The 72089-nt window shown below is 34.6% G+C and overlaps 1 protein-coding gene across 1 annotated transcript; it reads left to right on the top strand.

Moving 5' to 3' along the window:
• The first annotated feature begins 18149 nt into the window (after positions 1–18149).
• Positions 18150–51754, top strand: RAB11FIP2 (RAB11 family interacting protein 2). Its single transcript, XM_039346758.1, has 5 exons — positions 18150–19413; positions 29943–30385; positions 32031–32496; positions 41133–41178; positions 47812–51754. Exons 1-5 carry the CDS (start codon positions 19064–19066, stop codon positions 48037–48039), a joined length of 1533 nt encoding a protein of 510 aa, XP_039202692.1. The 5' UTR covers positions 18150–19063; the 3' UTR covers positions 48040–51754.
• Positions 51755–72089: the final 20335 nt, after the last annotated feature.

Below are 72089 nucleotides of genomic sequence, written 5' to 3'. Positions count from 1 at the left end.
ATTTGGGTGGTATGCTGGGAAATCACACTAAACTAATTGAACAATTTTAAAAAACTTTGACTTTTTGCCAGTATGGTCTTCATGCAGTCATCTATTTCAGGAATGATTGAGGGCTGCATGCAGGCTGTAAGCCATGCGTTATTAAAAGGTTATGTACTCTCCCCTTTCAAAATCTTGCTGAAATAATGCAGGTTTTCCATAACATCCAGCTAATCAGTTTGATGAGGAAGAGGACGTTTAAAGAAGCCTAAGCAGACCAGGTGCTGCACTATAGAGTAGTTAGACAACTACCACAATACCTTGTCATTGGCTATGTTAATTAGATTCAGGAATTGAAGTTATCTATCCATAAGCTTTGCCTCGTCAATAGTTAAAGGACAAAATCAAACGTTCTTTTACTGTAAAAGCTAAGTTCTGTCAAAGGATTTCTTGAGACATTAGCATCTCATTGGCAAAATTTCTAGCTTATTGGTATAGTTTATTTGGTAAGAATGGTACCATTCTTACTAAGACTGATTTCCTAGGAGAATATGGTAACTATGTGTGGTTACCTAGATCCACATCTACCCAGATCCTGTAACAGTATAACTATATTCCTTCTGCTTTTGATCATGTTAGTATCATAAATTATTCTCATATTTAAGGCTCTAATCAGTTTTCAGACATTATTTAAGAGACTATAAGTGAGTAAAAAGTTGCAATGGAGATATGCAAAATGGACTTCAGGGGAATATTTTGATACAGATAGAAAAGTGTGTCCTTTTGTATTAGGGACCGTCACTAGAGGGAGCAGTCACTTTATGAACAAGCTGGCCCGGATGTTGGGATTAGATTTCTCCCCCCTCCCCCTTTGAGACACCTTGGAAATTAGAGTCTGAGTAGGTTTTTCTTTTTTTAAGTTTTTCTCGTTTGCTTCAGTAAAAGATCTTGATGGAAGTAACAATAGTTGTAAACATTAAAACATAAAAATGGGGGCAGAAAGTAGTTGAATCAGTACATAAATCAAACAAGTTCAGAAGAACTATACAAAATCTAAATCATAACTAACTGACGGTATATACTGAAATATTTAGGCAAATAAAATATGATATCACAAGTGTTCAAATAGCATAAGGAAGCCTTTTTTTGGGGGGAAAGCACTCTATAATTAAAAATATATGTATGGATTACATATTGGGCACGAGGACCCTCATTCTTTATAATAGGGAGGAGAGAGATCCAATAGTAAAGAATATATGTAGCTCTGGGTTGAACTGTGGAGTCCTTGATATTCTCTGACCTTATCTGTTCAGGAATCTATTATTGCCTAATTTAAATAACACTTTTGACTGTTTCATTTTCCTGTCTTCAAATATGCCCACACACATTTGTATTTTAAAAGACTGAGTTCAAGACAAGTTTCATCCCTTCATCATCTGGACTTCTATTTCATTTTTTGGAGAACAAAAGTTTTAGCTTTTGTTCCTCTTTAGCAGCAAAATTGAAAGCCCTGTTTGTATTTGACAGGTTGCCATACTGATAGGACAGGAATGATGATTTGCACTTTTATTTCATCTTTAGTAGCCTGGTCCTTTCAATACGTTTTATTCATTTTCCCCTGCTGTTAGTCAGATTTGAAGTTCAACTGCCTAACAAGGATTTAATTTGACAATTTGTAGATGGTATTCTAGTATTAGCTTTTCAAATCTTAACAATAGAATTTTTTTCCCTTTAGTGGAGTGCTAAAACATTAAAGGCTATAAATTCCACAGTCACCTGCATCCATTTATCGTTAATTTATTATAGAGCATATAATAAACTTTCTTTGACATAAAGGCCTCTTCATAACTATAAATCTTTTTTCAACTGTTTAGATAACTTATGTGTAAGTTCATGAAAAAGACCTCTAGCAGCAAACTTTTAGAACATCTTTTTATTACAGTAATGATACATATATGTTAGTCATGCTGAGTGTAATGTAAAATTTTAAACTGCATTATGATTATTTATCACATCAGACTCTCATTAAGATATACAGTAGAAAACATTTCTAGAGATAAAATAACAGTTTTAAAAAGTGATATGCCAAATTCTGTTTCTTGAAATGATTTTGGGATTTTAGTGAATTATTCTTATTTTAGAAATTATGAATATTTGTGATTTTCTAAGACTTCTCCTTTTAACTCCTGCTACATTTGAAAAGCTATTCAAAGGTAAATACACTGAGGTTTTATAAGATGCATAATTTTAAAAATAAAAAATAGACACAATAATAATAATGAAAATAGTATTAATAATAACACAAGGTTCAAAATAAAACTGAAATTGGAATCAAAATATTTAATGATTTTAATACAAATATCAATAGCCTAATATAATTTGGTAATAATCCTTTTCTTCAAAAAAATTTCACCTGAACATATTTTCTAGAATCATTATGAGGTTACAATTTTCTATCATGTTTTTTACCCCTTATTCTCTCTTTTGTTTTAAAAGTTAAGAGAATAAACAAATTTATTAAATTATCACCATCATCTCTAACAGTTATGCTTTTCTGAAGAAGTCTTCACACACAGTGACTTTTTAGCAACACTGTACACTACCTTCAGAATAATATTACATAATAATGAATCTGCAGAAACAGTGTGCAATACACCAGTGTGACTTTATCCTTCTGTAGCCCAATTTATTCACTGATATGAAATCATAATGGCTATGCTACTGCAAAAAGCCAGCTTTGCTTTGAACTTTGGATCTTCATTGTAAAATAGTTAATTATAATTGTTTGATGCATTATCGCATATTCGTTCTGATTGTGGAAATCTTGAAGTCATCTGCACATCTAGAGATATGGCTGAAAATTAGATATGGGCATTTGCTAAAGCAAATAGAAGTTGTACAATTAGAAGAACAGCATGAACAAAACAACTAATTTTCCAGGAAACCAACTGGTGAAGCTGTTTCCCACCACCACTGCCTTTCTTTTGTCTTTTTAATTTTTTTGCAAGTAGCTCACCTCCAATCAGAGCAATAGAATGAAGCATGTTGGCATTTTATGTTCTATGAATGCCTACTGGAGAAATATAGGGCCCAGATGTACTAATGAAAATTAAACAGAGATGATGCTACAGGCTGATACTTGCTTTGCAGCTAACAGGATAGTGTAGTTATGTTTAATTCAGGGAATTTAAAAATAAAGTCAGATGGTGTATGCCAAGCTTGTAGTGCTTTTTGATTGATTGATTGATTTTTTGCATCATGTTGTGCATCCCTGTTCTAAGAGGGTAAGAGTGGACTCTGTTTCAGTGTTTGCTTTATAATTGTCTTTCAATGATTACTTTAAATATTAAATTTATTCCTCATTTACTATGTTTTTAATACTGTCTTTTTGTTGTTGTATTAGAAAGTAAATCTATTTTGATATGCAACAAATACATAATTCTCAGAACAATGAAAGCATGTCTATTTGTTCAGGATCTTTTCAGTTTTCACAGTTTTTCTAGTAGACTTGGGGACTAGATCTAGTTTTCTCTGGCAATTAAATTTGTTTTCCCCACTGATGGGCAGATTTTGGTTTAATTAGAGTTGATTAATGTTTGATTAATTAATGTTCTTAAGGATATATTTATTATGATGTCATTGTTACATTTTATTTGTATTGCTACTTTTTAACATGATTTAAGTATGTTATAATATAAACAGTTGTGTGCTGGAAAAATAGTTCTTACCACATACTGTATAAAGTGCTCAGAGTTTATGACTGAGAGGCCTATACATTCAGAGGAAGGAAGGAAGGAAGGAAGGAAGGAAGGAAGGAAGGAAGGAAGGAAGGAAGGAAGGAAGGATCCATGTTTATATATTATAATTGTGGCATGTTCTTTCCCTCAAAAAAGGCTTATTAGGACCAGCTCTGTCACAAGTTTGTACACTTGGGAGATACTTTTATTTGAGTGAGTATTTTAGTTCACCTAGTTAGCTAGCCTTAATTTAGATTTTAAACATTTTGTTGTCAAAGAGGTGGGTTTGTTTTAGATACTTTTACAAATGTCAGTGAATGGTTGTTCGGGCTACACATAGCTTATTTTTGTATAATCAGATGATGCCAAAATATGGTTTTCCAGCTTTCCATTAATTTTATTCTAATGTATAACCTGTTTCTGTTTCGGGTGATCCAAGTAGAAAGGGAAGGATGGCTACTCCCTACTTGTGCCCCCCCTTCACCAAAATATGTTGATGGATAACAGTAGAGCACATTTTTAAATACACATTTTTAAAAAGTTGGATCCAACGAAAAAAAAGCTGAAAAAACAATTACTTGGAATGACTTGTTGCTCTTCCCTTGACCAGGTATGGATGACAAGTCACTTGGGAGATACAAGCCAGGCAATTACAGAGGTTGGAGGAAGGGAAATAGCAAACATTACTTTAAAGTTACATATATGTAATCCATTATCACTGTTCTTGCACATTAACACATCACTAAAAAAAGTGGGTTTTTTAAAAGCACTCTGCGAATAGCGGTGCAGCAGTTAGCAGCTAAAAGAAACCACATGTGATTAGAGCCCTCTGCCTAATCAGAAGAGACATTTATTTTAAGATCCTATTTTTCTGCAGGCCTAGCTTTTAAGGCTAATAACTCACAGTGTTAATCTATTTGATCTACTGGACTGATCTGCTCCACAGGTCATAGGCCGTGCCTTCTCCTGCTGGTATAGCTCCAAACATTGTTTCTGCTCTGCAAATTGCAAATGGGACTGATAATGATTCTCCATCAGCTCATGATGGATAGCAGATTAATCATGTACATGTACACAACTTGTACTGACGTTTGCTTGTTCTCCATGGATTACTGGTATACAGTCAACAAAGCATCAGTGTTGTCTCTGAATAAAACTCTCTTTAGTGCCAAAGTAGAATTGCAAAGCGATCAGTTCTGGCTATTATTTTATTGCATTTGCTTGTTTTAAGTAGTTTTTGCCAAAATATTCCTTTAATAGTATACATGTCATAAATCAACATTTCTCATATTCATTTCAAATATAACCAGGAGGCTCATATTTCAGGGAAGAGAAGGCACTGACTTTCACCATGCTCCCTAAGTAGGGGAGAGCTATTAAATGGATTTACGTTCCAGCCAGGTAATGTTTTGTATTATGAACACTTAAAAGTTGGACTTCATATACTCAAACATCCCAGTCTTCTCTCCGTTGCAGAGGATTTGAAATTCTAAATTTTTACAGTGACAACCTTTTTCACTGCGTTGTATGTTTTAAAATAACCGGATCCACTGAGATTGTACACTTTTCAGTTCTATGCCACTCCGAGTTATGTCCTTTGGTCTTAACCTGCAGAGGAAATGGTTTTCAATTAAAAGATAAGAAAAATACTGCATGTGGGCAAACATTGTTCATGGGATCTATAATTTCCAGGTTCCACAACCAGCATATCTTTCTGATAGATTATGACAGCCCTTAGTTTTTGTGCTTATTGAATGTATACTTTGTCTACTCCACAGCTCAACAAATCTTGCTTTGAGCTTAGATTTTCCTTCTTTTTAAAAGAAAATTAGGCTGTCATTCTATGCATATTTACCCACTCACTGATTTACTTACTCAGTTTAGTGATTTATGTACTTCTTAGTAAACTTGCTGAAGCCATTTCGAAAGGAGGGAACAAAAGAATCTGTGCCAAAGAACAGTCATGTCAAGGAGATCCTATGTTTTAACCATATAGCCTTTTAAATGCTAAGCTAGCAACAATAGGGATATTACACATTGATAAGAGACTATTTTCTGTTTGCATTTGGGTATTCACTTGCCATGTTTATCTTCTCATTCTATATTTTTTTACACCCATAGCCCAATATAGGCCTATTAATTATCACAATTTCAATGTATTTTAAGCCAGATCTCTATAATGTTAAGCTACTGATGCAGAAGCATGCTAGAATCGAATAAAGTGGCCCAAAATGTAAAATAATTTGTAAAAAAAATATCTTAGAATCAAGCAACACACATATTTGCTAACCCCGAAACTGACATAGATTTCATGAATGGCTGTATTGGATACTGTTCAAATAAGTATTTTGGCAAGAAAGCTTGAGTCTCTGATTGTCTCTTCACTTTGATCTGTGCAGAATAACCAGGATGTTATTCTGGTAATCAAGATTTTGATCTTTATTATATGGACATGGAGAAACTCAAATATAAAAATGTCAAATATGAGCAGAACTATACAGATATATTTGCTTCATGGGTAAAGAAACCTGCCATACAATAAGTGTTTCCTCCTTACACATACCACAAATATTATCCCATTAACTGTCAGAGCTGCCATATGTTTCGTACCTTCATAGTTAATTTCAACCACTATAATTAAGTTAAAAAGTATGGTAATGAGTAAGCCATATTGTTATTGAATGGGTAAATGCACAAATTACCGATCCCTTTGAGTAGCATCAGTCTTGGTATCCTTGGCACTGATGTCCCTTGATCAGAGCTTATAGTCCATTTCCACTTTCACATAATTGGTACTCCGACCTGCTCCAATGTGGAACAGATAAATAATGAAATGAACATGTTCAAATAGTTCAGAATTGAATGGCCAGGCTGGAGTGGGTGGGAATCCAATCTGTAATTAAATTGCATCTTTCCTGAATTGTTAGGGTTCCTGTTTATCAAACCATATGCTACTTGCAGTTTAGGAAATGGCATAAGGATGAAAAGAACTGCCCTTATTGATTTTTTGGGGAGGGGGATTATAACAAAATATTTTGAGGTTTCTACCATTACTGTAGATCATTCTTTAGAGATGGAATGGGAGCAGCAAGAACATAATGTTGTCTCAGGTGACTAGATAAAGTCATTTTACTGCCTACATTCAAATCCCTCTAATAAATGTAATGAATACAGGTGTAGTCCTCGACTTACATGTAATGTAATGGTCATGTAATGACCATTCAAAGTTACAAGAAGTTTGAAAAAAAGTGACTTATGACTGTTTTTCAAACGTATGACCGTTGCAGATTCCCTGTGGTCGTGTGATCAAAATTCGGATGCTTAGCAGCTGGTTCATATTTAAGATGGTTGCAGAGTCCCGGGATCACATAATCCCCTTCTGCAACCTTCTGACAAGCAAAGTCAATGGAGAAGCCAGATTCACTTAACTGCTGTGTTACTAACTTAAAAATTTCAGTGAGCCACTTAACAACTGTGGCAAGAAAGGTCGCAAAATGGGGCAAAACTCATTTAACAAATGTTTCACTTAACAACAGAAATGTTGGGCTCAATTACGGTCGCTGAGTGAAGGGCCACCTGTACCAAAGATATAAATGAGAAGTTTTCTGCAATTATGTTTAGTTTCTAAATTTGATCAATTTATTATCTACAGGCACGTATTTCCACAGACAAAACCCTGCATTTATACAGATTTCCAGTGCAGACATAAGAAAACAGCATATTGCATTTCCTCCCTCAATGCTAAAGAAATTATCAATTTACACATTTGTTTTACATAAAAAGAAAGATGTCATATTTTGCTGAGAGTACTGCTGTTTCTTTTCCGGCTCTTAGTGTACTCAGATCTGATTTTGAAACATTTTGGTAGCAACTTTGCATCATTTTTTTTCTTCCCACCTGTAGGGACAGACAAATGATTGTAACAGAGAGAGAAAGGTCATTCTGTCTTGCTATCAACTGAACTTGATTAAACTCTTTATGTTTATGAACAATTTTAAAAGGTAAATCTGGGAAACTCATTAGCTGCTTATCAACATAATCCAAAGAAATTGCTTATTGAGAAAGCTGAAGAATGTTATCTTGTGTTGTTCTCCCAAGGAATTCTATCACTGTTGGGCTAGGTCACAGGATGGATTGAAATCTTGAAGTAACCGCAGAGGCTAATTCAATTTCTAATGGATAAATCATTGTTTAAAGAAAAAAAGTTCACACAGGCATTTCTCTGTAGAGACCTCTAGGAGCTGTTCATCTTGTTTGGTTGAATAAGGAACTGAGTCTCTTTCTAGATAAATGGCCTTGGATTCAGTATCTTGGTACATACTTTTTCTTGTTTTCTCCAAAAGATTTTAACATTTTCTTCAGCCCTTGCATCTTGAACCTGACACCTTATGTTGAGTCTGGGTTGGCTTACGAGTTCAAGACCTCCATGGTAACCATGAACATGTTACAAATAAATGGCCCAACAAATACCAGGGGTCATATATTAGATCTGTTTTTTGTCTTAGGGCAATTGCAGGGTGATCTGACATTGGAGGATATTACCATTAGTTGGTTGCCATGGACAAATCACTCTGAGGTTACCCTCTGACTCACTGGGACTATACACCTCACAGAGAGGCAGGGTTTGTTAGGTTAGCTAGTCCACCCCAGGGACCCTGCAGAATCCCAGAAAGACCTTGCGGTTTTCCCTGATGATCTGTCAGGCAGATTGGCAGAGACCTTGATTGCAGGCCGGAATGTATGGATGACTGAAGCCTGGACTAGATTATTCCTTTGTGGCCTCTTCTGTGCACTGATCCCAAGGAGTTCCAGGAGATGAACTGCCAAAAGCAACACCTGGAGGATAACAAGAGTGAATCCACTATAACATAAGTTAGAGCCCATATTCAACCCCACACCATGGTATTAAGGATGGCATAATATAGTTATTTTTGCATATTTTTGCATCTGCCCAGTAGCTGCCCAACAGTTACCCAGCAGTCCTATTTAGAGTAACCTGTTTCCTGTTGGTGGGGGAGAGTAATCCACAGGAAGTGGTGAAAGATATTAATGCTGTCTGATTGGTAAAAGTGCTTGGATTCACTTGGAGTTGGGTTCTGACTGGGATTTTTTTTTTTTTTTCCCAGTGAAGAAAGTTCTCATATATTATTAGTCCAAAGTGTGTAAATCAATTTACTTCATAATTCAGAGAGATGCATGGTCCAAACAGCATTTGGCTGCTTCATAATTCAGAGAGATGCATGGTCCAAACAGCATTTGGCTGTGAACCCTGTTTGGAATATAACATCTGTCATTCCTTCATCAGCATCTTAGACTCAATCCACATTCTCAACATCACACACACAACATCATGTGTGTTTGTGTATGAGTGAACTAACCTATTATTTCTTTAAATATTTAACATGCGTGTTTGTGTTTGAGTGAACTAATCTATTGTTTCTTTAAATATTTAACATTTATTTAAATAATTCATAAAGAAAAATAATACGGTAATATGCTGAAGTTCTTCATTTTAGTCCTAGAAATAGAGAGAGTTGGTTATGATGGGAATTCAAGAGTATTTTCAAGGTTTAAAATTGATGGGTGCCAATAACAAAGGAATATATTTCTTTTAATGCAGGTAGTCCTTGACTTACAACAGTTCGTTTAGTGACTGTTCAAAGTTACAACAGCACTGAAAAAGTGCCTTATGACCATTTTTCACACTTATGACCATTGCAGCATCCCTGTGATCATGTGATCAAAATTCAAATGCTTGTCAACTGACTCATACTTAAAATGTGTCCTAGAGTCATGTAAGCATTTTGTGCAACCTTCTGACAAGCAAAGTCAATGGGAAAGCCAGATTCACTTAACAACCGTATTACTAACTTAACTACAGTGATTTGCTTAAAAACTGAGACAAGAAAGGTAGTAAAATGGGGCAAAATTAACTTAACAAATGTCTCACTTAGCAACATAAATTTTGGGCTCAATTGTGGTCATAAGTTGAGGACGACCTGTACTGTATTTTTTTCCACTTGAAATAGTACTGCTCTTGACTGAAACCTCAAAAAACTAAGTGATAATTTTTTAGAGTATAAAATTATAATAATTTAAAAATATGTACTCTCCCCTAACCATACATTGAACTACATGATTTTATTAGATCTCAAAAAAGGTCAGGGACTCTAGTGAGGACTCATGACAAACTAGGTGTCTTTGAAGGAGTGGGGTTGATATTGTGATCAGTTGCCAGATGTCAATTTCTGATTGGTAGAGTCTCTCAGAAAAAATGAGAGCTTATGAGATTGCCACATGTATTCCATACAGCAGCTCCTCGTAAGGAGGAGTTTTTAGATCAAATTGTGAATCAAGCAGCTGGAAGCTGAGGGATTTTAACTAAAGCTACCATAATGTAGCCTATATGAACATAAAGTTCATCAAGATTCATTTCTTAATCACTTTGGAATTACTTCTTAATTGCTTTTTAACTATTAGGATCATTTCAATCAAGTTTTACCACATTCACCATGTGAGTGTCCTTCAATACTTAGCAAAAAAAAGTTTTAAATATAAAGTCAAGAACTTTTTAAAAACAATCTCTTTTTTTTTAAACAAAAGGATGATCAGAATGCTGAATTGGAAAGACAAATGGACTAAGAGTCCACTTAAATTTTAATAAGATTTTGAAATTAATTATAAGAATCCTTCCTGTGGGAAAATGCTGTTATTTGAATTCTAAAAAATAAATGATAGGATAGGACGTTGAAGGCTGAATACTAGATGGAAGTAGAAGGAACTAAGTACAATTAACAAAGAAGAACACTTAAATTGGACTTGCTGATACAGAATGGAGCAAAATACTTTAACTTTGGATGTACTGAGAAATATTTGTGAATAACAGAAATTAATTTAAAGAATATCTACCATTATAAATAAGACTGTGTATAAACAATGTTATGGAAGAGAGACAGGATTTAGCAGAACAATTGAGACTGATTTGAAAGTGAATTAAAAAGAATTGGCTGTAAGAATGAAACGGTAAAAGATGCTACAATAGATATACAAATGAAACCAGCTGATGTCTTACTAATTAAAAGGAATATATTGAATTTACAAAGCAGATCTGATAAAATTTTGAAGGATTTTGTGAGAAAAATTAAAAGAAATCAAGTTCTAGGACATTATTTAAAGAAATTATCTGATCAAGGCTAACAGAAATATGTGGTATCTATGGCACTTTTAATGAATTTGTACTAACCAAGGCTGAACAATAAGGCTTTAAGGATGTATTTATAGATAGAGATGAGATATGGGAAGAAGAGATCATTTGTTGTATTTTAAGAGAGCTGATAAATTACTAAAATTGTTTTTACCTGTGATGATGGGGGAAGACACTTCTTTATATAGTTCTTTTATTTATTTTTTTACTATATTCTTATTTTTTCTTTCTTTTCTATTTTTTAAATATTTTATGCACTTTCTATTTTTTCCTTAAACTGTGTATTACAGTTTATCTTTTTACTTATAATAGTTAATTGTAATGTAAAAAAGAGACAACTATAAAAAATTTAAGTGATCATTTTTAAATAATGGCCAGCAATTAAAAGTTTAATTCTAATACAAACCAAATCATCCCAAATAATTTCTGGTTTTTAAAATTCATACTGTTTGACTTATGTTATTTTGAGCAGGTTAAACTGATATAATAGCACCGGCTGGTTTTAATTTTCATCCGAGATCTTTAGTAAGCTGAAAACTCAATCTACAGAGGTTACTGAAAAAAAAAGAGAGGTCATTTTGTAAACAGAAAAGTTTTAAATGGTAGGTGCACTTGGGTAAACATGCTAATATATCAAAATAAATTACCTTTCTATATCTTCTTTTATTTCAACAAACATTAATTGCAAGTATACCATATAAAAATGTCTTTAAAGTTCTGCTGATTTCCCCATTGAGTTTCCTTGTGGGAAGCTGGCAGGGAGCTTCTCCCTCCCTCCCTCCCTCCTTTGTCTTTCCCTCCCTCCCTCTATCCCTTCTTTCTCTTTCCCTTTCCAGCAGCCAAGTAAGTGGGGGAGGTGATAGGGGTTGCAAGACTCGCTGGGAAACTGTCATGGAATGTTGAAAATGAAGATCACATGATCTCAACAACAGCACAGCAATAGCCAATAGCACTGAAGTAGCCACAACTTTACCAAATTTCATTCCTTTGTGACCAAGAATCACAATAGGCTGGACTCATTGGATTGGACACATTCAGTAAGTTAGCCCACTTGAGATACAGTCATACCTTAGTACACGATTGCTTTGAAACTGGTTGAATTTGGTTCTTGACATATTTTGACATTAACATTTTGTTCCAATACTCGTTGTTTGTTTGATACTCAACCTGCAAGCCAGAACTTGTCAGGGTTGGTTGCCTCGTGACTCGCTACCTTTTCCAGCCAAAACAAAGGATCACACATTATTCACACAGTAGGTCTTGCCCTGTGCGCAACTCTTTGAGGCAGACATGTCAAACACAAGGCCCGGGAACCAGATGCGGCTTGCAAAGTGGTTTCATGTGGCCTGTGAAGCCATCCTGGAAACAGTGAGGGAATGGCCCCCGCTGCCTTGGCCCTGGCCCAGGCCATCTGGGAGCCAATGTACAATTTTGTGGTGGCCATCTGTGCTGAAACGCCTTCAGTCTTAGCTCCAGAAGGCCATCTGGAAATAGCAAGGAACCAGCCACTGCTGTGTTGGCCCTGCCCCCTGGGTGCATGCTGGGAAGGTGTCATCCTTTGTGAGGAATGAAGAAATGGACCATGCCTTGGCACTTGCCCCGGTCCCAGCCCCTTCTGCCAGAGACCCTCAGATCTGTCCCACTCCTGCCCAGGCCCCCACAGGCACCCTTGACGTGAACGATAGTAGGCCGCACCCACCCTGGCCACACCCACCCAGCCCCCTCGAGGGCAACCGCAATGCTGATGCGGCCCTCAATGAAATTGAGTTTGACACCCCTGCTTTGAGGTCTTAGCTTCTGTGGTTTATTTTGTATATTTTTGTGCTTTTTTTTTTCATCATGGCTCTTTGGTTTGGGAATGTATTAAATTTAATTATTCCTTATGGGAAAAATTTGTTTAGTATTTGTTTTTGGTACACAAAAGATTTTCTCAAAAGAAAATTGGACAGTATTAGAAAGTATTGATTGCTATTTATAAAAAAGAATAGTTGGAGAGTGTTTTATTAACTTAGAGTTTATATTCTGTATAAAATGCTTAAAATAGTACATAAAAATAAGAGTTGTGAGGTCAATCAATTAAATAGCTGTCTTATTAATTTTTTACTAATATTTTAAATAAAGACAAATAAAGAATATTACATTTCTCAAGTAGTCCATATAGTTTAGTTTTGTTTTCATTTCATTTCACCTTTTTAGCCATTGATTTGTAACTTAAGTATGGTATTTAACTTTTATGGGTTTCCAGATCAGTACAACTACAGCTTTTTTTCATACAATTTATGTCCTGTTTTTTTAACTTTAATTTATTCAATAAAGTTTACTAACCTTAATGACTGAGTTTAAACATTAAGGCATAAACAAGCAAACTATGATTTGATTTAACATGTACCCATGAATTTGTTAATGGTCATTAGCTGAATAGTATCTTTCCAAAGATTCTCATGAAACACTCTTTTGATATCAAAAATGTAATATTGCTCAGTTAAGGAGAAATGTGATTGCATCCAGTAGATATATATTTCTATATACTGGGGAATCATTTTTAAAGAACCAAAATATTTTCATAAAGTGTGATAAGGTGCCATCAAGACACTGTTGACTTTTAGCAACCATACAGCTGGATTATTCCCATGAAGATTTGTCCTTAAACTTGTCTTTTACGCAGTGGTGGGATTCAGCCAGTTTGCATCAGTTCGGCAGAACCAGTAGCTAATTTTTGTTGCCCAGGCCTGGAATGGACTTCTGGAAGCTGTATCCACACAAAGAACCGGTTGTTCACATATTTGAATCCCACCACTGCTTTTACGTCTTCCAGCAGTGCACTCATCGCCACAGTAACTGAGTCATGAAGGTGTAGACGCCTTCAATTTTACATTCTTTTCCTGAACGTAAATTCCATACAAAAACATACGTTCACATACACATACTGGAAAAATGCTAATATATTCCTTGTACCATTGAAACAATATAAACTTTTCATTGGTTTTCATTTTGCCTTACCTTTCAAATACTTCACAATATTTGTTTATAGACAAAAATATTTCACAATATGTGTTTATAGACAGAAATGCATGCTAATCAAGGGCTGATGATGTGAGCACTTTTTTGAAAGTTCTGCAGGCTAACATTGTGGTTTTGTGGTCTGTTGACTTAAATCCCATTACATCATCTAATTGTGCACTGGATAATTATTAGATTCATTTGTGGTTATCACATATACATTTTGCCTTTTTAATTCCAGAAGAATGAACCAACAATCCTCAGACCATAAACTCAAGCTTTGCTTTACAGCAAACAATGATTTTTATTTCTAATAAAGAGATTTAAAGATTACAGAAACACTAGTCTTGTTAATGGAAGGAAAGATAATCAAACTAAAAAGCTCTAACACAGTTCATAGTTAAACAGGAGTGCAAATTATCTCTCTATCTATTCAAACATGCAGTGAACATGTTAAAATGCTATTCTTTCCCCTTGGCTGCATAGATTGTTTTCATCTCTTCTTCAGACCGTAAGTGAAACAATCTTAAATCATCTCATGGCTGGCTGCAGTACTCTGGGAGTTAAAGTTCAGAGGTCTTAAAGTTGCCAAGGCTGGACACTCCTGCTTTATTCCATTCATTCCAAATGACTTCACTTTTATTCTTACATTCATTCTGTTGAAAGCATGTATAGCCTTCTTTACCAAATTCAAGAACAATTTTTTTATTTCACAAAATTGCTAAGTATTCTCCCTCCCAGTTTTGTTAATATCTTTTATATATACATTATTTAATACTTTCTATGCATAATGTTTAATATCTTAATATCATTTTAATGTCCATTTTCTCATCCAGTCTTTTTTTACTTCATTACTCCATCCAATATCCTTTTTCATACAATAGTTGTTAGTGTTAATTCCATGCACTTTTGTGGCACTCTGCAGTACACCTCTTTGCACTCTATTTCATGCAGCTTACATATCCTTTCCTTGAGTCTACTTTTACTTATTTTCCATTTGTTCTGTTGGGAAATTAATTTTGCTTCCACTACAATACTTTATTTTCCTGTATTTAGTTATCATTTTACTCTACTTTCTTTCACTAGTATTTTTTAATATTAATTTTTTTAAGAGATCTACTCTAGATACTATCAAAGATGTTCTGTCCCACATTCAGACTTCTCAGTGTTCACTATGGTCTCAGTCTTGCATCCTAAAAATTAAAATTAGGCAAGCTTTTTGATTCATTCCTTTTCCATCTCCCAAGTGAATCGATTTATGTTTAAAACATGTTTTTCGAAGCAAGTCACCAAGCCATTATAATTCATTCATTTACAGTTGAATCTCCACAGATATCCTTTTTATTTCATTAACTGCACTCCACAAGATCAGAACACTTTCACCCAGACCTATTAACTCTTTCCCTTTCTCCTGCTTTTGTACACATTTATTTTTTGCATTTCTGGGCTTTTGGTCTTACAGCAACTCTGAGCTGAACGCTGTAGGGATAATTAATTTGACCTTCCAGGACACTTTTATATTCCACGACCCTATTCCTGAAAAAACGTATGTAAAGCCTATGTTGGGCCATAGAGACAAAATGTGATCTTACTGGTATATCAGACATTTTGTTGCCCTGCTACCTTCGTCTTTCTTCATCTAGATTAACATCTAGATTGAAGTTTGTCTCCTTACTTTTTGGTGTTCAGTGACTTCAACTATTCAGGAAATGTCAGAGTTCATGGCCTACATACAATTGTAATGGATTGATACATGCCATTAAAAGTATCCTGGATCTCATTTTCGCATCAGAGAAATTATGCTGTGGTTTGGATATTGATGGCATTACTTTTGCCAATTAAGACTGACTGCCACTGCAGAGTTGGGGGTCCATCAGGTGGGTCTTTGTAAGTATTCGATCAATCTGGAGGGTTTTGGAAGGCATGTGGGGATTTTGCCAAAGACCTGAGTCCTACTCATTGCCCTATTGATAGTGTTTATCCAGGCTCCAACTTTTGAGGAAATAGGTTGTTGAATATGTAGTGGGAACTGATTTACAAAGCGCCCTAGAATAGGTAGATTATCTACACGTTTTCAGTTTGTGTTCGGGTTGGATGCTACCAGATGTCATTCATTGATTCAGGATGCTCTATGATAAATGTATGTATTTATTGTTATTCTGGGCCCAGCTGTTCCATCTCATCTCAGTGTCTGGAGGCAACAGAGGTCTTAATGGGATGAATGAGACTACAATTGAGCCAAGCCAAGACAGAACTGCTGTTGGGGTACACAGATGGAAGTTGTGACTAGGAAGAATACATCTCTACTTGGAGGACTTGGGTAATTCTTGATATTATCACCATTTTGCTCTATTCTCTACATGAGGCTGCCTTGAAGACAACTCAGAAACAACAGTTGGTTCAAAACTGTAGTGTTTTTTTTTAATTCATTGTCATAGACATATTGCACTTATACAGCAGTCCCTATAATGGTTGCCAATTGTTTCCACAGAAAATTCAAGGAGATAGTTTTAACTTACAAAGCCTATATGGCTTGGTGCCCATGACTTCCAAAAATCAACGTTTCAATACAATTCTCCCAGGAGAAACAAACTGGCAGTACCCATGAGCTTGAAGAGAACCGGAGGATAGTAAAAGTAGTATTTCAGGCATACCACCTACACTTAAGAAGAGCCTCCTCTCCATTGATGGCCTTGTGGAAAGTTGGTCAAAGAGGCACTCATCTGTTGCATCAGACATTGATCTGTATTATATATTTGCTGCAGGATACTCTGTAATATTTTCTACTGTGGACATTTTAATTTCTACTGAATAATCTTTTAACTGAAATAAACTGCTTGGAATCTGGAAATATTCAATAACATATCAGCACAATAGGGCCACAAATATTGATCTCTGCTAGTCATCAGGGCTTTGGTTAATTAAACCTTTCACATATCAGATTCAATAAAAGTTGTAGACTAGGCTACTACTCTTAATCACATTCATGCCACATACAATATTCCCAATTAATTGCAACAACAGTATCAGTCAATTCTGACAGCTAATATACAAGCAAAACAAAAGTCCAATTTTGCCCCAACTGTAGTCACATCACGGTATTTTATTCAAGCCAAAATCCCTAAGCTACAGATTACCTTGTAGGTTGGTATTCCATCATCTAGAATGTATTTGCAGAATGCATACACTTTTATTGGTTTCATGTTTTGAAATATATTTTCCTAGAGTAGTTAAATAAACATGGCTTTATTTTTAAATTTGTGGTTTTCTTACAAGGCCTTTATCATGGTCTCTATATTCAAGGTGAACCCAACATATGTCACTATTGTTATGTCGGTCATGGCTTTCTTTTTTAAAATTTGGCTTGGGGACTCACTTCACTCTACTTTTTTGACTCATCATCATCATCCTACATTTTCTCTGGGGCACAAATTGACATATTTGGATCTCTTTTCATTTAATCTCCATTTCCATTTTGTTGAACAGATTGGGCTAAAACTGTCCCCATATCACTAGTGATTTCTAAAGAGATACGGAAACCTGAATTTGGTTCTCACTGAATACCTTAACTATTAAACTACATCAACTCAACAAAATTCAGCATTTTGAAGGTGTTTCCAAGTTTCCTTATTATGTCCACCATTCCATTAGTTAGTAAATATTATTAACTCATGTTTTTCTTCTTTAATTTGCTATGCTATTCCTGATCAGTTTATTTTCCATTCTCGCTGTAATTTGCCTGCCCTTATGCAATTCAAACATGCCCATATTATGTACATTGTGTAGTAGTGTCTTTGATACTTCAGCATGATCGAGACAAAAAAGAAAAGAAAAAGAAAAAAAAGTGGGCTCCAGGACGAGTCCGAAACCTCGGAAGACAAAACCTCTAGTCCCGGTGACCGGTCTAGATGGGATCCTGCCAAAAAAAAAAAAAGTTTTTACCAACCAATCAGGAATATCTTTAAAACCGAATCCATCCCAAAAGCCCCTTGAACGATTACTGCATTGCAACCAAGCCACGGCAGGCAAAAAGAAGACGCGAGCCAGAAATGAAATCTCCATCCAGGACAGTCCAGCTTGCAAGCGGTCCTTATGCAGAGGGTCCAGTCTCTGCATAGGGGCTCAGTCCAACCGATGGCCTGAGGAGTGGCTCGCGCGGCCGCTGGGCTGCGAAAGCTGTGTGTGACCACGCCATCCTTCCGGATCCCCCCCCCCCCGGTCGACCACGGGGCCCACTGGAAGCCGGCGAGTCAGGGCAGGGGAAGCGGCTGGCCCGCCTGAACCCTACCCTTCGCCCTCTGACCGCCTAAGGAAAGAGGCGGCGCCGCTCATTTGTTCCCACTCAGCGGCGCCCATATAGGCAACATGGGGAAGGCGGAAGTGGGGCCTCGGCTCGGCGGTTGGAGCGTTTCGGCCGAAGGAAAGGAGGTGGCTGGGCGACCGCGCTGCTGAGCCTCCGCACAGCTGTCCTCCCGTTTTCCGAGGCGTCTTTCTCTCGCCAGCCCTTTTTTCCGAACCCCGGGGATATCGAGGGACCCCCAGAAAGCTGTACCGGGGAGGGCGGCTTCGGTGGAGTGGGTCCAGTTTTCCTCAGCAGGAGCTTGTTCCGTGTCTTCGCCAGACCCAAACTCTCGCCCGACACCCGCACCCTCTGCTCGCATTGTTAAGAGGTGTAGCTTGCTTTGCGAGCAGGGTTTGCTGGAGAGGATGCAGAGGAATCTTGACGGGTGTTAGCCAGGGCAATTTGTAGTTTGTGTGTGTGGGGGGGGGGGGGATATGTTTGTTATTATTTAAAGGTCGTAGTCTCCGGTGGGCCTTTGGGTGTGAGTGAAAATCGGGTGGATAGAGGGTAAAATCAAATACTGTCCTGAGTAGAGGAAGTATGGAGAAGCAGAACTACCTCTAAGATCACAGAGGAATGCTGAAAATTAATATCGGAGAAAAGAATCTGAAGGGGGGACGGTCAGGTAGGTTAGGGAACCTGGCCCATTTCATTAATGCTGCTGAATGAATAAGAATCTCAAAAATGAGTGTTGCTTAGTTATCTGAAAGGCTCTATCAGGCTTTCCCATTGTGAAATATATCTTCTGACCCAGTATTTATTTTTGTGGCTATTGTTACTCAAGATTTCCCCTTCGGTACTATGTTGGCAGAGCAAGCTCAAAAGTGGTTCCCAACTCATGTGCAGGTCACAGTCCTTCAGGCCAAAGGTCTCAAACCAAAGGGCAAAGGTGGCACTAATGATACATACACTATCATACAATTGGGAAAAGAGAAATACTCCACTTCAGTGGCGGAGAAAACCCTTGATCCAATATGGAAAGAAGAAGCTTCATTTGAATTGCCTGGATTGCTGATGGAAGGGAACTCTGAAAAATACATTCTCTACCTGATAGTCATGCACAGGTCTCTTGTTGGGCTTGATAAGTTTCTGGGACAAGTGGCAATTAATTTAAATGATATTTTTGAGGACAAGCTGAGAAGGAAAACAGAGTAAGTGTTATTTTTATATGTCTTGTGTTGGAAATGTAATCTTTTGCAGATGTTGTAAATCTGTGGTTTTAGGAGATATAGCTGAACCTTGGCTTTCGTAATCTACCACTGTTCTTGTTGGCTGAAACCAATGGGTATTAATGAGTACCAACTTTAGAGGTTACATGTTCTCCAACCCTTTTTAAAAAGGTTATCTTAAAATCTCCACAAACTGTTCACATAACTACCTATAAGTACAATTAGTATGAAGTCAGAGCCAATGAGAATTTATAGGCTTGCTCATAAAGCCATACTTCATTGCTAATATGGAGTTGAAAATGTTTTTTCGATTTGATGGGATCAGCCATGAATTGTAGATTATGCACAAGTAACTTTACAAGAGAGTGAAATCAGTTGGGGTTTTGAGGATTATTTTATTTGAAAATATGGCTCGTAAATCATGGCTTATAACTTGATGTTCTACATTGAATATATCATGACAATAAGCATTGGTAGAATAATCTGGGAACAAGAACTTTTATTTGGATGGTATGTAACAAATTTGAGAGATGTGGTACTTTCTTGTCTGATTTATTGATTGCAGCTAAGATGTATGACTTGAATCATACATACAATAGTACATACAATATGTGTGTATGTATGTGTATACACAAAATGTTTTTGAATGTGATAGTTTGGGAAATACAGGTACAGTATTCTTGGTTGTGATGTTCATTTCATTATTTATACTTACTTTATATTTCCACAGTTTTTCTAATAATGTAAGACAATAACAAAGATACTATATGGAGGTTTGGCTTAGAGCAGAGGTGTCAAACTGCCAGCCCGCAGGCCAGATGCGTCATGGCGAAACCACGCCCACCCCATTGCTGGCAATGGAAAAAAAGTCATGTTATGTCGCGACACATCACGTGACATTGCGAGTGGCTTAGAGTGACTGGATTATAATTGCACAATGAGTTCCTTGGTTGAATGGAAATCTCACAGATTAAAACCACCATTTCAACTCCTATGCTATCTAGCTTTTGATGCAGCATTTTTTTTAAACAGTATTAAACAAGTTTAGTACAGGGATATGATGATTGATCCATCCATACAGCTTTTATTTTATTGAATTGGGATATGTTTAACTTTCTCATTTTTCAGAATATGGAAAATAACATTTGGAAGAATTCTGCTTGAAATGTTTACATTTTCTTATTAGATATATTTGTCCCAAGTATCAATTATCCCCCTAAAAGGCCATTTAGTTGGGAAGCAATGAGGTGTGTCTAGGTTTTCAGCTGCAGTAATGAAGTAGAGTATTGGATTTTGAAAAAAAAAGTGAATTTTATCACAAACCATTTTTATTTATGTTTAATGTATTATGGTAAATATTTAAATTCTGAAACAAAGAAGTTTTTTTCCTTCCATTGACTTGTGTCCAGTTCTTTGAGACTTCCTGGAAAAGTCCCTGCAGTTTTTCTTGACTAGGTTTTTCAGAAGTGATTTGCCATTGCCTCCTTCCTGGGCCTGAGAGAAAGAGACTGGCCCAAAGTATCCCAGTTTCTAGCCTATTGCCTTAATCATATCAAACGTAGCACACTGCAGTTTGTCATAGAGAGATTTTAAGATTGTTATAGCGGTGGAATCTATTTACACATTTAGGAAGGATAGAATATTTTACAAATATTTTCTAAATATCTTCATTTACAATTAAAACATGATTTTTGACAAGCCTTATTGTATTGTATTGTCTCCCTTATTCACCACCATTTTGAAGTCAGGATTAAGAGTTTAGAGTATTAAATGGTTAACTGCACAATATTTGAATATCTTGATTTTGGAATTTATATACTCACTTCAGATCTTACATCACATGCTTTCTTGTCATCTTTATGATAAGAAATTAATTAAATAGAATTGTGTAGTTAAAAGAAGCATTGAATTTCACCTTAATAGATAGTGATGTTATTTGGTCAATCACAATCAATTCTAATGATATGAAATACCAGTTATTTTGTTTATACATATAGTATATTTATTGCTTCTGAAGTATGTTCATATCTTGGCTTTTTAAGTAGAAACTGTGGCCTAACTGAACAGTTATTTTCTTTGTGCACAACATTTATGTCAAGTTTAAAATATTTTTATGTTATTTAATCTTGTATATCAATAAGATGAAAAGGTATGCAGGATTAGTTCAGAATTGAGCAATAAAACATGTCTGATTAGTATCTTTATTAAAGCCTACCAAAATCACACAAAAAGTATTAAGTTTTCAAACTGTTCCAAACTCTAGATCAGATAGTATTTTATAATAACCAGGGAATGGGGAAGACCAAATACTTGAAATCATAATGTTGGGATTTAACATATTTGGAATCCTTTGTTAAGTTTCTGAAGGCAACAATGAGGAATGTACTCCCACATAATTTACTGCATTGTGCAGCTATTAGTTAATGGGTATGATAAGACATAGAAAGGATACAGTATTTCTGATATTCTGTCTGACTGCCATGTATGTAGTTGGATTGTAGTGATAGATACATGTGGAGCATCATTAATAGGCAGAATCTATTTAGCATATTAAGATAGCAAACCTAATGGTTCAGTTGTATTTTCCTCATAACTCTGCTAGCATTGGGATATGCAATATTTATGTAGTTTGAAATAATTCAGAAGAGCTAAATATAGCATATGAATTATTTTATGCCAAATTTACTCTTTGCACCTGTTGCTTTCTTTGGTGTTAGCAAAGAAAGCCACAGTCTTCTAATAATTTTAAGTTAGTAAGAAGTAGGTAAATTCATTCAAATTTACCTCTCAAATATGAATATAGGGCTGCAGTTTAAACATATAGTCTGATTGTAATTGTCATAAGATTTTTTGGTAAATGTTTATTATCTAATGTATATATTTCCCCCCTAATCCAAACACATTTTTAATTTAGGCAATATACAGTATGTTTATGGCACTGAATATAAGAAGCATTTCTTGTATATGTGCTATTGTGTTTGGTCAAGGACATATTGTTCACTTCATCTTTACTTTAACACCATAGTCATTTTTTATATTTTTAAATAGTTTCAAATTATGTTATGCATTCCATAATAGCACTTTTTTCATTCATTTGTTGAAGCTAGAAAGGCCACCTATCATGCCATTCCCTGTGGTTTGTGATATTCTCCACTCTTAAAAATAAAACTCTTCATTCTTTAAGGTTGTACTTCATAACACAAAGTGAAACAGATGAAAAGATAGGGAAGGAAAAATGAAAAAATAGCATGCAGTCTGTTCCTTTTTCTGAAAGAGTTCCTCTTCCATCTGTTGTGTTGGGCTAAGATGCTAAGTTAACCCAGTGTAGACATTTGAAACATACAAACTTTAGGGGTTGGAGTTTTACATGAAATCCAAATTTCTTGAAATGAGAAAACTTACTTGGTTTTGGAGTGGAGACTCAATGTTTTTCTGACCAATGTCTACAGTATTAGATGCTTCTTGCCGGCCTTCATGCAAACCATCTTACCAGCTGACTTGGTTGAGGGAAGTTCGCAGAAAGTTGCCTCGAACTGACAAACACAGGATTAATTTAATGACCGCATTGCTTAGTGACAGAAATTCCAGCCCCAATTGCTGATATAAATCGAGGGCTACTTGAATATATTAAAACAATGGGAACTGCCTTTCTGCATTTCCAGCACAAGTATTGGGCTATTGCACTTTAACATAAATGGATGGTTTTGGGGGTATTGTTAAGATTTTTGTTTTCTAAAAACGCCATATCTATAATTTGCATTTTAGGTGTTTTGCATAGGCACCATTGTTCTATTATATATTCAGTGTTTTTATTGCTAGAAATAATAAATATTCAGTGCATTATAACTATAATTGTGACATAGGAAAACATGATAATTTTGTGTGGTTATATATTATCATCCAAAATCCATTGCGGGGGAAACCAGGTTATCACAGAAATTTCATCATTATCCCGTTTAGGGGATTTGAGAGGCTAGAAGGAAGATAAAAGTTTTTCCAAGCATTTTAAAGATAAAATTGTATGTGAACAAATACAGTACTTTTACAAATAAGCTGTCCTCTTGTTCAGTACTTTAAATATAAAATATAGGTACTAATCAGTTCTGAAGAGTGAGTTATGGTATCTAATAATATAATACTGATTTTATTTCAAGATGAATAATAAATATAAATTGTATAAAATATAAATAATGTTTAGTTGCCTTCAGATATCTTGAGCAGATTTGCAGCATTTTATCTAAAATAATTCTTCAAAGTTGATGTAATTTTAACATTACTTACTTTTGGAATAAATGAACTCCAAGTAGTTGATGATTTTTATTAGTAATTCTTTTAGTTTAATAGTTAATACTTTTTCCAACACACTATATGTATGGTTTTCTAAAAGACAGACTTCAGAGTCACTAGAGTATTATAAAAAGAGATATTTTAATATTCTGCATAATACTGAAACTTGTAAGCAGTTCTCTTGCACATGTTTTATTTTTGGAAAAGGAAAGATAACAGCTGATCTAGAATTCTAGAAAGACTGCAGAACTAGCAGCTTGCTCAATTTTCTTTTTATCAGAGAAAGTTGTATATGCCAGGCATTGTGACTTTAAAGATATATCAGCCCTCAGATCAAAGGCACAAATATTAACTTTATTGAAGTTGCTGTTAGTAATGGCTTAAGCATATTTCTTTAACAATAATACGAATAATGAATTTGAAGCTGTGAAGTACCTTCTCTATTGCAAAATATAATATATTCACTCTAGCAGAAGACCCAAGGATTATTTGGGGGGGGCGGGTTGGTGGTTTCTTTTATGAGTATGAATAAACATCAGCTCTTGGAGAAAAATTGCTGCTTCAGATTTGGAATAAGTGTCATTTACAGTTCTTGATTTGTTAAATCATGAACACCTGAAATAGTTGTGATGCTTTCTTTTCGACAATCTGAAATTGTAAAGCATGACAATTTGAGTGACTTAAGGCCTTTTCATAGTTAGCTAATACTTGGAGACCAACTCTGATCTGCTTTAAGCCTTTGGTGTACTTATTCTTTCCCTCAGAATAGAATTAATTAAAGAATGTATAATTATTTTTGTTTAGAGAGTCAAAAAATAAAACATTAAAGCTGTAATTCTATCTCCATAGAACTTCCATAATAAGGTTTATTTTTAAGTAGAGAGGGATGTGGCTATACTAAGTTGATCTTAGAAATATTGGAAGATTGGGGAAGGGATGGTGGTGTGAATGTTTACACATGTATATAAATTTGTAAATGTAAAACTATATTTCTGGCCAAAGGTGGGCATTTTTAATTACATTTATTTCATGAAAAGTAGCCAATGCCATTCAAACTATTGAAACTTTCATTAATTTTGTAACAGTACCATAGAAAGAATAAAAGAAAGTATTGAATTACTACAGTTTGGGTTGGTTCTTAATATACTTCCTAATCCATGATTTTGGAGTAATCTTAACATCTTAATTAGTATCTAAATGTTATGGTTCCGGCTAATGAAACACTTCAAAGAACTTCCAGGCATTGATTTTCCTAAAAGTCATTTATTGTTACAAAATGTCGGCACAGGCATAATGGAGGTATGCCAAGATCTAAATTCTCCTCCGAGCAATTAAATTATCAGCATGTTCCCTCCCTAAATTAGCAGTCATATATCACGTTATCCAATCAGTGTGAAGGTCAAAGGTTTCCTTCCTCTCTCTGTCCCGGGCTTTTCCCCCCACCCTCTTCTGTTCTGCATTAATCCTAAAAATACCAGACAATTCTGCATATTGTCAAAGCAAGAATATACAATATTTGCAGTGTTGACACTAAACTAATAGGACTTTTTATACTTTTATACAGAGGAATGCTTTAAATGGAAGCATAGTTTTTTTATTCTATCCTTCACAGTAAAAATATAATTGTATATTTTCTCATATGTTATGGTTCTTCATTCACTATGTTATCCAGTTGCAAAAACATTTTTAACAAAATACATATAATATGAAATGCTAATATCACAGTAAAAAAAGCTATAGTGTGTTGCAAAAATTAATGTCTACAGGTAGTTTTCAAGTTACAATAGTAATTGAGCCCAGAATTATAGTTGTAAATTGTTGCCCTCATACATTGAGACATCACATGACCAGGCCCAATTTTTCAGCATTTTTTGCACTGGTCATTAAGCAAATGCAGGAGGTGCTAAGCAAATCCATTTCACTCAATGGGCTTTTTTTGCCTGAAACCGGCAAAAAATGTCACAAATTATGGTCATATGACTGCAGGATAGCTATAAAGGTGAACAGCTTCCAAAATGCAATCGCACGACTGCGAAGGTGTATACGGTCGTTGTAACTTTGAAACCAGATTTTAAGTAGCTTTGAGGGAGCTCCATTGTAACTTTGAATGGTAACTAAGCAATCAGTTGCAAGTTGAGGACTATCTGTACATATCATTGAATATTACATATAAAAAAATCTTTACATCCATATATAAGTTCATACGTGAGGTTTTGTTTCTGAAAGGAACTGATGCCATTTGACTGATGTTTATGTGAGACATGTATGTTTATAAAGTAAGCACTCTGGATTTTGAATGTTCAAAGAGGACTAAGCATTCATAACTTATCACTCTTTTATTGCAAGATATCTATCAGGTTTTCTTTAAGGAAAACATGATGGCTGCAGTAAATATGGAATATACCAACTAGATTGCGGAAAGGAATGGCTTGTAGAATATGTATAATACAAGTTTTAAAATTTCTGTGTTTTAATTTACATCTGGCTTTAATTCAAGATATAATAAAAATGATTACAATCTTAAACAATTTGGTTTCAAAATAGAGATAAGAGTTCATAATACTGTGCTAAATATAATAGTGTTTGATTTTGGCTTAATGTATTGTAAACAGTGAGTTAAGATTTAACATGTTGTGTGAAACCAGTCAAATGTTAATCAGTGGAATAGCTTGCCTTCTGGGATTGTGGGTGCTCCATCACTGGAGGTTTTCAAGAATAGACTGAACAACCATTTGACTGGGATGGTGTAAGGTTTCTTCCTTGAGCAGGGGGTTGGACTAGAAGACCTTTGAGGTCCCTTCCAGCTCTATGATTCTATATGATTTGTTCCTTAACAGCACATTGGTGAACAAATGATACTCAGGTTATTTTAACTGATTTTACAGACCTTGGGACTCCCTGTCCATATTGAATGATATTTTTTCCTCAGTAGGAAAAAAATATTGAGAAGAGTCCTGAAAATAGGAATAAATGCAGCAGTAGGCAAAGTATGAATTTCATTCCTCTCTAAACTTCAGTGGCAAAATAACCAGGTTTTGGTGGCTAGATTTTTCTCCTATTCAGAAATAAGGATGGAGGTGCCACAGGCTCTAGGAAACAAACATGTAGTGCTGCCAATTTTGGATGGCATTTTGGATGTCACTTTTTGATTTCCTTAATAAATCAAAATGAAATTCAGTCCCGTGCCTTCCAATGACATACCTTTTCCATAACTGCACTTGCAACCTCCAAACTGTTTGGCTTGACTGAGTTTCATCTCTGCTCAAGGAGAAAAAAGAACACAATCACAACTTAAGAAAAATATGAAATAACTCAGCATATCCAAACATTGCATCCTTTTGACATGACATATATCAAAAGAATGAAAAAAAGAATGCTGAAATTAAATAGGATACTGAAAATTAGCAGAAAAATCTGTCAAGTAGTTTTGAAAGAGATAGTGTAGTTTGCCTTTCTGTGCTTAAAATCATGCAAGATTATGTATCAAATTTACTTATCGAACTTAATTATTTGTAATACTTTAGTGTATTTGATAAAGGATGTAGATAATATACTCAGCCTCAACATTGTCATTTAATGTAAGGGTGGGTTTTTTTGCACTTTCACAAAAGCTATTGTTATAATGATTAAATCTATAAACTGCAATTTTTCTTTCAAGTATATTATCAACTAAGAACATCATTTTGGGTTGCCACTCTTCCAGTGTAGAGTCTACTCCCTGAATAGAATACAGGAATAATATTTTAGGTTTATTACTGTAAATTATATAAATAATGGAAATTACTGTTTTTAATTGAATATTGAATATTAAGAACTTATATATGAAATCTATGGGGTCTGATCTTGAATTAGGTACAGAAACAGCTGACTCAGAAATTGTGTGATGGCGGTAACAAGATTATTAAAACATATGACCCTCGTATTGCATGAACTGCATTGGCTATTTTTCTGAGCCCTGTTCAAAGCACTTTTACTAAGTGATCAAGAATTTATTTATTTATTTATTTATGAGACTTATATACCGCATTAAGTGCAAGCACTCTCTAAACGGTGTACACCAGTAAGCAATGTATATATATATATATATATGGAATGAATAAAGCGCGTTCACCAGGAGAGTTTAAAGTTAAAATACTTCAATTAAAGTATTTTACTATATTAAAAGGTTGCCAAGCTTTCGTTGGGAAAACTCCCCAACATCTTCAGGGCTGAGAGACCGTTTCTAACAAGGTGGTTCAAACGGGTTCCATAGACATCTGCGCTTGGTTCCTAGACTGTGCCAGTATTCCCTGCTGAACAGCTGATAGGTGGGAGGCGGAATCGGAGTAAAGATTTCTTCTGTCGTTCTCTCGAGCACTTGTGTTCACCTCTCCGTCGATCTCAGGGGGTATTGTTAGAGCTATGTTCCGCCCTCTCTCGGCAGCACTGGTTCTCGCTGCAGTGGGGGGATTTAGTTCGATGTCATTGTGTATCCTACCATGGAGGCGGGGCTTCATCGGCTGCAATTTAACATCTTTCCTCTGCTGTGTGTTCCCGTATTTATCTTCGCTCGCATGTACAAGCATCAACTGGATGTGGTATTTTTCAATGTTTGAATCATCCTCCTCCATCATGGTGTACCCCATGCTCATCTTCCCTCGTAGGTCAATATTCAAGTTAAATCCCCCCCATTTCTGTGAGCAAAAGTCTGTTGGTATTTGGGCAGATTCCCCGCTCATGTTACTTTCCCTTTTATCAAGCGAACGGGTCGTCATCACATGTTTTTTCTCCCCTCTCTGTATGGGATATGTGATGACGACATGTGATGACGACCCGTTCGCTTGATAAAAGGGAAAGTAACATGAGCGGGGAACCTGCCAAATACCAACAGACTTTTGCTCACAGAAATGGGGGGGATTTAACTTGAATATTGACCTACGAGGGAAGATGAGCATGGGGGACACCATGATGGAGGAGGATGATTCAAACATTGAAAAATACCACATCCAGTTGATGCTTGTACATACGAGCGAAGATAAATATGGGAGCACGCAGCAGAGGAAAGATGTTAAATTGCAGCCGATGAAGCCCCGCCTCCATGGTAGGATACACAATGACATCAAACTAAACCCCCCCACTGCAACGAGAGCCAATACTGCCGGGAGAGGGCGGAACATAACTTTAACAATACCCCTGAGGTCGACGGAAATGTGAACAAAAGTGCTCGAGAGAACGACAGAAGAAATCTTTACTCCGATTCCCCCCCCACCTATCAGCTGTTCAGCAGGGAATGCTAGCACAGTCTAGGAACCACGTGCAGACGTCTATGGAACCCGTTTGAATCACCTTGTTAGAAACGGTCTCTCAGCCCTGAAGATGTTGGGGAGTTTTCCCAACGAAAGCTTGGCAACCTTTAATAAGTAAAATACTTTAATGAAGTATTTTAACTTTAAACTCTCTGGTGAACGAGCTTTATTCAGTACATTTATAATTATGCCCGGGAGTCGCATTTTCACCATCATTATTGAATAATATATATAGATATATATAATATATCTCTATATATATATATATATATATATATTTACATTGCCCCCAACAATCTGGGTCCTCATTTTACCTACCTCGGAAAGATGGAAGGCTGAGTCAACCTTGAGCTGGTGAGATTTGAACCGCTGACCTGCTGAATACAGTCAGCTAAAGTGGCCTGCAGTACTGCACTCTAACTGCTGCGCCACCTCGGTGGGACTTTTCTGTTGCCCTACTTTGGTAGTCCTTAAATTGGCTATCAAGACACAGCCTTTTTTGCAATGTTCTCTCTATCTGAGGAATGTCTTATCAACAGGATTCCCATTAGATCATCATTGTCAGTTTTGAGTAAGTTGTAAATAAATGTTTATTTTAAGTCTTCCAAATGGCATTTTGTTTCTCTACTTGAGTTTCAGTTCTGAAACTCACTTTAATACAGTTTTAACCAATGCAATTTCTTGAAGTTTAATTAATATTTGTATGCTTTATTATACATGATTCTGATTAAATTAGGCATTTTGATTCTTTTAACACACTTGTGCTAAAATTTGACCAAGGAATACTTTTTGCAATAAATATATTTAAAATTGTAAAGCAACCTCCATAATATGTGTCTATATTGACTTTTTGCAATCTTACATAAGTATAGATGAAATGGCATCATCGGTTTCTGAGGCATGCTTGTGCAACTAACAGCATACTATCTTTTCTTTAAGATGGTTTAATCTAGAGTCCAAGCAAGGAAAACGAACTAAAGATAGAGGTGAGATAAAAGTCAACATTCAGTTTATGAGAAACAACATGACGGCAAGTATGTTTGACCTGTCAATTAAGGATAAAACCAAATCTCCTTTTGCTAAATTAAAGGACAAAATGAAAGGTCGTAAGACAGATGGAACATTTCTGGATACATCTTCTGCAATCATTCCAAGGACTCATACCCCAGAAACTAACAATATAAGTTCCCTCAATGAATTGCAGTTAAAATCAAAGCCAAAAAAGCCTTTTCTTTTGGGACCTCAGCGACTCTCTTTGGCTCACTCAATGTCTGATCTAACTGGACCTCAGATAACTTCAGAAAAAATTAAATCGGGAACAATTGGCAACTCATACCTCTTCAGACGTCAGCTTGAGTCTGTTGGTTCTGAGGATGAAAGTGGTAAGTAAAGATTTCTTAAGATGCAAACTATTTGAAAAGGTGTTCTAATAGAATTATTCCAAATCCTATATCTTTATGCTTATTCCTAAGAAAAATATAGCTGCTAAGAATTTGAGATACAATGGAAATCAAATGAAGAATATTATTTTTCATCAATAATTTGTTTTAATAAGTATATTTTTTCATTATTACTGTATTAAGTTTCATTTCACTGTAATTTGTTTTAAAAATAAGCTTGGGATATACAAAAGTCCAAAGTTCCAAGTTTCAAACGTTTTTATCTTGAAACAGACATTCTGCGTCTTCCATGATTGAAATAGAGTTTTGTTTCAAGCTTGAAACAAACTTTGACAGTTTTGAGTGTTTTGTGCTGTTCTGAATGCTGTGATGGGACATGTTTTCTTGAAGTTGACTTTTCCCAGATGTTGCAGCCTAGCCAGTACAGCAGGTGGGACTGATTTATTGAGCTTTTGGGGGGAATGGTGCAGAATGTGCGTAGTCTTGAATCCAATTGACATTAAGATACCTAGATACATACAAAGATAACAAATCAAAATAGGATAAGTATTTTCATTTAAAACTGAAAATACTTGTCCTATTTTGATTTGTTATCTTTGTGTGCACTTATGATGCTGTGATCTATACTTTAGAATGCATTTCAGTACAACTTTTAATGACTTCTAGAGTTTAGTTGTATTACTGGGATGTATTCATGCTGTTACATTTTGCTCTTATTCATGCAAGAATTAGAAGAAGCACTTTTTCCTACAGTATGTGCTTTTTCCTGGATTTGTGCAAAACTTGTATTTGATTTTATTAATAATAGAAATAAAACATGGACTTGTGCTTGAACCTGACTTTTTTGGTTGTTGTTTAAATTTTTTCTTCAGATACCAAAAGAATTTCTATAGGAATTTTTTAATGTTTAAATTAAATTAAATTGTGGCCAATTTTGCAGCAGGTTGGATGGCAGATAGCAATCAACGTGAGTTAATATTTCAACTACTTTTGGAGAAAAACAAAGAGCAAGGGTGTTCTGCTGAATTCCCATTGCCCTCTTTGATTAAATCTTCTAAATAGTTTTAAGTTTTATCCTAGTGGAACATAGTCATCTCAGTTGGAATGTTTCTGTTTAGACTGTTTTGTTCAAGCTTGAAGCAAAATCCATTTTTCATACTGTGTATATTCATATTATACACCGTACTTAAATTTTTTTAGATTGGATCACACATGTTATTAAAATATAAAAACAATAACAGTGAAAAAACAGCAAAATTTTAAACATTTGAATCAGCTAGAAAGACCTGGGTAAAACAAAAAACTGTAGTATATGTTAACCCTATTAGCTAGTTACTATTTACTCTCCCCAATGAAATAATAATTACAATTTGTTCAGATCATTGTAACACAAGCATTATATTGTAGTGGGAGAATTTATTATATGGTCAAAGGCTTATTGAAACTGTTCAACAAAGCTAATATGTTTATGATCTATATTTGTAGAATAATAGTTATTGGAATAAACTTATTATTTTAACTTATTGCAAATAGTCATATAATATTTTGTATATATATGTGTGTGTTTATATGTATCTTTTCTATAATACACTTGAGTTCAGTTGCATATTAATAACATTGTTTTCAGGAAATCTGAAATCTCCACACAGGCGGACATTAAGTGCAGATGGCACTAAAGTGAATCAACCCGACAGCACAGTTGATGACAGTGACTCAGCTTTTGTAGCTCAAAATGATCCTTTTTCCAATGTGAGTGCTTCACTGCCTCAAAAGTTTGCCACATTGCCAAGACAGAAGAATCCATTTGAAGAAAACCCTTTATCATGGGAACAAAATGTGGGCTTATTTTCAAAACCACCTGAAATAAAAAAGGACAATAAGAAAGAGAAAAAGGAGAAAGTTAGTCTCTTTGAAAGAGTAACTGGAAAGAAAGAAGGCAAACGATCAGATAGACTTAGTAACGGAGGATCAGAAGGCTCCTCTGATTTGAAATCACCCTGTCTTTTTGCTGAAAGTCATCAGGACAGCTTTGATTTTGATTCCACTAATCCTTTTACTACAAACCCCAAGACAAAAAATATGCTGCTGTCTAGGTAAGTTCCCTGGTTAGATATCCTGAAGTTGACGTTTACTTTTTTATTAAAACATTTTATTTTTATTCAAGGAGAACATTATTTAATTTTTAAAAATAAATATTACAGACCTGGATTGATACTTCAGTGCTGTGAAGGAACTAGCCTAGGTAGGCATTGTGGAACAATCTGTATGTTACAGACGGTTTTGCCATTCTCTTATATAAAAGCCAGTGTACTCTTAAAATGGAGGATTATCTAACAAAGAATTAAGGACCTCTTGTGCTTTAAATAATCAAGCAAAGCTTCAGTATATCCATTATGAAAAGGCTGAATATGTCTATGCAGCTCTGTTTGGAGAACCAATCTACGTGTTCAAGTTTTTAAAATGATTGAGATGCACTAACTTCCTCAGAAGACATCTCCCTTTTGAAAGTGATTCTGAAGCATTGCACAACCTTTATAGACTAAGTGTGTCCTTTAGGTATCTTGATGCCAAATAGTAATGGTGTGAGGTGTGCCCATTTTACAAGCTTTCTTGCCACAATTGTTAAGTTAGTAACACAACTGTTAAATGAATCTGGCTTCCCCTTGATTTTGCTTGTCAGAAGGTTGCAAAAGGTGATCACATGACTCCAGGACATTGCGACTGTTATAAATACAAGCAAGTTGCCAAGCGTCCAAATTTTGATACCATGACCACAGAAATGCTGCAGTGGTTATAAGTGTGAAAAATAATACATTTTTTCTGTGCCATTACAATTTCAAATGGTCACTAAACAAATGGTGGTAAATCAAAGACTACCTGTACTAATTTATTGAAGTTAGGTGTACTAACCTAATGAACTTTCCAGATTGACTTAAAAGAAAGTTGCATATCATTTTGAAGAATAATATGTTATTTATACTGAAGTCAGTTTACTGCTGTTGAGATTTTTTTTATTTCTAAAGAAAGTCTTTTTAAGAAGTAATAGCTTAATTGGCTTTTTGTACACATTGATATGGAATCTATAGCTCAGATGACTAATTCTTTGAAAAACCTACATGAGGTCATGTTGTCCGATAATAACAAAGTTAATGTTTTGTAATCCCAATTATAGTTTTCAAAGTTTTCTCTTTAAAGTTCCTTGATCACTTACATTACTGTAGTCTTAATGGCTGTATTCATCATAGTAGCTCTCCAGGTGTTAATCTGTAGCTCTCATAGCAGTCCTGTGCATTGAACATATAGTATTTAAGAACAAATGTCAACTAAAATATTGGTTTTCCATGATATAGATAACTCTGTGTGCAACATTTTTATAAAAAAATGTTTGTTTTTATGCTACACTACAGTAGGCTAATAAACTAATGTGAAAATTTCTCAATTTACAGCACTTGACAGGTGCTAAAACAAAAGCATCTTTAATTTTAATGTGTTGTTAGGCCATCTTTAGAGGGACTGTACAAAGTTATTAACAAGGTCCTCTGAGACAGGAGACAGGTAATTAACAAGACCTAGAGAAAGAGAATTTGGATAATTAACAAGCTCTTAGGCACTGGACACAGGGTACAAATAGTCCAGTAGTTAAAGGCGACAGGTTGTTACTAGCATGATTGAATGCCAGGTTTGAAAATGTGAACAGATAGATGTCTCAGTGAAGTGTCCTAATTAGATTATTATTATGTTGGTTGCATAGTCAACCAGATGTTTGACTGGATTTCACATTTTTATCTAACAAGTCCTTTCCAGGGACATAGGATAGACACCTGTGATCTAGTCTGTCTTTCTGCTTGCCAAAGGTTCTATTAAAGTGTATCAGACAAATGTTTGTCCAGCCTCAGCTTGAAGATTTTTATTGAAGGAGAATCTACCATTTCATGAGAGAGTCTCTTTTATTGGTTGAAGTGAAAGGGATGCTTACCTTCTGAAGATTAATGGACCATATCTTCCCTGATCAACTGAAATGATGTGAGGCTCCCTTAGATGATATCATTGTCTATAGCGAATGCTGGGAAAACCATTTAATGCATTGGAAAAAGTAGTGACAAGTATTCAAAAAGCTAGTTTTACAGTAGATCCAACAAAATGTCATCTGGGTTATAAAGAAATCAGATATTTAGGTTTTTTGGTAGTGAATGGAATCCTAACAGATAAAGGAAACCCAACTGAACAATATAGCTAAAGAGAAACCAGTTAAACAACTGTGTGGAGCACCAGTATAAATATTGAAAATTCAAAAGTATTCACAAATGTTTAAGCCCGCAGTATATCTTATTTAAAAGTGATTATAATTTTATAATTATATAATTTATATAATTATAATTATTATGATTTTCAGCTTTTTAAAAGTATATGATGGTAATGATGATGTTGATTATGGTAAAATATATTCTAAAAAGAGTAATTGAAAGATTTTGAATAAGTAACTAAATGGAGGAATAGCTAATATACTTTAGAAAATATAAGTTTTTCCCACTAGTGAAAAATCAAATAAGTAATTTTTAGCATATTAAATATTGTTCAGAGTTCAATGTTCTGTATTATGGTAATACAAAAAATGTGGTTTGACTTGTATCTTGTAATGTGTATTAATAGCTTATGTTTTGAAAAGTTATTTTACCACTTCAAACATTTTTAAAAAAACATTTAAGAAAAATTAAATGTCTTAATTTCCATCTGCTTTCTTTATCTTTCTGCTTCCTTTTTGTCTGACAGTCTCAGCAACATTATTTGTTGCATCTGTGAATTTTCATGTTTCTGAATACTGATGGAATTTAATGTTAAGGCATATTACTTTGTATTAGGCATTAATTTGGAATACCTTTTCATAATTAAACTGTAAAGTTTCAAATAGTGTTAACATTGCCTACTGTTTTGGGATCTATTTTTCCATGTTTCCAGGGTATATATCCTTGTCACTCTTTGAAAAATGTTATTCATTGTTGCATATGGTAATTATTGTTTACAAAAGAACTTCACTAAAATGAACTACATAATTGCAAATGGAAACTTACATTTAACCAAAGCAAATAATAAAGTATCTTAATTTTAGTAGAATAGATTTGGAAAAGATATAATTTCAATTATATTTATATAATTTATTTAATATATATAGCAATTATATACTTTCCATTTTCTCAAATTATTCACTAATTCCAGAACTGTAGCCCACACAGTGTTCCTGTTCACCCTCTTTTCTTGAATATTTATTTATTATGAAGTCTTTATATACTATATGTTTCTGTATAAATTGTATCTTCAATATTTATTTAATAATATGGTTTGATTTTTAAAATGGACATAGTTTTATGACATTTGTTTAACTGAGTTTATCTTACAGCATATCATCTTGAAGTGTAATGTAAAATACCGTATTTTCTGGCGTATAAGATGACTTTCTAAACCATGAAAATCTTCTCAAAAGTTGGGGGTCGTCTTATACACCCAGTCGTCTTATACATCGGAAAATATAATACATCAAAGCAAGCTCCCCTGTATCCTGCGCCCCATGCTCCTCACCCCTTGGCATGGGGATTGGCTGTCCATATGAGAGTTTAAGAGTCCCACGCAGCCAAATAGCCCTAGAAAAGTGTCCCTCTGAGAAACAGCTGGGAGGAAGGGGCGAGGTTGGAGCGTTGGCGGACCAATGGCGGGAGAGGAGTGCTGGTGGGGAGCCAGCCAAGTAAGAATGCCCGTGTTGGGTCAGCAGTGGGGGCTTCCCGAGAAGAAGTGCCCCCGCCCCCCTTGCTGCTTAAGTGCTGCTCAGTGCTCACAGAAGGCCAGCTATTTTGCAGAAGCGTCCGTCCCCCAGGCAGGGATCCTGCCCCTCCCAGTCTAGGGAGGTGGAGGGAGGCGGTGCGAGCGGGGCTTTTCCTCCCCCGGGGAAAACCCCCTGCCACCAGCCTCTGCTCGGGTGGCCGGCAGGAGCAGCTGATGGGAGCCGGCGCCTGCGCAGAGGGTGCCGCTTCCTCAGGGTTGACCACACCCGGTGCCGTCATGCTGAGCGCCAGAAGCCCTGGGACCCCGACGGACGGACGCTTAGTGTTTCCTCCTCCGTGCTCAGCCGCTTCTTTGGCAACCTGCAGCCGTCGCTGGTGCTCTCGCTGCACAGATGACAGCGATCCGCCCACGGTCCGGCAGGCGCTTCCACCGACGGATTTTAGGATGCGCTGCCTTTGCCAGTCCCACCTGGCGTGGGCAGCCTTGGGGTCGGGCAAGTGGGAGTAGAGGGTGTTTTCAGATCCATTTGGAGAAAATGGATCCAAAATCTCTACCTGTTGGACAGCTGGGCTTGGCTAGTGCCGCGACCCGCTTTCCTCCCACCTCCCGCTATCCTTTAGTCCTCCTCATATACTGCAAAGCTTCACAAGTGCACCCCGATGCTTATGGGATGTTACCCAGCTACATTTGTCTTCAGCAGATCAGGAACAAGCGATGAAATATAATGAAATGCTAATGTGCTTAGGACTTACATTACTTTTATTAGAAAGTTAAAGTACCCGTATTTTCCAGCGTATAAGATGACTTGCCAAACCATGAAAATCTTCTCAAAAGTTGGGGGTCGTCTTATACGCCCAGTCGTCTTATACGCCGGAAAATACGGTAGTCTTTTTAAGGCAAGGAAAGAAAATTTGGGGGAACAAGACTACACTTTTGAGGAGATTGAGGGTCACATTGGGCAGGTTAAGAATGTCAAATAGGTGAAGGAAGTTTACACATATGCCTGCTCTTGATTTTCTAATAACTTTTTGTGGGGGGCATTGAGGGAGGAGGGGAATTTATTTAACTGTGTAAGTTTATTTCAGGCTTGCTTTAGAGTTTTGTGTTTTCAAGCCTGAAATGGAAGATTGCCTTTTAGCAGTCTCACCAGAAGTCAGAAGTGTGTTTGGGAAAAAAGTTGGGATACATTTGGCAGATAAGGGCAATCATAACTGTTAGGTAATATTGATATATAAGATAATTGTAATATTTTTCTAATGTTTTGATTTTGGAAACCTGATCATTTTGGGATAATTAATTCATATTCTTAAAATGTAAAGGCAAACAACACTCACATAAAAGCATATTGCTACTCTTGTGACCTGCTTTTCTTAAAATACTGTTCACATAGGTTTGCTTCCGCTATACCTGTACTGTTTCTACTTTTCAAACCTCCAGAAGTACTTAGAAGAAAGTTAATTTCTGTTTTCACTTCTGTCCACTTAAGATACTGTAAACCAAGAACAGATAGTTTTAACAGCCTGAATATTTACAGCTCCTACAACAAAGATATCACCCTAAGTTTATAAAAAATGTTAAAAAGAAATTATACAAATAGATGTTTCTTAACTGCCAAAGCATATCTTAAGACTTTTATATTTTGAGTCATTATTGTGAATTTCCATAGAATAATTTTGAGAGAATTAAAAATGATACAAGTTATGCCTTTTCTAGTTCTAACAAATTATATTTTGTTATTTAGAATTATTGATGATTTGAATTCATGGAAATTAAAAATGTCAACTCTCTGGCTGTTAGGGATAAATGACTTTTTCCTTCATTCTTCACTTGGGCCAAATTGCAATATTGTTTCTTTTTTTTAAAAAAAACAAACAAGTTTTATTGATTTTTTATTTTTACAACAGGTGCTTGAGAAACAACGTGGTGACGGGGTAATCAATTATCCAAAAACAAAATCATACGTATATAAGTCAGATTAAATCATTAGAAACTCCCTATTTCCCTCAAATAATATAATATATTCAAATTAATGTATTTTTCGATAAAATTCAATCAATCAGAACAATCATCAATAACATTTCATCTGTATAACTCCAAATCCTGTTTTTAAGCTTTACTATTTACAATTACCATATTCCACTTAGGTTTTTAGATAAGCATATTATTAACATTTCAGGTGTCCCTCCTTTCCCTTTTTTTTGGAGATAATCCTTATCTCTAAAATTCACATATTATTTCAACCATAACATTCTTGTATTTTCTATAAGTATTCTATTTTTTAATCTAGTAACTCATTTATTAATATCATTTTTCTTTTATCAGAAATCCCTCTTATTCTCCTTCCATTACAAAATAGCTATCCTTCCTAAAAATAAGAATATTACTCCAAAAAATACATTTCTACTCTATTTTAAATCTATAATCTATCAATCAATCAGTATCTATGAAAAACTCTTTTAACCCACTCAATAAAGTTTAAATCCGGTCCGAATAATTATTATATCCACAACAAGCATATTGATACAGAAAAACATCTTCTTACTAAGTTCACATATTTGATTAATCTTTATTCAGTCAAGTTCTCTAAAGCCTTATTTACCAATCTTAAACCTTAAATCAATCCGTTCTTAAAAGCCTTTTTAACCCATTGCATACAATTTTAGGTCACACTTTTAAGTCTTATTCTAGCTTTCTTCTTGTGGCAACAGGTTTCCATAACAGAGACTCTATATCAATAAATAAATCTCTTTTTATTCCTCGTGGTATCATTTGAGTCAAGAAAAAACGTCCCATCCTCTGTTTTAGGAACCTGACTCCTTTGTAGTTAATCCCCTGTTGTTTTAAAAGTTCAAGTCTCAACATTTGATTCTGCTGAGTAAGACACTCAGTTATGTCCAGTTTTGTGGTTAGTAGTTGGTTATCAAAATTGTCATAGTTCTCAATCAGTTGTATTTGCACGTCCATTTCTGTTACTTTTGAAATTGTATATGGTTTAGTTAAAGTCACTTTTTGATCATCAGGAGTCTCAATAGGTTGTATATAGAATGGCATAGAATCTTCTTTAGTGTTGATTGATTCCTCTTTTGTTGTTTTTTGGCCTGTAGGATAGTCAAATGAAGTCTGGAGGTCGGTTTGTAAGTTCCAAACAGGGTTTCTGTTTTTTTTATTTCTGTAGTAATCTCTTTTATTTGAATGCATATTTGCTTAGTGGCTTCATAGACTTTTTCCAATATAAGTTTACAGTTGAGTTGTAAATAGGGTTTCTCCATTTAAATAGCAACTAGTGACAGTCCTGTTATCTTTTAGTAGAGGCTATGTTTAATAACATTTAGCCAGTATCCACCCCCACAAATTTAACAGCTGTTGAATTTCTTTGTCTTTTCCCTTTTATGATGATCTGAAGGTCAAAGACAACCTCAGCATCAAATTAAAAAAAAAGTTGCAATTTTAAATTTCTCCACAGGGTGTCCTCAGTAGACAATAAAATCTCTTCCCAGACACCAAAAATGACATCAAGAAAATCAAGAAAAAATAGCATTCTTCACATATAAACTAAATCCAGTAATGAAATTCAATAATAAGAATTTTTTCAAGACCCCAAAGTGAATAGAAGTAAAAAATAGTCCATAAAATTAATTTTCATTCCATTTTCAAAGCTTCTCTTCCCACACTAACAAGCGCCACTCTCTCAGAGAAGGGAAATAATTCCAAAAATGCTTTTTACAGGGAAAAAAAAGAGAAAAGGGCTAAGAGAGGAAAAAAAGGTCTCACCTGGATCAACCACGGTGGTTCTTTATGCTTAGATGTTCTTCTGACTTTTGGTTACTGCAGCAAAGTGATCGGCCATTTTACTGGCCGATCTTTTCTCTGTTGGCCCTAAGGAGCAATCTCGGACTGTGGAAGGAGCTGCCATCCTTCCATAGTCGACGAGGGTCTCCTCAATGGTAGTTGCCCCTCCAGGACGACTTTTCGACCCGATTAAGGATCTACTGGCAGAGGGAAAGCAGCCCGCGAAGAGAGGAGTCTCTCTGCATAGCTGCACACGCCGCGATCCGGAACCGGAAGTCGCAGTATTGTTTCTTCAAAGGAGAAAACGGCAAACCAGTTATTTCATACATTGTTGAATCAGTACCTATGGGATCATTGCAGTGATAACCTTAAACTTATGAAGAGATTTTATTTTACTTTCTTCTGACTTTCTCTTCCTCTCTGATTATACTTTAACAAATTCTTCTGGAAGGAAAACTAATATCCTTATCCCCATCCTAACTGTATTCTTGCTACATGGACACAAAGCCCCAAAGGGCAATCGTTATTATTTTTTTAGGACAGCTATCCTTTCGTTGAAAACCTGGTATAAACTACTTAAGCCAATTTTCACATAGCATTTATTCTAGATGAAGAAGGGCCCATAGGAATCAGTGCATTTTAGTATCATTAAAGTTGGAATAGGATCAATCAACCCTCAACGTATTCACTCTTAGTATATATGTTTACATTAATAGAAATTTTAAAATGCTACATCCAAATAGTTTTCTATGATGTGTAGTATTTGCATATAATGTATATATAGTTTACTGCTTCTTACTATGACTTTATATAAAGAAGAGCATGTTTATGTTTGTTTTGTAACCAGAATGGTAGAACATTATTATCATGCATGATCATTTTCTTGAGCTTACATATGGTCTGATAATGTCTTGTAAGGGTTTGAACTCTATTACTGAAGTATTGAACTCTCGAAGAAATCCGAACTTTCTGTTTGGCTACACGTTAAATATTAACACATGTTAACTTTTAAAACGATAGTGCTGTTTAGAAAAAAAATCTTCTGTGTCTAATTTTCAAAAATCTGGGGGAAGGATGATGTATGGGAAAAGAGCAACCATTATTTTGAGATATTACATACTTCTAAATATTTATTATATTATATATATTTTTATTACTTCCATAGTTTTAATGTGAATTCTGAAAACTCTGAAGAATTTCAAAAAACAATGGTAAGTAACTACTTGATTGATGTTCCATTTTATATTTGAGAGGGAATATCCCCTGTTTAAAGCTTAGTTGGTTAAAACTTTATTGTTTTTAGCAGACTGATTGAACCCTAATTTAATAGTACAAATGTACAGATTTTCTTTCCTGAATTAATCCAGAATCCCATCTGGATTATTCATTTCCTTCTTGAAATTGATAATTCAGAAACAAGTTGTCTTTTTTGTTGATTGTTTTAACATGTGATATATAGAGATATATTACCCCACAATAGATGTGGTTAATAATTTAAAGGTATAAATAGCCTGTTCTTCATGAATCTGTGGTAAGTGGCTTCATGAATCAAACCATATATGAAAAGATTGGGTAAAAAGCAGAATCATGCAATCTAATCCCATACCTGTTATGCATAAGAAGGCATTCTGCATGCATACTTACATGTTTTCTTAATGTTTTTAGGTACACAGAAAATAACAATTGACTTAAATTTCATAACTTAAAAAAGATGCACAGTATGAATTTGTACTGATATAAATATAGACCATTTTTCACACTTCTTGAATATGTAAGTGGGTCATATGCACAGACAGAGTGCTATTTTCTTTTATTTGGGATGGGCAATCTTTTAGTGGTTGGAGGCAGCACTTTTTTCTAGAAGCAAAGGTTATGGTGGATGGAACATTAATGGACAGTGGAAACAACCAAATATCACATTTTGCTGGTGGTAGGGTTTATTGCTTTCCCTTTTTGTTTTGGAGAGATTTTAACTTCTTTTAAGATTGTTTATGCACCTTTTAAAACAGTCTCCTGCCTTAAAACGGAAATAAATTGCTTTATCAGTTTTAGGCATTGGCAGTATATGATGTTATGGCAGCTACAAAAAAACGCTCAAGGGTCATAGCTGCCTATCCTTACTCTATGTTGAAGAAAAATTAATTATCTAACTTTATTTATGTTGCTGTATATTTCTCCCCAGTTTCTTGCTTTCTAATCTGAAGAGATTAACCCCTCTCGGCCTCTATTTTTATTGAAAGGATTCATACTTCTCAACTGTATTACCTGTTGTTTTTCACCTTGGATATGTTGTTTAATTGAGTGACAAGATGCATAATAATATTGCCTCCTACAGGCTTGTATATTTGATGGAAATATGAACTTTTATGCATTAAATTCATTGGAATATATATTTTAAGAAGGAAATATATTGGAAGGTAACAGAAATACTGGAAGATGGCAATGCATGAGCACTTTTGAACCTAAGTCCCCTAATCCCTTTTCATCCTTTTACTTTTTGTTTATTGGAAGATAATATACTCAATTATTATTTGCTAAATCCAAGTCCTATGGGTCTTTTTAAGTGGTTTAGAAAAGTTAATCCAAATGTGAATTCTAGATTGATTAATAAATATTACAAGATAATAATCAAGAAACATTTATTTATTTATTAAAAATAAACTCAATCATAAAAGACTCCCAGTACCGCACAAAGAGCAATAGCGACAAACCAGAATGAAAAAAGAAAATGTAATTTAGAATTACTGGGGAAAAAATGCAAGTAGCCCTCACTTTGCAATCCGATTGGGACTGGAATTTCCCTCTCTAAGTATTGTGGTAATTAGGCAAAATAGCATTAGTGACATCACTGGAGGTTTTTAAGAAGAGATTTGACAGCCCTTTGTCCAGAGTGGCGTAGGATCTCCTGCTTGGACAGGGGATTAGACTAGAAGACCTCTAAGCTCCTTTCCAACTCAGTTATTCTGATATTTTTCAATAAGTGAGGACTTTCACTAGGCATTCTATGTTCATTTGCATTTGGACAACACAGTATCTTTGTAATAGGTGGTGATATAGATACCTAAGCTGTGAGATACATGGGTTTTTATAGAAATAATCAGCAGCCCGAATTGCACTCAAAAAAACCCTGGTATTCAGTATATCTCCTGCAGCATGTTGTCACAAGACTGTAACAAAATAGTCTTGCTGCATTTTATACTACTGGTAGTTGAAGTTTCTGTGCTCTTTTAAGAGCAGACCCGTGTAAAGCAGTTTGTAGCAATAAGGGAAGTGATAAAGGCATGAGTGACAATCTTTAGTGCCCATATACTAGCTGGCAAGGGCTTCTACCTATGGACTTCCATGAACTTCATAAACCTTATAAATCATCATGAAAAATAAAAAGAGGCTCTTAAATGCTAGATCTGTTTCTTCAGTTCAAATATGGCAGTATTACGGCCTGTTCTATAATAACTATAAAGTTGGTTTTCCCTTGTTTAAAGAGAATGCTATTTGTCCAGACTCAGTTGAAGCTGTCACTAATTTAAGAATCAGTTCATTAGATTTGGTGCATTATTTAGGAAGAACTCAACTGAACTCATTGAGCTACCATATTTATCTTTAGGAGGCTTGCATAACAAATGTTATTATTTACCTGTATTTCAAAGCTTTTTATTTTTATGCTTCTATATCATTATTCAGAACAATATAACAAATTTCTAAAAAACTATTTTACTCTTGAAGTCCAAATTATGGGAAATACAATGTGTAGAAGGCACTTTTTTAGGAAATATGAACCATAATAATTGCAAGAATTCAAATATTGCAGCCTTAACAAATAGGTTTGAAGTAATTTAAATAGCATTCTTCCAATGACTTACATTGTGGTTTTCCCCTGGGAAATGGTATTTTATATATTTATTTTGTTTTGTTAGTGCTATCACCTGTGACTGAATGAGAGATAGCCGATTGAAAAGAAAGCCTAATTAAAAGCCAAAAGAAGAATGGAAAAGTAAAACAAGAGATGAGAAAGTGGTTTCAGTTATATTCCCAAAACAAATGTCCTTATTAGAATAAACAAATGATCAAAGAATGCCAAGTTCAAATGTTATCTTTGCTTTTTCCCGCAGCAGCTATCAGTTTGTACCCAAATAATACTTGATTATCAGATTTTCTCTACTTGCTTGCTCGTTTGAAACTGTGGTGTTTTTCTCCTATTCTTTACTGAATTTGATATCAATATTGTTGGGAAATGGCATAGAATATTTATTTTTAGTTAATTTGTCCTTATTTACTGAACATGTGTTTCCATTTAAGATAGTAAAATTATATTGATCTCAATCATTACATTAGTTGCATAGATATAGTTGTTTTACTTGAAACTATGCATATGTTTTGATCTAAGTGATCAGAAATGAACAAAGTTTAATATATTCAACCATCTGCGGTATATAATTAAAATGGTATTTCTGCCAACTGATACAAAGATGGAAACATGAAAAAAATTATTATCTAAAATATGAATATATTTTTAAAAGTGCAAATGAATATATAAATTCAGAATTATTATACAATTCAGAGAAACAAAAAGTATGTATCAACATTTCTTTTAGATTTTGCAACCTATGCCTATGATACTGTAAACATGTCCCAGTCATATAAGTATTTGAAAAGTTGCAGGAGATATAAACACTATTCTGAAATGATTGCTAAAAGCAAATGAGCTATGAACATAAATAAAAGCACTCTTTTTATTTTCAATTAATGGTCAGGAGCTCAAAAAAATTAACACTTGACAGATTTGCAGCATTTATGTTGCCTCCCTCACCCATTCTAATTAGCTTTATTTCAAATTTCCACTTGCATATTTTAATTATATGATAGGTGCCAAACTTTAAATAGAAGTAATTTGAATGAAAGGGGTTAAAACTGAATTATTGTGCATTTGATGTATTAAAATCCTGTATGTATGACCAGCAGTCATTTAAAACAAATTTCAGAGATCCTATTTTTTACTAACTGCATTGTAATATTGATAGTTTATTGCTATCCTTAAATTTAGATATTACAGTCAACTTTGGTCAATCTGGAAGAGAAACATGTACTCACAGAGCAATTAGTCCCACTGAAATATGAATCTTCCAAGAATTCTCATTTTTCAATTACAACTCTGTTAGAACTAGAAAATGTACTTAGACAAACAATGCTTTAGAAGTACCATAAACCTTTGATCCTTTAAGATTCAGTTCTGAAAGAAAGGCAGTTCAAACATTTTTAGATATGTCTTGAATAAACAATTTCATACATTACCAGAATAGGCAAAGATTGGTGTATAAAATTGTACAGACAAGGTATCCAAAATGAAACAAGGGACATTTGCATACTCTTTAATTAGGGTTACAGAATTAGAACATGTTGTCAAATTATAATGATATATATATATGTATGTATGTATGTATGTATGTATGTATGTATGTATGTATGTATGTATGTGTATATATATATGAACATTAAGGTAGTTTGGTCAGAGATGTTTGCTTTTTGTCAAACTGCATGGACATTTTCCAATCATATTCATTCATCATGTAGCAGTCTAAATGCTTCAGATACATATCTGGAATCTTGCAAATGTTCTTCCAGTTGCATGTTAGAAAATAATTGTGTACATCTAAATGTTTCACTTACTTTTAAATGCCATTTTAAATCTATACCTATATGTCTGTATCTGTCTATGAGTGTGAATAGTTTCAAAAAGCAGAAGGATTAATTGATAGTTATATTTGATGAGCTCCACATTAGTTGGTGATTTGAATGTATTAAGTGTCATCCAGATAAATAAGCAAGGAACAGTATTTTTATATCATAGATTTTACTTCATATATGCAGTAATACTTTACATTTCATTCATTCAGTTGCAGATTATTGAATGATAGTGTGGTTTCTGTGGATGTGAACCCTAACTTGCTATTTAAATATAGAAAGTGATAGATATGAGCAAATCTTAAAATAGAGTCTGAATTCATTAAAAAGAAGCATGTAGCATTATCTCACTGTTGGGAAGCAACCAAGAAATGTTTTTGAGTCATGTCTATTATCCATTTTAATCATATTGGGTTCTTTTCAAATATAGACTAGTTGCTTTGCATCATCATCTGCCAGGAAAGTGGGAAATAGTCCAGAGAAATGTTCACTTAATAACACTGCACTGTGGATCCCAGATGGAGGCTTCTTTTCACTTAGATCTCAATTACAATCTGCTCCTGCTTTTAGGTGCAGATCAACAGTGAGACAGGGGGAAAATGGTGTACTATAAATTCCTTAGTATTTATATTTTCCTGCAACTTTCTTATTGAAGTTCTGCCAGAATTAATCAGGTGAACCATTCTGATAGTTGCAGAATTCTCCCAGAACTTTTTTGGGTTGTTTTATTTATTTATTTGTTGCTTTTGTGTGTGTATTTATGTCCTAATTTTCAATGAACTTGCTATTAGCATATAACAAAAGAGAAAGAGAGAGAGGCCCTGTCGTCAGGTTTAGAAACTTAAAAAAAGCAAGATATACAAGCAAAGGGAGTGGATGAGATCAGTTCTTCAAGGCCAGAATAAAGTGATAAACTATACCTAGGACTTGTGACTAGCTGGGCAAGCCTAATCTTTGTTTCTCTAATTCTTTCTTGAATGGCAATTAATTGTTCCTGCTTCTTTCACTTTTTTCCTTTTCTGGCCCAAGTCTACAGGATGTTGCAGCTAAGAGTTTCTATCTACATAGAAAGATATATCTGTCAGCCTATCATTCCAGTACTTCACAGTCATAGCAGTTGCCCTAGGATCCTTAACTGATAGCAGAAACTACAATATATTCCTTTTGTTTGTTTTCTTGTATCAGGGCTAGTTTTTTCCATACCATTGACCAATTGTATAATGGGATATATAAATACAAATCAGAACTTGACCTAAACAGAATTTTTTTTTTGCATAGCTATTTTGATAGAAAAAAATAGAAATATACCAAATCTTATAATTCTTGAAATTATAGTAGCTGATTTGAGAAAATGTCTGAAACAGTTGTTGCCACCTGTTACTTATAAACAACATTATAACTTATAGTGAGGAATAAATAAAATTCCTGAATTGTTCATGTTTGTGTCACTTATAAAATTTCATGTGTTGCTTATATGGAAATTTATACACAGAAAGACACATATAGTGAATAGTTCTGAAATTGTATGATTAAAATTGGCTGTGATATAGAAATATTATCTGCAGCTTCCACATGGTAGTAATATAAGAATCCTTAGTTTGTACCAATCCATATGACATATAGGACACATTTATTAAATGCTCCCTGCATTTCTTTAGAAATGGGGTTCTAATTATTCATTAATTCATGGAGTTTGTACATTACCATGTACAGTGCTATTTAGTATGAATTGTGATAATAGAGTTAGAGCAGTGTTGAAATTACATGAGAAGATATGAAGAAGCTGGATTAAATAGAAGTAATCCTTAATTTATGAACTTTTCTTTAACAACTATACAAAGTTATGATAGCACTGAAAAATGATGTTAATGACAGATGTTCCGGTCCCAAATGTGCTTGTGAGAACTACCTGTAAGCTGTTCGTTACAATATTTTTAAAACCTATTATATCCAAGACAGAAATGGATCTTGATGTATTTGCAGTATTTATGCAGGGGTGTTTGCCATAAGTGTATTTCTTTGCTCCTCTTTATTTAAAAGTGCTTCTATAATGCATGCCACATTGTGAATTATATGGAGAAACTTTTGTGAAGCCTTTGAATGAATCACACTTTTCTATTAAGACCATGCTTCTAGTTCTATCCTTAAAAATATCTTTATTCTAGGATGGAAATCCTTTTGATGCTGCAATAGGATATCATAATCTTACATATGAAGAGGTCTTGCAGGAGTTGATGAAACACAAAGAACAACTGAAGAAAAAAGATACCCACATTCGTGAACTTGAGGACTATATTGACAACCTTTTAGTACGAGTAATGGAAGAAACTCCAAGTATTCTGCGAGTGCCATATGAACCTTCTCGGCGAGCTGGCAAATTTACAAAAACCTGAGCTAATGCCAACACTCCTGGTATTAATTAAGAGGATGGATTGCTTAGTGCAGTGTTTTGATATTGTAAATTTCATATTCATGCTTTGTCCTGAGAGCATTTGACTCCAAATTTAAGTTAGTATTAGTTCTTGAATCTGTATACAAACTTCAGTTTTATAAGGTGAAAATGTAAGCTCCTTTTGCTGCAAAACATTCCTTTACTTTGAACATGTATATCCAGGTATGCTTTATTTTCAAAATATTATGGTTAGTTTGGGTATCCTGTACAGTAATCATCTAATATACATACTTGAATATTTATTTTGCACTTCAGTTAATCACTTTGGAATTGCAGCATGCTGCCAGAATGAATGTGCATAGTCAGAATGTGTTTTGCAGCTCTTAATATGAAGGAAAATGTGATTTACTTTAGGAATCACTAGTAAATGAGGGGGTAATACATTTTTTCCTGAGAAGGTAGACAGTATTGATCCTTAATGTAGTGCTTATTTGAAATAATTACATCTGTGCTCTTGAAGAAATGAGAGTTTTTCAAATGGCAAATTCCATAATCTATATGGATAGAAAAGAGCTTAATATATTAAGGTACAGTATGCCATTGGTTTAAGCACACATATGCACATTTAAAAAAAGAGAAATAAAGCAGAAGAAACTAGTGGATAATACCTCATTTTTAGACTATAAGAAGTATGGGGGGAAAGCTGATAGGAACATAACATTCTAAATATTAGTATGTCAGCCAACCTATACATGTGTGTTTAGCAGTTTGTCTGTATACACATAGACATATGCATAAAACGTATGCATCATTTGGGTTCTGCAATATTTGAGACAGGAAATTGAGATTAATTTGCTTGTTTTTTCAAATATAGGAAATTATTTTTTAAAATAGATTGCAATTACTTCAGTACTTTATTCTGTGTCAGAGTCAAATATTGTCCTCCATTAAAAAGTGATGGATATATTTGACTCAGCATGTCTCTGACTAAATAAATTTATGTGCATTGTTGTTTAACTATTTCAAAGTGGTAAATGCAATTCTAATGGAAAATATTGCCATACAGAAAATATTGTTTACTATATTGTAATAAAAAAAATATTCCTTTATTTTATAAAAAATTCAGGCAGAATGATTGCTAGTATGAAGTGCAAATAGGCTTAGACATGAGGATACAGCATTGGGAAGAATGAAATAACGTTTTTGTTCAGTTTTCTTCTTGATTGTGTAATGCAGATTTTTTTCATACAGAAACATATTAAGGATTTCTATGGAAAAGAATGGAAAATATTTTCCCTTTTTTAGAGTATTAATAAATTTAATTCAGAAAGTTTTGTTTTTGATTATGTATTACTGATTAAAATCCTTTTGTAACTAAAATAGGTTAGCAGTATTATCAGAAGGAGCAAGAATTCTTTGTATTTTTAATACTCCCTATCCACATTAAGCAGTGTATTGTGCCATGAAAAGAGACCACGCTTGGATTATTAGACTTTGGTTTATTTTTCAGTATGGAATAAACAAGTAAACTTATTAATAAATGCATACATTTTTCCTATATAATTCAAATTAAGTACAAATCCTAAGCTATGCTTTATTTGTTAATATTAACTTCTGCATTTAAAATAGGTGTTTATTTTCATAGTTTGTACAGAATATATTTTAAAAATCAGTTGTTGATTGAAAGTTTACAGATGTTGCATAGTAACACATTTAATGACTTCCACTTATATTATTTAAATTCTTGGGCCATTGACATTTATTCTGAGATTCCAATATATTCAGTTCATTAGATCCTTTCTACATGTGTTCTGCAAATATACCAGCTGAGTATAAACCACTTTATATGTTGGAAGTTTTAATATTTAACTTTTTAAAACTTATTAAGTTTTCAAATTAACTTGGTTAATCTTAATGGGAAATATCAACAGGCTGGAGTGTAAAGTGTTTAATTCTTAGAATTAAAGTTAAGTTTTATGAAGGGTTTTGTTTTTTGTTTTGCTTAAATTCTCTATTCCTTTTAATTTCTGTTTAATACAAAAGTGAATTAAAGGATACTTTAAATTTACAATAGTTTATAAAAATCACAAAAAGGCAGGTATATTAAAAAGCATCAAAATATATTCAATGAAATGTATATAAATAGTAGCAACTCTTTATAATTTGTATATTAAATGGCTTATATATTTATTAATATAATTTAAATACTGCTTTGTGAGCAACTTCTTAAATATCAATTTGTTTAGGTACATAATAACTGAAACTTCAAAAGAGGTACAAGGCTTCCTTTTATAAATGTTTTACAGAAGCAAGCACAAAGTACCAGCTATAATATAAATTAGCAGGGACTTCCTTTAAAAGCATAATTGTTGCATCTATTTCTCTAACAGTATAGAAGGAAATTCTGTTTAAATATGATGTTGGTGAAATCACAGCCAGTATTAATGTGTTTTCAGAGCTTATTACTCTCTGCAAAGCATATAATTCATTAATTTATTTAAAATAGAATGCTTCCTCCAAAAATGTTCCATACAAAATAAATTCTGAAGCATTGTTTAAAATCAAATTACATCTATTGAAATTACCTGATGGGTAATATTGGGAAAGCATATATTTCACACACCTTTGTGATACCTTGCATGAACATTAATTTCAGCTTAATTACCACTTTTCATTGAATATAGAATTATCCATAGATTATAGTTGCCTAATCTATTATTGTTGGCCTTAAATCAAGGGCTATTTGTAATGGTCCAGCTATGAAAACATTGCCCTCTCTGTATTTTGAAGACTTTTTCAATTGGAGTAATACAGTAATCTCTGTTAAGCATTTTAATGACTTCTTCCCTTCTTTTGCTCAGATTCTTAAAAGAAATTAAATGTATGTTTAAAAGTTATTGCTGCACTGAACATTATTAACAATGTAAAATTGCTATCTATCCAAAGGTCAGTGCACAAGTTATGCGTTTGTAGACTGTTAGGAATGCAGATATATGTATTTGAAAAACATGTTTTAATTACACTATGTTAATTTCCTCCTGATTTCAAAGCAACTGAGTAGAGGCCACAGCATTGATAAGAAGAAAAAGGCAGTACTTAGTTCCATTAAACTATTTCTCCTCCCAAGTATTCTAAACATGAGGTATTTTCCTGGATTTCCTTTTTATGAATGTCCAATGTAGTTCTAGATTTCATTACTTTTATTAAATGTTTTTAGTATACAACTGCTACAGCACTTTATCTTTTTTTAAATTTTAAAAATAATTTTATGATTGATTTAAATTAAGTAAATTATCACACCCTAAAAGATTGTTAGCCCAACTATATCTTCACAATCAAGTATCAAAAGAATCTCAAATACATATACTTTATCATGAATGATCTATCCGATTCATTCAGCATGGATGATTCAGTTTTTATGTATTAATGTGATAAAATGCATAAACCTGTATAGCCATATATTAAATCCCCTAACAGTTCTTGCACTGAGAAAAGTTCAGCTATTTCGTTGAACTACGATTTTTCTCCACAAAATGGAAAGTCATTATGTAAATTGCGCCTATGTGTGTAGAATGTGAAAATGCATGAACCAGCAGTTTTGTTGCATTTGTAGTCTTCAACAGTTTTTAAAAATCAAAATTGTAATCCTAAATTTTAGATTTTGTCCCAGTGGTTGCTGCATGTTAAGCACTAATAAAATACCACTGTGTACTCCAGTCACTTGTGTTGTCGTCATTTTAATATATTCAGTATATGCTACATTTTACTATGCCATACCAAATAAATAGATGAAATGCATTTCATGCAATAAGACTTAAAAATTTCAATTAATTGGTCAGTGCCTGGTAAACCCCTACAATAGGAGAAAAGCTGGGTACTGGACTCAATGGTTCCCAAACAGTCTCTTTTTGAAGGTTGATCCTAGTTGGCAGCATGATTGACAGAACCCTCTTAGCAAATATGCCAGAAATGATGCTTGGAGCCTTAGTAGAAAAAGTCAAAAAACGGAACTGGTTACATGGTTACATGCTCATAGCTTAGCTAATAAGAGTGGTAAAGTGGGTTCACTATTATCACATCAGCAAGTTGTCCTGCAGTTTTGTTTAGGTTTAAGACTCTCATTTGGAGAGGAGTCATCTCAATTGGCTACTCAAATCAGTTTGCACAATATTTCACTGCCAGAGAAGTGCCACAGTCTTGACTCAGCATTTTTTGGGTGGCTAGGGCACTGCCTTCTCATATTATTGGCATCCTCTTTGTATGAATGAACTCCAAGGAAGTGGAGAGGATGAGGTCATCTGCCATGTATAAATAGTTTGGATCCCTGGCTTTTGTGAGGAGTGAATGGGAAAGTGACCACTTGGATCCATGAGATTGATAATCCCTTTCTGTGTGAAGGGAGTTGCCTACAGTCAAGCAGTAGATTGTGGAACATTCTCTGAAGATGCCATCTCTGGATCCTTTGATCCTAAATTAATATTGATTAGTCTCCAAACTTTTCCTTTGGGAACCTGGATGGAATTGATACACCTCATCTGCTCCTGGTTTTTGATAGTATTGACCATAGTAATTTACTGGACTACCTTTGAGGATCAGGAAGCCTTATAGTGGCTCTTCTCCTTCCTAAGAAGATGATTATGGTCTGCAGTTATGGGGAAGGAATGGTCAACCCAGTGGCCTCTGATATATGGGATACCTGTAAAGAGTAAGAGGTTGATCTCAATGGAGAAGATCGGAGAGAGACAACAAGCAAATAAGCACTGCAGAAGCCCAGATTGAGGTTTGGGGAGGGGCAGGGAGAGCGACAGAAGTATCCCAGTCAGACTCCTAAATTCACATGAAGTTAGAAGGACAAGCACATTCTGACTTGCAAAATTCTGTTATAATAGCCAATCTTTAAAAAAAAGTAGTTTTAGAAACACCTGGTATCTTTCTTGGTGTAGTCTACACCAAGTGCTTAGGGGGCTGCTCCTCCCATGCATTTAACATCAATATCAAACCACTGGGAAAGGTCTAACAGCTTGAGCTATGTTATTATCAGTATGCTAATGATGTTCAGATATGCATCAGTTCCCTGGACCATAGAAATATTCTCTTGATGTTCTTTCCCAGTGCATGGCGGCTGTGACAGTCTAGAGTGGGCAGAACAGGCTGAAGTCAAATCCAAACATGGCAGACTTGCTGTTCTCCCAATAATCACAGCCTGGTGAGCAAATCTTTCTCCAACCTAAGACAGCTAGATGTTTTACAAAATGGGACTTGGTTCTCTAGAGACAAATTGGAATATATCTGCTTCTAATAATCCCTAAGAGAATCCAGCCTGAGCAGGGAGCTGGCTGATCCTTCGCTGACATCACCTTTATAGAAGAGGAGATATTTACCATCACTGCTTATGTGATCAATTGTACAATATATTTCATTCTAAGGCCTGATTGCCCCTCTAGGCTTCAGAAAATACAAGAGATATGTTTTAAATTATCCAGTCAGAATGGTAAGTATGTTACAATATGTGCTTTTAGCTGTAGAGTACTAAACAGCAAATTCAGTTCTAGCCCATGATTATCCACCTATCATTAAGAATTTACATCAAAAATTTAAGGTGTATCATCACCTATGTGAAATTGGTTTAAATAACTTCTATGTGACTGACAAAAAATCTGCAGCTAATTTCCTGAAGCAAAGGCATAGAAGCAATATACCAATAGAGAAAGGCTTGTTTTATATAACAAAAACTCTTTTATTGACCAAAGGAATTGTTTACCTACAAGAATAAAATTGGTTTTCAACAGGAAAATGAAATTGCTCACATGTACTGTCTATAGGTTAAATATATTAATAGGTAACCCCTCATCAATTAGACATTTCAAAAGATTTTTTTTCTCATACTGTATTTCATAATCTTCAGCCCAAGCATTTAGCCGAAACTATTGGAACAGAGTTATAGAGCAGAGTTCCTTTATATTCATATTATTTTCAGATTTCAATGGCTTTGTAACAGCTGGATAGAGCTGTCCTTGCTTAGACCATTGCCTGAAGCTCACAGTGCTGTCTGCTCTAAGCTGTGCCACTTTCCTTGATGAAGACAAGGATTTTTCAAACTATGTCACCTAAGGGTCTTATGAAACTGAATGGTTCCATGAGAGACTAAGGATAAAACAAAAACAAGAAATTCACTAGAACACAGTAAATTTTCTATTATTTTGTTTTTTGATTAAGGATTCTGAAATTTTAATTAAAAACAATCTAACAAGTGCTAGAGCTTGGAAAATGTTTGAAAATTTCTGAGACTTTTTGCTACAATCTTCAGCCCCATCTCTAGCTTCCAGATTTTTTCCTCAACCCTCTTAATGGAGACAGCCATAATTATTTTTTCGTTAGTATACAATAACTTTATTCCAATATATTTTTATATTGACTGCATGTATGTTAGGAATAGAATATAGTCATAACAAATCAGCAAAATTACCTTTAAAACTGCATCACAAACTTCATATAATGATATATGCAGTTTTGTACAATTTTACATATATACATAATTCAATTATGTTTCTGAATAGTAAAACAAATTATCTGACTCTTATAGTCATAAGAATTTCAGTTTAATTACTTTAAAAATAAAGAATATGATCACTTTAAAGGACTTTTAGTCAATTTCCAATTGTGCAAAGACAGGAGCACTTCCATTTAGCAGAGACTGGTTTGAATTCATTTTCTCAGCTTAGATACCTACCTGTGTGTACTTAGCTATGGTTCTGCTTAATTAAAAAACCATTGTACTCTGCAAGATGTAGGAAGTTTAGCAGATGGGTTCGTAACTAAGGCACAGCCCATAAGACATATGCCTGGGGCAAATGCATTGCTTCAGCCTGCTGTCACCTCAGTTTTTGAGATTTCTAGGACACTTTTCTAAACCTTTAGGGATTATACTCACCAGTATCAGCAGGCAGTGTCTTATGAAATCTGGTGACATAGGCTGAATGTGGCAGACCAGATTGCCTCTATTGTTGCCCCGTGTAGGTGCCTGCCGCATAGTGCCAATAGCTTTAACAAGGAAAAACATTGCAATGTGTCATGTCACCTCCTCCTAAATGATTGCTGCTGGCCTTGTTAAGGTGTTGTGGGCCTCATTTTCAGATCTCTGTGGTTTCCTTTAGAAATTTCTTGAAAATTAACTCCACAGGACACCTTTAGAAGTAACTTCAAAGAGTCTCATTTTAATGAGTATCATGCCATTATATAAATGTTCCTAACAATGGCATTAGAGAAACCAATATTCCCCTTGTTCTGTACGGCATCATCAATGAGCTAACTCCACAGCAACACTAAATATAAAATAAAAACCTGCTTCAACCAGATGTGGGCTTGACCAACTATCAATAGTTTGCAGTCATTGTAGTTAAAACAGCCGCAGTTTTAATTAATTTTATAACTAAGGCAGCACAATTAAGAATCTAATCAATACAATTCATGTGAGAAATTCTGGCTTTCATAGACAGTATATTGTGAGGCAATCAAAATAGTTTCCAGTGGTTTGAGGCAAAGATCTTACATAATTTCCTTTTTCTGAAATACTATTCTATTTCTTAAAAAATATCTGCCAATAAGAATTTTTAAAAAGTCAGAAAAAAGAATGTAACAATAAATATCTAAAGTTAGATAATAATGTTACAATAGACATATAAGTATTTATATGATATAGATAAAAGGCTATAAAGACTCTTAATATAGAATATAATATAGAATATACGTGCTGTTTGGAAGCCAGCTTGCTCATGCTGATAGAGGAAACACGAAGGACGTCCTGCTAGATCATAGGAACAGTTAAGATCAGTATTTTGCTACTGAAGAACAGTCATTTTGCTACCAAATAAATGTTATTAGAATCTCAGAAGCAGAACATTGAAGTTCGGCATTGCTTTCTAAATTCTAGGCAGATGAGAAATTACAAACTTAAAAAAAAAAAAAAAACTATCTTGTCTCCTATATAGAATTTGCACAGTACTATATTTATTCCTTCATTCCTATCCATACACCATAACTTTTCAGTTAATCACAACTTCAGGTTATAGCAGTGCTTTAAAGAGAAAAAGGCTTGCAAAAAAAAAGGGGGGGGGGAACTATTGCTATATTAAACTGCTCCCCAAACTGAGGTCTATGCTTTCCACAACAATAATAAAACAACAAGGCAGACCACGTGTTGCTTTGCTTTTAGGGAAAATATTATAAGTTAAAGTCACACCAGGCTCTACTTAAATTTAAAACTTTAAGATACTGCAGTTTATGTACTATGTACTATAATACAACTATTAAGAAATGTTCAATTTTATGAATACCTGATGAAAAATAGATGAAAAAACTAATCAAACTTGAAAAATAACATACAAACAGAACTGCCTTTTGAAGAGTAAAGTTATAAAAATTGTTCTGGGTTTAATCAAAGCATTGCTTTTACAATATTTACTTGTAATTACTTAAGAGTATTTATTTATATTTTAGTTTGATCAATAAGAAATGTTCCGGGGGCAAGTTATAAACACAAAAGACTAAAATTCAAATAACTAAATACAGCAAGAGTAATCTGTTGATTATCCTGACACACAAATATTCTTAAAAGTGCTATAAGATCTAAAATACCTGAGAAATGACAGAGTTAAATATGATTTGGATTTACATGAATGTATATAAACTCTAAATGTAAATTTTATTTAGTAGAAGATTTTTCTTCATTTTTGGGGTTTCTCAGTCTCTGAAAAGCTGAGAAAAGAGTAAAAATGGCACTTTGTAATGTTCCTTCTGTTTCTCTATCATAGTTTATGATATAGATTTACTTATACTTTAAATGCCAAACCCTCAATAATACCTAAGATCAAAATCTTTATGATTTATTTTTATGCTGGTCTAAGTTTGAAAATAAATTAACTGATGGATTTTCCAGATATTTTCTGTATGTAGAATACAATGTTTGCTCCAAATAGAAAAAAGGAGAATAGTTTGGCCTGTAGGTTAAGTTACCAGGCTGGAAACTGGGAGATGTGAGTTCTAGTCCCACCTGAGGCACAAAGCCAGCTGAGTGACCATAGGACGGTCACTTTCTGTCAATCCTAGGAAGGAGACAATGGCAAAACATATGACAAATCTTGCCAAGAAAACTGTAGAGACAATCTTTGAGAATTAGAATCAGACAAGATTGAGCTGAAGAAAAAACAATTAAACGCACAAGAAAGAAATACGAGGGCAATTCAGAAATATACCTCCATTTGGTTATCAATGACAGACACTCGCAGATACAGAACTTTTATTATACCCATTAGAAAATTACAACATTACATTACTTTTCGACATAATCACCATTCAAATTGAGGCACTTGTCATAACGATTTACAAGGTTTGAAATTCCTTAGTAGTAGTCGCTCGGCACCAAATCTGGGCTATTGGGGGGGGGGGTGATTGAAAACATCCCAATGGAACTATTCAAAAGTTCTTGGGTACATCTAGCGGTGTGCGAGTGAGCATTATTGTATTCCAACACCACACTGGAAGTGGTGCCATAGAAAATCCCACCAAATGTGAAGATGCCAAAGAAGTACAGCTAGTGAAGTTCATGGAGCCTGGTTTGACCATCAATTTAGAAGTCTACTGTGAAACATTAGAGAACATGTTCCCCATCATAAAACATAAAATGCCTAAACAGGTTTTGAAGCTTTGTCTTCTAATAATGATTGGCATGTATGTGAGCAAAAATACATGTTGCTATGTCTCTTTCTACACACAAACCTTATGTAGAAAAAGCTGTCATATCCTCATGCATTTAGTAACATTCCTATATATTAAAAGGAAAAAAAAGTAACAGGTTAGCATGGCCAGACCAATCATGTATGAATGGGAATGCATGAAGATATCTATATCTTTCATGTAAGACATATGTTCACTCTAGGATCCCTACATATAAGGAGATATACAAATATCTGCAGGAGGGGGTCAAATAAGATAGAACGATGAAAACAATGTTTCTCCATAAGGTTCACCCATCCATATGTGCATTGTGGTGTTGCACACATGCCCAAGAATGAGGAAGCTTGTGGCAAAATGACACAATGCTGCCTTCATCATTTTGATAGAAACAGGAGGTTTCTGCAAACACAATAGCAAGCATTTTCCGTCCCTTCAACATTGGTATTTATTGAGTTAATACTTTTCTAACAATATTCCTTGCAATATTTACTACTACCCAAGGTTTATGTTAAATTCCAGAGGCATGTAACTAACCTAGAAGAATTCAGTAGCTTGTTATGTTCTACTCATTGTGCTACACATAATGTAGAATTAATTAAATGCCATGTGTCTTGATGTTTACATATACAGTAAATATCCATATAAAATGTAGTGCTAATATTGCTTTCATGTTTAGGAAGTGTGAATTTGAGACTACAGTTTGGCAGTTTCTAATGTTTTTGGATGATGTTTTTAATACAGTAAGCAGAAGGATGCTTTTCAGAAAGAGAGAAGTAGAGCAAATTCTGCTGTGTTGTCACATGTCTTTGCCCATTGATTAAAATAAACTACCAAACTTACTTTCAATCAGTTAGAAAAGGAACCACCTAGAAAATGCATGGAATGAGTTACAGCTGGTTTAAAAAGCAAAATTATTTCTTATAAAATGATTATATCAGTGAAGCTTTTCCCCCCTCCACAAAATATATTCAATGCATTTGTGCCATTTCAACTGCAACTGGATTATAACACATAAATTTCTGCAATTTTAAATTTAAAGAAACATCTAAAGATGGTTTTAAAACATATTCCTCCAGAAGAGTGGAAATTTGTGCCTACAGCAGTTTAGCTATTATTAGCCTTGGTTCTTCTAGTAACAACATCAAGATCAGGTAGAAAACAGGTAGAGTTCTACACGTAGAAAGCAGTGATCACAGCAAAAAGGATATTGACTTCCACAAAAAAATTAATAGAATTATTACTATATGCAAGAATCCCAAATTCCTCCTGGCTTTTTTCTGTATTAGCTATATACCAGCCAATCAACTCAAGGAAGTTATAGAAAGACAATGATCAGATCAACCGAACATATATCTATCACATTATAAAACAAACACTCTAGAAAAATAAACTCCTTAAAATAGCATTATCCATTATAACTAATGTCAGAACTCCATTTTTTTCAAAAAGCACTAGCTGATATTAATATTTTGAATTTGATATAATTATTAATGATATAAAGAAATGAGAGTTTCAAATTTTTATTCTTCAGAGGTCAAAATTGTTAGCAGTTTTGTGTTAGCAATGTTTTTTCTGATCCAAACAAAACCCAATACTATTATACAAACTTCAGTCCTTCGAAATATACATAAAAACAGGAGTGGAATTTAGAAGTAGAAAGAACAGAAATACTCATATTGAATGCTGCAATTTATACTTTGAGTTTTCTTAATTTCAAAATGTTGGGCACTTAATTGGCTCAATTGCTTTCTATTTTTATTTTTTAAAATATTAATTACTTAAAGAAACTTGGCCATGTTCAAAGTAAAAATGAGGTAAAAATACTGATAAATTAATGTCAACAGTGTTTTAATTCATAATGTTTTCTCATTTCTTTATACTGACTCTTTTTAATGAGCCAATAAAGTATAGTATAGTACATGATTTAATTTTTATCCCATCTTTACTTTTCTGTAATTTAAGGCAACATTCATAGCTAATGTTACCATTTCCTGTTTTTCCCCACAACAACTCTATGAAGTACTTGAGCTAAGAAGGAATGCCTGACCCAAAGTAATCCTGCTTGTTATCAAGCCTCAGGGAATTTTAGAACTCATGATTTACCAATTGCTAATTGAGCCCTCTAATCACTGTACTAAATTGGCATAGAATTAGATTTAGAGACTAAACGGTGGCAAGAGAGACCCTGCAACCAAACTTTTTAAGGAATTTCTATCATGGAAAATGTATTTGAATATTTTCAAACCCAGACTAATAGAGTCCAGACCCTGGTTAATAATACAGGTAGTCCTTTACTTACAACAATAATTGAGCCCAAATTTTCTGTTGCTAAATGAGACATTTATTAAGTGAATTTTGCCTGATTTTACAACCTTTGTTGCCACATTTGTTAAGTGGATCACTGCAGTTGTTAAGTTAGTAACCCGGTTGTTAAGTGAATCTTACTTCCCCGTTGAGTTTGCTTGTCAGAAAGTCACAAAAGGTGACCACACTGCAACCATCATAAATATGAACCAATTACCAAGCATCTGAATTTTGATCACATGATCATGGGGATGCTGCAAAGGTTGTAACTATGAAAAATGGACGTCACTTTTTTCAGTGCCATCGTAACTTTGAACAGTCATTAAATGAACTGTTGTAAGTCGACAACTACCTGTAATTGTTGGTTTAACCTGAGTTTTTATCTTCATGGCCTAATCTCTATAAAACTAGCTTATATGCTTTCCTGAGAATAACGTATGATTGTTAAAAAAGCCATGCTGAGGCAGAGGATAATTCATGTTGAGACAGATTTTTATAGCCTTTACAAATATAATAGCTGGAAATAAGATGTTCAAACCCCAGGCAGTAAGATGTGGAACATCTTTTTATAGCAAAATATCAGAGAGAGTTTACCTTAGCACACTTTAACATCCTTCCTTCAATAGTTCTAGAATTCAGGGATTTTTTTTTTTAAAAAAATCCTATTACAAATGTTTTTTTTTCCTTTGTAGACAGAACTGTAATTGAAATGATGGCCATGTCCTCCTATACTGCTTCTTTTTGAAAGAATCTTTGTATACCTCACTACATCCTATAATTTGCAAAATCCATGGTTGCTCAGATTATTTCTATGTTAGCTATTTGCTTTCAGAACAAGGGGCTAGAATTTCATGAGGAGTAGAAAAAAAATTTGCCTTGTTAACTTGTCAGTCCAGGTATTTAAGGAAAAAAATAAGATGTAGCTTAATAAAGTAATGGTGTGTTTGTTATATTAAATAATAAGAATAATAAAATAATTTTTAGACCATCTAGGCCACTTCTCTATATTTTCAAAAATCTTCCTTAGACACCCAGATGTTCAATCTATTAGCTAACATCCTACATTATTTTACACAATCTCTCAGAATTTTTTTCCTATAACAATGTCTTCTCTCTAGCATATTTAAGCATATACAGTAGATGAAGCATCATATCCATCACCTTTGCACTAAGTAAACTGGTTTCCATGCCAGATTATCTATGACTACAAATCCTCAATACATGTATTTGTAGCAAATAAAAATACTTTATCCCCTGAAGGAGTGGTTACATTTATTGGACCATCTCTTTCTTCCTTAGAGTAATCCCTTTCTCTGTCATATGCATGTCTTTTAACACATTCTGGAGAGTGTATACAAGCATTATTTACAAACCATTTTGCCTTTCTAGATCATCTGCCTAGCCACCCAAAGAATGAAGTTGTTCCTGATAAAAAAGAGATCATTAAATGAATCACACATTTATAACTTCTGCCCCTGAGACTAGTTAGTCATACAAATGCTACTTTATAATATTTACTATATACAGAGGCTGCACCCACCCAAGCTCCGGCAATGCAAAAAAAGTCATGATACATCGCAACACATCACGTGATGCAGCGAGTTTGACAGCCATGCTTTACAAGATCCATTGGATTGTCCTAGATCTCACTACCTTTCTGCCTTCACAGCCTTTTCTTTGTTTAATTAATCAACATTCCCTAGGAAAATTGTTAATATAATGTTTTTTTAAAAAAGGATTATAACTCATCATAATGTTAGTCATATATAGGTATTTAACTTGACTACTTGCCTGTTTATTGTGACATTTTGTGGCTGTGACTAAGGTATTTGATTTCACTTTGGGTTCATCTTCTGTTCAAGGGAGTAAGATTAAAAAGGCAAACTTAAATATTTGCACCATGTTTGTTAAGAGAAGGAGATCAATGTAAAGGGGAAGGATATTTACTATTTAGCCAAGCTGATATCGCTTTCCAATGGATTTCATCTTCATATCCCTCCATTAGTTAGCTATAGAGATACAAAACGATATTCAGGATAGGGACATTATTATTCATGTATGTGATATTCTAACTTGTCTGTACAAATATTTCTTTTTTATGGGAGAGCAATGCCTGAAGGTTCATTCTGACATGTTTAGTGATATGCCAAGCTTTCCTTGAAGCTTAGTACAGAAGGTACCTTCAAATATTAAAACAATATTAATTTTATGTCTTTTATTCTTTTATATTTATGAACGTAGTTTTCCTCATTTGTTCATAGCTCTCATGTCTCTTGTCTGATAAGTAACTTTAAGGAAAATGTCTTTTTCCAATTTTGGCTGTGTGATATCTAGTCATTGATGTGGTTGCTTATGGCTCCTTGATTGTCTCTAGGGGTTGAACAGGAATTAAGACTCTACATATCACGGTTGAAAATCTCACATCAAGGTGTCAGCAGGTTTGGCAGCAAGATAATGAATTCATGATGTATAATTTGGGAAGACCTATCCTTGGAGCAGAACTGCATGATCCAGTGTGCAGAATATATCTATTTTTGAGGTGCATTGTTACTCAGAGTGCATTCACAAAATTAATTAAACTTTAATACTTGTATATTTATTGTGCAGTTAAAACCTGCACAATACAGAATGACTAGTCTTCCATATATGGACTAGCATCTTGAATAGGAAGCTTTGCAACATTCTTCTCATTCAAAATGGGGAAAGAAATGCTGAGACTAGCTTTAGTTTTTCACCAATAACTTAGTTCTCAAGAAATGACTGTAATTGACCTCCGGTTCTGGTTTGCGGCGACTCCGGTCATGCCTGGAGACTTATCTCCACACAGACTGGGTTTTCTTCGCTGGTAGACCCCTTAGTGGGTTGAAAGTTGCCCTGGAGGGGTGACCACCAAGGAGGAGGCTTGCTAGTGACTGCAGGAGGGTGGCTGCTTCTCTCGTGGCTCCAGCTATCTCCTTAGGGCTGACGGAGCAAAGATCATCCTGCAAGATGGCCGATTACTCTGCAGCACCAGCTGAAAGTCACAGCTACATCTAAGCATGATAGACCCACCATGGATGATCCAGGTGAGACCCCTTCTGCTCCTCTCTTCACCCTATTCTGTTTTTTTTTTTTTTTGCCTGTAAAAGCTTTGTTGGAATTATTTCCCTGTCTTGAAAAAGCAGCTTTTGTATGCGTGGGATGAAAGGCGCTGAACAAAAGGATAGAACAAAATTTTTTAAAGACTACACTTTATTCTCATTTACTTCGGGGAACAGAAAAAACTCTTTTCTAAGAGCTGTACTATTATTTTACACTGGAAGATTATTAATTTTTCCTTTAAACGATAGAAAAAAGGAAAAAATGGTGTCTGGAAAATATTTTTAAATTTAAGTTAATATTGCAACTGCTGGTTATTGTTTGGAGATGAGATGGACTTGACCTTCAAACTACTCTTGAAGAGAAAGGATAAGCTGATGCAGCTGTGGGATTTTTGCGGGGTGGATATTGCTTAACTTTTATTAAATACAGGCTCCACTAAAAGAAAAAAGGGACTCTTCAATTACTATTAAAATGGAGAAATCTTATTCACATTTAAACTGTAAACTTATATTGGAAAAAATTTATGAGGCTGCTGAAGAAATATGTGCTACAGTGAAAGAGATTACTACAGAATTAAGAGCCAGAAGCTTTACTCCAAACCTCCAAACTGATTTTCAGATTACATCTGACCATTCTATAAACCAAAACATACTAGAAGAGGAATCAATTGAGATTAAAGAGGAATTTATTTTACCTTACAAGCATTTCATCTATATCTTCGAGTATCAGAAAAATCAAAGACTGAGATTTGAACCTTTAAAGCAATGAGGGTTTAAAGATAAGAGAAATAGACACCCAATGCACATGATGGAATGCTTTTTACTGTTTCAAATGATACTACAAGCAACAAAGAGAGACCTATCGGCTGAAAGGGAAGCTTTGTTATAGAAACCTGCTTGGTACAAAAAGAAGGCCAGAATAAGATTGAAAAGAGAAATTTAAAATTATATGTAATGGATCAAAGGCACTGTAGAGTTATGGACTGATTTAAGGATTAAGATTTAGAGTTAGAAGTAAGAGAAAAATGGGTGATTATTAGAACATAAAATAGATTAAGAAAGTAATTTTTGGAATAATAGGTTTATTTCTATGAAAACTACTATGTAATGGAATGAAGAAAATTGAATAGGCATTTTAGATCTGGATTGACTCAATAATTAATCGAGTATGTTAATTTAGTAAGATGATGTTTTTGTCTGATAATGTGGATGTTATTAGATATGATAATTAACTGGATGAAATTTGAATCTTGTCCAATGGATTGAAAGCATTTAAGGTTTGATATTATCTTGTTATCTTAAAGAGATTGATTGATGGATGGATTAGATATGTATAGGGTAGACTAATATTTTATTTTAATTAGGAGATATATTGTGTAGTGGAAGAAGAAATAAACAAGACTTGTGATAAAATTAAGGATTTAAAAGATCAAGAACTAGAATATATCTGGAAGGGATACCTGAATTGATAATGTGTTTATTTAAAGTTAAATTTAATTATGGTAATTGTAAATTTACAAAGCTCTAAAACAGGTTTAGGATTTATAAAAATTTAAATTAGAAATGGATTATCTTAAATATATTATGCTATTTGAGGGAAATAGAGAGGGAATATTTGATGTATTGATTTGAGATATTCCTATATGATTTTATTGCTGGATGTTGGATTACCCCAGTGTCTTGAGCACTTTGTTCTAAGAACTAAAAAAACCAATAAAATGTGTTTAAAAAAAAGAAATGACTGTAATTAAGGATACTTTCACAAGGGGATTTTGCCCAGTTTCAAAAATAGATCAGCACTTGTGTGACCTCATTGTGCTGAGCAATTGAGCCAATGATATTTAGTTCAGCTGCACTGTCTGTAAAATAGCAGAAAATCCAGTCTTTCCGTTTACCATATTGAAGCTCTTCAAAATTTGTCATTGGTCCATTTTCCAAATGGCAGAGCTTTGTCTTGCTCTACCTTCTTGCTGACTGGTTCAGTGTATTTTCCCCCATTCCAAAATCACAAGTCTTTTAAATGCAACAGAGTACAAAAGTCTTGATTGGATTGGATGTCTCTTTCCATAACAACCTTTCTTATTTATTTAGAAAAATCATCAGCCAAATGGACAAACCATGAGCAAGACATAAGAAAGGAATACTGATGTTCTCCTGTTAGACAACTGGGAGCCAACTAGCTTAAAACTATTTTAAACAGATTGGGGAGTGGAAACAGTGGAAAAAAATACAAAAGGAGGACTGCATCAAAATAATTCAAATGGGTCTCCAGTCTCTTTCTATTGTACATATCTGTAATGCTGATTTCAATGGAGAGACTCAAGTCTTCTCCAATAAAGTGTCATTTGGGCCAAAAATGAGAATAAGCTTTTTTTGATAAGTATGGAAGTATATGATTCATCTTTTCCACTAATATGTTTCAGGTTTAATTTCAGGCTCACTTTTCAAGGAAGTACAATATAATGCAAGCTTTCTATGCAGGAGATCTATTATGCAGCAAATGATTAAAATTCTACAATCCCATCATTTCATTAGCAGCTCAGCATGTGATATGATGAAAGCTCTGCCATCTGACAAGCCAGCTTCATGATCCCTTTTAGAAAAAGTTTGAAAAACATGATGGGTACTTAATCACTTCTGTTTTACCAAACCTTCCTCGTGGTTTCCGGACACAAAACTAAAAAGCACCACATGTTGGTAGACTATGTTCATGTCTTGGTTCAAAATCCTTTCATTAATTGACTCTAAAGTAAATATCATATTGTTTTTGAGTGCATTATATACTGTCAAATTTGTAATCTGCAATAATATTTCCAACTTATATCTAAAACAAAATATTGATAAGGTCCATATAATCTCATTTTAACAAGGAAAAGGAAAACATTTTAAAAAGACATCAATAAAACTGTGTTATCATTATTATTGGGTATTCAGGTAAACTGAAATTGTTGGGATTTTTTTAAAATCATGGCTTCTATTAATTTATTGAGTTTGTTTGTTTTTGTTAGCTTGTAGTTATAATTCTTATTATATGATCAGAACTTTCATGCCCCACAACATTTCTGGATCTACAGGAGTAATATTATATGGTCTGACTTATTTGTATTCAGATTCTGAGTTAAGCAACTTGATTTTGGCCTCAGCAATTTGCATATTTATGGGTGGAATATTAGTGAATTAACAAGAAAGGTGAGCTCACAATCCCCAAAACACAGATTCCCCCTCCTTTGAACATACTGTTTCCACTCTGATTCAGATAACTGTTCATCTCTCTCTCTCAAGTGCTGTATTCCCAACATCTCTACTTACCAGACCATTGCAATGGGATTTCCTTTTTTCCTTTGTTTGCAGTTTAGGACAAGGGATACTTTGTGAATGGCACAAAGTGGCAGTTAAGCTAGGGTCTCTAAATTTCAAGTATGCTCATAAAATGATTGAAGACCAGTGGTGGGATTCAGCCAGTTTGCACTAGTTTGGCAGAACCAGTAGCTAAATTTTGCTAAGTTTGGAGAACCGGCTTAATGCACAGTGCTTCTGGAAATCCAGTCTAGGCCTCAGAGGTCTGGAGGTCTCCTAGGCCTAGAAGCAGTGGTGGGATTCAGCCAGTTCACACAAGTTTGGTAGAACCGGTAGCTATTTTTTTTGTTGCCCAGGTCCAGAATGGTCTTCCAGAAGTGGCATCCACACAGACAACCGGTTGTTCACATATTTTAATCCCATCACTCTTGAAGACCCATGTTCCATTTTATTTTAAAACAAAAATGGCATAAGAATTAAGGGCTAAGCTAAAAGGGTTGCCATTTGTGCAATTAAGACTATGAATGGCTTCTTAAAAATAAACAGCAGATACTGAGAAAGTTGCCCCTCTTGTTCCTTATTCATTTATAGCAATAAGTGCTATCACTTCCTACCTATGCAAGTAATAAAAATAGGATCCATTCTGGACATTAGCAGGGAATCAACTCTGGCTGCTGCTAATTCTGGCCATGATTCAGGTTATCCTTCTCTGCCTTCTATTAACACTGCAAAGTCAATGGATATATTTTTTTCTAATAAGCATAATAGGTATATTCCATGAATCCAAATTAGAATCTCAATCAGACGTGAAAAATTAAAGCATCTGTCCCCTTACCAGAATTGTATTCATTTCCTTATTTATTTTTTTAAAAGTCATTTCTGTGAGGCTACCAAATCTGGGCTACAACAATCCAGATAACCCAGATAATAGAGCAAAGACATACAGAAAATTCTAATTCAACCAACTGGTAGTCATCTGGATAGTTTTAAAACCATTCTGGTAGCCCTGATTTATTAAAAAATAATTCTGTACATAGATTCTTGCCTAATTTGGCCTTAGGTACTAATAAATAAATCCAACCATGCAAATTTAGATATGACGTAAAGTACAGTAATTCAGTTGAAGCACCTATTAATTTGTGGTGGGAAACTACACTCTTATTATTATCTGGCAGTAATGTTGCTTTCCACTGGATTAAAGTACTTTTCATGTTCCTTACAATAAATATTGAATTTCAGCCTTAGGTTGCAGTTGAACACCAACGTTTGCTCTGAGTGGCACATGGGAGGAAGTCTTTACTCTTTTGGCACAGTTCAGCATTTTGCAAATGTAGGTGCTCTTTCTCAGTTCCACTGGGATTTATTTGATTGATTCAGAAGATTCAGAACCTGTTAATAAAAATCTCCCTTTGTTTAAATAAAACAAAAAAGAGTTATTGAAAGCAAAAGTGACAAAGGTTATCTTTCAGCCACAATGTTGCTTCAGATACTAAGATAGGGTGATTTGATGTATAGCTAATGAGCCAACATGTTTTGTTATTCTCTCAGTTAACTTTCTGCAACTATTTTAAGGTGATTTATTAAATATTATTTTAAAATATTTAAATTTAGTAGCTAGAGCAATTGGGTTATGCAGTGAGCCAGAACACACAGTTATAGCTGATTGGTTGGCAATTGCTGGGTTCTGTGTGAGGCAATCTGTGCTGTGATTGATTGTTATGGGTGTGAAGGGGACTTTCCTTTCCCCCCACCTTTTTTCTTCTGCTCTGTGATTTACCTCTTGGTGTTCCTATTTGTCTGACTAGTTTGCTGTATATATAGTTGAAATATATAGTTATGTATATAAAGCTACAAGTCTGTGTCAGTGTCTTTGACTTCATTTGGACACCTGCTGCGCAATTCCCTGACATACTATTATCAGTGTCTGTTAAGAAATCCACTGATTAAAGATAGTGGTGGCCTTTTTTTAAGCTCACTGAAAAGCATTAGGTTTCTTTACTGAATAGGAGAGAGGTGCTGTGCTTGCCAAATTCAATTTCCAAAGGTCATCTTTCAAATAAATATAATGATGGACAACCCTACTTACTATAGAACTTATGGGGGATATCTTCAGCCAGTTAATTTCACTTCATTCCACCACCTATTCTAGTTTTTGTAACAGTTGATCATATGATCAGGACTTTCAGTGATGTTTAGTCATTGCTTTGATGTGCTGTAGGAAGCAACAGAATATCAGAATATCAGCAAATAGCCTGAGCCTGCAAAGATGAAGTGAGGAAAGCTAGGGCTCAGAATGAACTAAGGCTTGCGACCAAAGTCAAAAATAACAAAAAAAAGCTTCTTTCAACATGTAAAAAACAAGAAAAAAGTGAAGGAAATGATTGGCCCATTAGTGGGGGAAAGTGGCAAGAAGGTGACAAGCAACAGGGAGAAAGCAGAACTATTTAACTCGTTTTTTGTATCTGTCTTTACACAAAGGGAAAAAATAGACCAACCTACCAAAAATAGTACCATAAAAAACAGAATAGAAACGCAAGTTAAGATAGGCAAGAAAATGGTAAGTGAGCACCTGTCTAGCCTAGACGAGTTCAAATCATCAGTACCAGATGGATTACACCTCAGGATTCTCAAAGAACTGGCAGCTGTGATCTCAGAACCACTGAACTATATTTTTCAAAGATCCTGGAGCACTGGGGAACTACCAGAGGACTGGAAAAGAGCTGATGTAGTTCCCATCTTCAAAAAAGGGGAAAAAATGGACCCAGGAAATTACAGATCTATCAGCCTGACCTCAATACCTGGGAAGATTCTGGAAAAGATAATCAAACAACGAATCAACGAACACCTAGAAGCAAACAAAGTCATTACTAAAAGCCAACATGGGGTTGTCAAAAACAGATTATGTCAGACAAATCTTATTGCATTCTTTGACCAAGTGACAAAATTAGTAGATCAGAGGAATACTGTGGATATAATTTACTTGGACTTCAGTAAGGCATTTGATAAAGTAGATCACAACCTACTACTTGATAAGATAAAAAAAATGTGGGTTAGACAGCATCACCACCAGATGGATCCGTAGCTGACTGACCGGCCATACTCAGCATGTGGTCCTCAATGGAACCGCATCTACATGGAGGGAAGTGTGTAGTGGGGTGCCCCAGGGCTCTGTTCTGGGCCCAGCGCTCTTCAACATCTTTATCAACGATTTGGACAAGGGGATAGATGGGGAACTCATCAAATTTGCAGACGACACCAAGCTGACAGGAATAGCCAACACTCCAGAAGACAGGCTTAGGATACAGGAGGATCTGGACAGATTTGAACACTGGGCGCTATCTAACAAAATGAAATTCAATGGTGAAAAAAGTAGGCAAGAAAAACCAAATGTACAGGTATAGTATAGGGGGTACCTTGGTCAATAGTAGTAACTGTGAGAGGGACCTCGGAGTCCTAGTGGACAATCACTTAAATATGAGCCAGCAGTGTGCTGCAGCTGCAAAAAGGCCAACACAGTGCTGGGCTGCATTAACAGAGGGATAGAATCAAGATCACATGAAGTATTAATACCACTTTACAATGCCCTGGTAAGGCACACTTGGAATAATGCATCCAGTTTTGGTCACCACGATGTAAAAAAGGTGTTGAGACTCTAGAAAGAGTACGGAGAAGAGCAACAAAGATGATTTGGGGACTGGAAGCTAAAGCATATAAGGAAAGGCTGCTGGAATTGGGTATATCTAGTTTAATGAAGAGAAGGATGAGGGGAGACATGATAGCAGTGTTCCAATATCTCAGCCACAAAGAAGAGGGAGTCAAGCTATTTTCCAAGGCACCTGAAGGCAGGAGAAGAAGCAACGGATGGAAACTAATCAAGGAGAGAAGCAACCTAGAACTAAGGAGAAACTTCCTGACAATTAGAACAATTAACCAGTGGAACAACCTGCCTCCAGAAGTGGTGAATGCTCCAACACTTAAAGTTTTTAAGAAGAGACTGGATAGCCATTTGTCTGGTATAGGGTTTCCTGCCTGAGCAGGATGTTGGACTAGATGACCTCCAAGGTCCCTTCCAACTTATTATTATTATTATTATTACTTTGGATATAGCATTAGCAGGAGCATGATAATATTTACTAACATGCCTGATGTGAATGTATATTTGCCCTCTCTGTTGCATGCCTTGCTTGTGTCTATCATTGTCAATGTCTGGCATCTCTGTTCTCATCTGAAGTTTGTTTTACTGAGCCCTAAGACCAGACCTTATGGCTTGTGACACTGTGACAATGGAATTTCCTTCCTTGTAATCTGTCCCTCATTTGGATGGCTTTCCTGTGAACTTTACTGGCCTATTTTGAAATGCTATGCTTCTACATGGTGAGTTTATTTTATCTTGTTTCAAATGTATACTGTCTGGTTTATTATTACATATTATATGGCAATACTTTAATCTTTAATGTTTGTTTAACCTTGGAAGTTAAATAAATATCAGGACCTAGAAGCTATGGGTCATTATTTCCCCCCAAAATCTAATCTGCATGTATCTTCCCCAGACATGTCCCTCCCCAAAATACATTTGTCTGATTGTCCTTTCTTCTACTCATATCAGTGATCATTTTTAGAGTATATAGTATTCATTCATTTTGTGTCAGTGGTTATGTGTAATCATTGGTGTACTGGTAATCCTCAACTTACAACAGTTTGTTTAGTGTCCATTCAAAGTTACAACGGCAAAAAAGAGACTTAGGACCATTTTTCACACTTCTGACAGTTGCAGCATTCCACATGATCAAAATTCAGACATTTAGCAACTGATTTATATTTATGTTGGTTGCAATGTATTGGGGTCATGTGATCACTTTTTGCAACCTTCTGACAAGCAAATTCGGTGGAGAAGCCAGATTCACTTAAGAACCATGTTACCAACTTAACAATTGCAGTGAATCACTTAACAGATGTGTCAAAAAAGGTCATAAAATTGGGCAAAACTCCTTTAACAAATGCTTCACTTAGCAACAGATATTTTGAGCTCAGTTGTAGTTGTAAGTCGAGGACAACCTGTGTATGACTTATTTAAAAATCCATTATACACTTCCAATCTAAAACTCTAAAAACTCAATCAGCATTTGTGGACTTGGGCACTTGAAAATCAAGTAATTCTGAAGTAGGCGGTATTTGAGTCACTCTTTTCCTATGATAGTTGAAGCTAGAACATGTAATTAATAAACATTATCTATATAAATTATATATAGTTTTTCCATTCCAGGTATGTCTCGGGGCCTGATTTAGTTTGTTGCTGCATTAAAGCCATTGGTCACTTGAATTAGAAAAATGCCTTTAATAGCTATTCATAGTGGATGCACTAAATACTGAGTCTCAGTCTTTTAGACAGATGCTTTAGCAGTGTTGCTTTTTAATTAATTTTGATTATTTGATTAGAAACAGTGCAAGAGCTAAAGATGGAAGGCCTTTGGATGATTTCTGAGTGGGTTTACATAAACCGATTACTTCCTTGAAAATTTGTTTATATTGTGGAATAGTGTTTCATGAAGCTTTTAACTATGGTGCTAAGCTCACTATAACATATGCCATCATATCATATTGAAAACTCTGCTTTGTATCAGTATCAAGTCTTTCTTGT

This window comes from Crotalus tigris, unplaced genomic scaffold (genome assembly GCF_016545835.1).
Source record: "Crotalus tigris isolate CLP2741 ecotype Arizona unplaced genomic scaffold, ASM1654583v1 scf7180000017536.10889498, whole genome shotgun sequence".
In the NCBI taxonomy this organism is placed as follows: domain Eukaryota; kingdom Metazoa; phylum Chordata; class Lepidosauria; order Squamata; family Viperidae; genus Crotalus; species Crotalus tigris.
Note: the sequence above shows the minus strand (reverse complement) of the source record. Positions and strands in the feature narration are given on the sequence as shown.

Coding starts and splice junctions, on each gene's coding strand:
- RAB11FIP2 (XM_039346758.1), top strand. CDS start 19,064: ATGTTGGCAGAGCAAGCTCAAAAGTGGTTCCCAACTCATGTGCAGGTC. Junction 19,414..29,942: donor AAGCTGAGAAGGAAAACAGA/GTAAGTGTTATT, acceptor CTTTTCTTTAAG/ATGGTTTAATCTAGAGTCCA. Junction 32,497..41,132: donor AAAAATATGCTGCTGTCTAG/GTAAGTTCCCTG, acceptor TTACTTCCATAG/TTTTAATGTGAATTCTGAAA.